At 47.1% G+C, this 70,000-nt stretch overlaps 1 long non-coding RNA gene across 1 annotated transcript; it reads right to left on the bottom strand.

The window, feature by feature from the left end:
• Positions 1-28,940: 28,940 nt before the first annotated feature.
• LOC132533043 (uncharacterized) lies at positions 28,941-33,395 on the bottom strand. Its single transcript, XR_009544928.1, has 3 exons — positions 33,280-33,395; positions 29,706-29,809; positions 28,941-29,215 (listed from the first exon to the last, which is right to left on the bottom strand). It is a non-coding gene; the product is annotated as an uncharacterized LOC132533043 (long non-coding RNA).
• Between the last annotated feature and the right edge of the window lie 36,605 nt (positions 33,396-70,000).

Below are 70,000 nucleotides of genomic sequence, written 5' to 3' on the forward strand. Positions count from 1 at the left end.
TCACTCCCAGTTTTTGCCCTACAAAGCCCTTCTTCTTCCACTCCTCTCTCTCTTGCCCGCTTTTCACTTTGGTGATTAGACATAGGGAAGGTTGCTGAGCGAGGTGGCCATTTTGGCTAGCTCCACGTGGCCCGAACCACTGCACTCTCACCCAACTCTGAGGTGTCTGCACGAATAAAGAATTGTGTTCCCTCTCCGCTCCGGATCTCCTCTCTCTCTCTCTCCTCCACAGCACAGCACAACACCTCTGCCTTTGCTTCTCGGAGCTGGGAACAGTTCACGTGGAAGAGTGTGCACATTAATGTGTGAGGCTGCTGGGTTGAGGACAGGGAGACACCCTGGAGCAACCTGTGAGCTCACGTCTGTCTGTCCCATGCTATTGTTGGTCCTTTTTGCAGACTGCTTCCAAGAAGTAGATGAGATGAAGCTTCTTCAGTTACAGATCTTCAACGCCCTGGAGACACGGAACTAAAAGACGGGCGGACAGGCATTACTCATCCTCTCTGCACAGAGGCGCTGCTCTGGGGTGTCACAGAGTTTGCACAGCCAGTTCATTCCTGGCACCAAATGTACTCGATCTGAGTGTGATGCTCGGTCTCACTCTCTCAGATAAAAGCAAGACAAGGGGGGTCAGACGGTAGCACAGCGGGTTAATCGCACCTGGTGCAAAGCACAAGGACTGGTGTAGGGATCCCGGTTCGAGCCCCCGGCTCTCCACCTACAGGGGAGTCGCTTCACAGGCGGTGAAGCAGGTCTGCAGGTGTCTGTCTTTCTCTCCCCCCCCCCGTCTTCCCCTCCTCTCTCCATTTCTCTCTGTCCTATCCATCAACAACAACAATAATAACCACAACAAGGGCAACAAAAGGGGGAATGGCCTTCAAGAGCAGTGGATTTGTGGTGCAGGTGCTGAGCCCCAGCAATAACCCAGGAGGCAAAAAAAAAAAAAAAAAACCAAGGCAAATAAATAAATAAGTAACTAGATCTGGGGGCAGGAGGTAGCACACCTGGTAGAGTAAATGCATTGTAATGTATAAGTTACTGGGTTCAAACCCCGGGAGACGCCAGCAGGCAGGAGGGTGCAGCCACCCTGGGGACAAGTCCAGCTGTCCATCCAAGCTGACAGGCTGCACAGTCTGTGAGCCAGGCCCCAGCCACCACCTCCAGGGTGGCCCTGCAGCCGGGCCGAGCCTCTCAGCCTCATGGCCGGTCTGCTCCAGCTCAGAGCATCCTGTCCCACCTGGAGAGACCCGCACCCTCACTCCTGCTCAAATCTCTACAGCAAGCCACAGCCAGACTCCATCCCACAGGACAAGGGGGGACAGGGACAGACAGGACCGTGTGACAGGAAGGACTGAGGTGTTCCCGGATCCAGGGTCAGCCTGGGTGTCCCTGCAGCCACCCCTGTCCCGCTTCTGTCCCCAAGGGAGGCTCTCCAGTGCTGGCTTCTGCAGGGGCTCCCAAGTCAACCTGCCATGTTGCCATGACAACGGGTTTCCCTGGTTACCTGCCCAAGTCCTCTGAGAGATGAGCAGAACAGCAGCAGGAAGTGAGGGTGGGCCTGGCCTGCCACCTCCAGCAATGCCCCCGGCTGGGGAAGGGGATGTGCTGGGACAGTGCCTTCAAACACTCTTGCTCACCTCCACTCCAGGATCCAGGAGTGCATGGGCCTTTCACGTCACCAGGGGGCTAGGCCGAGATGCCCCCAGCTGAGAGCACATGTCATCATGTGCAAGGACCTGGGTTCAAATCCCCAGTCAACGCTGCAGGGGGAAAGTTTCACGAGTGGTGAAGCAGGGTGTCAGGTGTCTCTCTGTCTCTTTCCCTCTAGATCTCCCCCTTCCCCTCTCAATTTCTCTGTTTCTATCCAACCAATCAATGCAATTTAATTTTTAAAAATGTGTCACCTGGCTCCCTGCCGCCCCCCCCCACATCCAGGCAGCAATGTCCACCGATGCCTCTACCCCACCCCACCTGGTGACCACAAAGAGATGGTCAGAGTGCCCAGCTCTAATGTTTGGAAGCGTCACCTCCTTGTTTCTGTAGATATGAGTGAGAGCCTCCTGCACTCCTCCTGGTGTGTGGTGTCATTAAACAAGACCTCTCCTGGCTCTACCGGGATGTAATCCAAGGGAAGGGGGCATCTTTTCATGACTAAGTAGTATTCCACTGCCTCCCCCACAGTCCACATCCTTCCTCCCCACTCAGGGGCCCTCAGGGAACCGGGGCTGTTTTCCTGAAGCTGGGCTGCCGTGAATAGCACCCCAGAGAACACAGGTGTGGGTGTGTGTCCTTACTCAGCTTAAGACTCTATGCCCGGACTCATTCCAGAAGTGGACTTGGGGGTGACGGGGGGACAGGCCAAGCATTTGGGATGCCAAGGACGTGGGACTTTGCTTTTGCAGACACCACAGACTCAAGAGGGACCCTGAATGTGCTATATTGGCAAACCCTCTGTTCCAGCAAAATGAGAATGACAAGAGCGTCCTACACCCCCAGGGGGAGCAGGGAGGGCGAGTCACTAATGTGCCCTAGAGAGGAAGGTTATGGGCTCTGGGAATGGAGCCTTTCCCGATCCACATACATAGTGCTAAGGATTTGCATACAAACTGTCAAGATGTTCAGGTCCTGGAACATGATGGCAGAGAACCTAGTGGGCATTGTATTGTTTTGTGGAAGACTGAGAAATGTTACGCTTGCAAAAAAAATTATCAAAGGGGGTTGGGCGGTAGCGCAGCGGGTTAAGCGTGGGTGGCGCAAAGCGCAAGGACCAGCGTGGGGATCCTAGTTCGAGCCCCTGGCTCCCCACCTGCAGGGGAGTCGCTTCACAGGTGGTGAAGCAGGTCTGCAGGTGTCTTTCTCTCCCCCCCCTCTGTCTTCCCCTCCTCTATTTCTCTCTGTCCTATCCAACAACAGCGACATCAACAATGACAATAATAATAACCACAATGAGGCAACAACAACAAGGGCAACAAAAGGGGAAAAAAATGGCCTCCAGGAGCGGTGGATTCATGGTGCAGGCACTGAGCCCCAGCAATAATCTTGGAGGCAAAAAAAAAATTATCAAGGTAAATATGAAATAAGCAAGGCCAACAGACAACTGCTGGGTGGGTGCACATGTGTGAAATGCTGAGAACTGATGTGCTTGAACTTGAGAAAAGCAAGGCAAAGAAACTGTCTCTAAGCCGTGTGAGAGATCTGGTGGTTTTATTTGGGAGCTGGGAGGGTGAGGACACAGCAGTCTGATGGGGGGTATGGCATGAAAGTGGACGTTGTCGGGGGTCGGGTGGTAGCACAGCGGGTTAAGCGCAGGTGGCACAAAGCACAAGGACCGGCTTAAGGATCCCGGTTCTAGCCCCTGGCTCCCCACCTGCAGGGGAGTCGCTTCACAGGCGGTGAAGCAGGTCTGCAGGTGTCTGTCTTTCTCTCCTTCTCTCTGTCTTCCCCTCCTCTCTCCATTTCTCTCTGTCCTATCCAACAATGAGACAATAATAATAACTACAACAATAAAAAACAACAAGGGCAACAAAAGGGTAAATAAATAAATATAAAAATTAAAAAAAAGAAAGTTGACATCGTAATCTTAAAATATTATTGCCCACAGTATAATCACAAATAAAAGAAAAATTAAATAAATTAAAATTAGGGACCTGGCAAAGGTGCACCTGGCTAAGCCACAAACTACAGAGCATGAGAATCCCGGTTCAAGCCTCCACTCCTCACCTGTGTGTGTGGGGGTGTCTTCATAAGTGGTGAAGCAGGTTTGCAGGTGTCTCTCTTGCTCTCTAGCTCCCTCTCCCCTCTCAGTTTCTCTCTGTGTCTTATCTAGTAGATAATAAGTGAAATCAGGAGACTATCCTCATCTTCAGAAGTCAGTGAGGGAGCTGGCTGAGGAAGGGGTGGTACTGAAAGCAGGGCATTCTGAGTCCTCCGAGAGCCTTGCACCAGGGGGCCCTGAAGGGGCGGGGGGGCTGTCACAGGGAGAGAGGACCAGCGATGTTGCTGAAAAGGTCAGAGACGTGGTTGACTCAAGCCCACGACAAACCTTGAGAGTGATGTCTGGAGAGTTCTGTTCCAACCAGGAGACAACAGCTCACCTCGGAAAGGAGGCCGGAACTTGCGGGGCCTTTGGGCAGGAGCTTGAGTGATGAAAAGGAACAGCAAAGTCTCCTTCTCATCTTTCAGAGGAAACTGGAGAAAATAGCAACTTATGAGGGGAAAAGTTAGCAGGAGTGGAGGGAGGGAAAGTGCCAAAGAGCTTGCACTCAGGTGAGGAGAGTGGGCAGGAAGAGAGAGAGAGGACTTTATCACATTCCAGGGGCCTGGCAGGACACAGGAATGCTGGATGGGAAACTCCATGAGTGATGGAGGAGTGCCCTGTGTCTCTCCTCTTCCTGTCTCTCCCTCTGTCCCTCTCTCCTTCTCTCTCTCTCTCTCTCTCTCTCTCTCTCAAGAATGGCACTGGGAATAGAGGAACCATTCAGGCATGAAACCCCAAGAGATAACACTGGTGGCAAAAAAATAAATAAAGGTCTACAGCATAAAAATGTCAACATTTGGGAGTCGGGCTGTAGCACAGCGGGTTAAGTGCAGGTGGCGCAAAACACAAGGACCGGCATAAGGATCCCGGTTCAAACCCCGGCTCCCCACCTGCAGGGGAGTCGCTTCACAGGCGGTGAAGCAGGTCTGCAGGTGTCTATCTTTCTCTCCTCCTCTCTGTCTTCCCCTCTTCTCTCCATTTCTCTCTGTCCTATCCAACAATGACAACAACAATAATAACTACAACAATAAAACAACAAGGGCAACAAAAGGGAATAAATAAATAAATAAATATTTAAAAAATGTCAACATTTTTGTGTATGATACAGCAAATCCTAACAAAGATATATCTCAAAGTTAACCCAGTTGCCAAATAATGTGATGTGGCAATAACTATCTATTGTCTTCTTAAATCCTAAGACAGAAGAAACCTCCCATTTCCTCTATAGAGTCTATATTTCCCCAGTCCTGGAATCTCTAGGGTGGGGCTCACTTTCCTGCATGATTCTTTCAATTCATACCAAATGGTATTGCATCTGCTGATCCCAATCTAATCAACGCAACAAGTACCACCTCGATATGCTTCACTTCAGACTGTGTCCAGAGACGTCAGGCCTGGAATGTCAACCCTTCACCCTCATTACTCAGGTGAGACCTTTCCTTTCATAGGATTCTCTAATTCCATTCTAGGCAGTTCACTTCCTAACAAAGTCCCAAAACCTAGATATAGACCAGGGGTCCCGTGAGATAGAGCGTATGTTCACATGTATCCATAAATTAGGGCAAAATATATACCTGAAGGCAAAAATACACAATAGTCTGTAGTGAGTCAGTATCAAGTTCCTAATGAAATAGTGTCTACTTAGACTTAGATACTCTCCTCACCTACTTCCTATTACAGTTCTCTCACTCACTCCAAAGCTAACCTTAGCAAAGCAAGGACTGCAAAAGCTGAATGAGGGCAAGAGACTGGCATACTTTAATGATGACTCTTTAGTCACTATCAGGCCAGCCCATCACCTGGGGCCCTAATCAGGGAGACCTGAGATTCCCAAACAGACATGATGGGCCTAGACCTCGAATAAATCCCTCTCTGCATTGTTACTGGTCATCTCTATCAGGAAAAGTAAAACAGACCCCTTTGTGGGTCCCCATAGGACTTTGCCCCAATGTGGATCAACAATGGAAGAGAATGTTCCATCCTCCGAAGGAAGGCTGGACAACATACTCTATGCTCCACTTGAGGAAGATGGGTCCTGATATTGGGGCAGCTTGGAATGTTCCTACTCATGACCACAGAATGTGAGCTCAGACCTACAGGGATGCAGAGGTCACATAGGCTCCTAAGCTGAATATGGGCCCCAGATCACATCAAATCAATGGGGTTTACAGTCAACAATATTTATACCCCTTTCCCATATTAGGGAGCTACTCTCTTCCCTGGTCCAGCTTTCTGGTCCTTTTTCCAGCCATAACATCATCATTTCCCCAGACAATAACTTGGATCCACCTGCATATCAGATTTCAGGCTCAGGGGAAAAAAAATTGTATAGCCACAGGCCCTTTGGAATATAACTAAAATATGCCTACTAGCTTTCTACAAAATGGAGGACCCCCCCAACTCTTCATCTGTCACCCCTATTAATCTGTAGTCATAGAAATGACTATTTAATTAATATTTTTAAAAAAAGAAAGAAAGGTTTGATAAGATGCCTATATCCCGTCTCAGAGACCACAGTCCCATGTTTCTACAGCACCATTGGCAGGCTCCACCTATCTCTCAGAGCAGAGCAATATAGCCCATTTTGAAGAATTCTGGCATGGGCTTCTCATTGTTCCAAAAGGAAATGGTGTTGCTTGGCTGTACCCTTCAACCTGCTCTCTGTGAAACGGCTTTTGATGTAGCCAGTCATGATGAGAGGGTGAATTGCAGAGACCTACGACAAAAGCTCGGACACAGTTTTTGTGGGAGATGCCTTCCACTGCTGAGCAGTCGTGCAGAGGGTGGGAGGCTCTGAGGAGATACCTGAGAGCTAATCCATCCGCCACTTCTCCCACTGGCCATGCCACCTGGGGTGACAGCCAATCGGCCAGCCAGCCACTGGAAGACTTGGCACATTTTCACTTACGATAATGTATTGTTTGCATTTACTTACTCAGGAGGAAAAGCCATGAAAACCATGAGCTGAGTTCACCCAGCGTGCCTGGCTGGCATTCTAAGACTAGATTTATATGGTCATCACAGCCAGAGCTTTAGACGGCTTGATTTTCATCAACAATCAGCAAATTAGTGGATTCCATGTTGACACTTACATTTGAACCTAAAGGTTTATTTATTTTGCCACACATATTAAGGAAACATTATGGAGAGCTTTTAGAAGAAAAACAAATAGCTTTGGGGAGAAGGGAGTCCAAAGGACGGCACTCTATCATCTGCTCAGTTTCTACAAACACTCCATCACAGACCAATCAGCCCTAATGACGACAGCCGCCCTGCGCTCGATGAACACGCCATTCCACTTAATTGATCCGCAGGAATCTCCCAACGTCCTGACCCTTGGTGGACATGGACCCATGCGGTGGTTGTGTCTGTGTGCGTGTAACATGTGGAGGGATAAGGTAGGTCCTAGTGGTCAAATGAGTGCTCCGACTATGCACAGCAAATTGGGGACAGGAACCTGCCTTCCCTGGACAGACGCCTCACCCACGTGTCCTGGAGCCTCCCCTCCCCAGAGCCCTGCCCCACTAGGGACAGACAGACACAGGCTGGGGGTGTGGGTCCACCTGCCAACACCCATGTCTAGCGGAGAAGCCATGACAGAAGCCAGAACTCCCACCTTCTGCTCCCCATAAAGATCTCTGGTCCAGGGAGTCAGGTGATAGCACCACAGGTTAAGGATCTTGGTTTGAGCCCCCGGCTCCCCACCTGCAGGGAAGTCGCTTCACAGGTGGTGAAGCAGGTCTGCAGGTGTCTGTCTTTCTCTCCCCCTCTCTGTCCTCCCCTCCTCTTTCCATTTCTCTCTGTCCTATCCAAAAACAACAACAATAAAACAAGGGCAACAAAAGGGAATAAATAAAATAAAATATTAAAAAAATAAAATAAAATATTTTTTTAAAGTTCTTTGGTCCATGCTCCCAGAGGGATAAAGAATAGGGAAGCTTCCAATGGAAGGGAGGGGACAGGGAACTCTGGTGGTGGGAATTGTGTCGAATTGTACCCCTCTTATCCTATAGTCTTGTTCATCATTAAATCGCTAATAAAAAAAAGGTAGCAGTGGAATTTTATTTTATTTTGTTAAGATGTTGCTGGCAACCACTATTTCATGGTGTCACCAGTTCTTTGAGCAAATTTGCCGACTACAATTCCCACAGCTCAGTCATCATTGAGCGTGAGGTATTTTAAATCTGAAATGACCTTTGTGAAATCAAATGGAAAAAGAAGAGCTTAGTGGCTGGAGAGGCAGCTCAGTCTTGGAGTCCAGGACTTGTGTACCTGAGGGTCTGGGTTTGAGCCCTGGCACTGCCTTATCCCAGGGCTGAGAGTGCTCTGGTCTCTCTCATATATATATTTATTTTATAATATAATAGAGAAATAGAAATATATAGAATATATATATTTTTGAAGGCTATGTACTGGGACCAGGCAGTGGTGTTCTGGATGGGACTCAATTTCAAAGTCCTGGCAACCACCTAAGGGAGACTTTTGTGATGAGTGAAACAATACAGCAGGTCTCCTTCTCCCCCTCTCACTTTCCTGCCTCTCTATTTCTGACTCTGTTAAGAATGAGAAAGAGAGAGAATGAGAAAGGGTAGAAGGAAGAGAAGGAAGAAGAAGGAAGGAGAAAACAGTGGCCACCAGGCTCTGTGGACTCACTGTGCCAGCCGCCTGCCCCAGAGGTAACTGGTGTCTGACACAGAAAGCAAACACACCTCTAGTGCAGCAGCCGCTCTGCGCCAGGCCTGTGCTGCCCCGTGGACGAGGTGGTCTTGGGCAGAGACTGAGAGGAGGTGGATCACGACTGGCTGAGCGGCACTGAGCCCCTGCTTCACCGAGTGGAGAAGAATGGCAGAAAGGCGTGTGGGCAGGGAGGCTTTGCGGCCGGGCTCGCTTCGTGGGCGGGAGACAGACGACGACGAGGGATTCACGGCTGAGCCGGGAAGCAGTATCTCGCTTATGAATCAGACACATCGCCTTTTATGCAGCTCTTCACCGGAAGTGGCAAGGGAAAGGAAGTGACTAGGAGAAGGGGCGGAGCAAAACAAAAGAGAGCGAACAGAACATAGAAAGCCTCCATCTACCCAGTGGGGATGAAACCAATACCCTGCAGGCAGGGCGGGACCCAGGTGTGCGAAGGAGAGAGAATCCAGAGGGAACACAAATCTTCATTGTTGGGTCAGACGGGTGGTTCAGGCCAGGGGGAGCTAGCCAAAAAAATGTCTGTCCCCTGCTACCACACCACCGGGCAAGAGACAGCGAGTGAGGAGAGGGAGAGTAGGCAGATTTTTTAGGTCAACTCTCCGGAGTGACGTGTCAGGACAGGATTGGTTGGGGAAAGTCCTGAAAGTACCATAATGCTCTGTGTAGGGTGGCCGGGCCTTGGGGAGACATCTGCACAGCACCCAGGTGACACAGTGATTATGTAAATAGACCACATCGTAAGTAATACAAGCGAACCTAATGTGATGATCAAAACAGAAGGTCTTAGAAGCAGAATTTAGAAGCAGACCAACACTTTGCTTTGTGGTGAAAGGCCATCTTTGCTGACCCGAGTTACAGGCTCTCTTCTGTGGCGAAGGTCCTACCGGTCGAGGACAGAAGGTGTGCAGAGCTGATGGCAGTGAGCCTGTGGCCAGACCAGTGCGCAGAGTCAGGCCTCAGGAAAAGTCTCTAGAATTGGTAATATGGCCTGCCTGGAGGGGTGTCTGCTCTGCCAGGAGCCTGGCCGACGTCAGAACCCGAGGCCCAACCAGGAAGGGGGCGTCAGTCTTGGGGGGTCTTTCCCTGCCTCCCTCTGTATTTCACTCTTTCTTTCTTTCTTTCTTTCTATTATACTTGATAGCACAGAGAGAAGTTGAGAGGGAGAGGGAAGAAGAGATGCCTGAAGACCTGCTTTACAGCTTGTGAAGCAGACCCCCACCATTGCAGGTGGGAACAGGGGCTTGAACCCAGGTCCTTGCACCATGATATTATGTGTGCTTATCCAGGTCTGCCACCACCCAGCCCCAGTCTCTTGCTTTATATCTGATAAAATTGGCCCAGAGATGGGAAGACCCATTAATGAGAGGGGGGAGAGAGGAGAGAGAAGAAAGAGAGAGGGGAAAGAGAGGAGAGAGGGGAGAAAGGGGGAGAGGTAGAGAGGAGGAGAGAGAGAAAAGAGAGGAGAGAGCAGGGGGGCAGAGAGAGGGGAGAAGACAGAGAGAAGAGAGAGGGAGAGAGAGAGAGAGGGAGAGGGGGGGGGAATAAGCAGTTGCAAAGCCTCACTGTAAGCACACCCCCAGAGAGCCCTCTCTCTTCCCTTGAGTTTCCCAGCCCTGGCTGTTGTTCACGGAGGACTCTGACAAATGCTTACTGCACCATCTGCTCTGATTGCCACACACACCGTTCTACCCTCTGTTTACAGGAGCTGTGCCGGGAACTCACAGAGAAGGAGAAAAGGTAGAAATAAAAAGAAAGCACTGCCTTTCCGGACCGGCTGGTGGGGAAAGACAGCAGAGGCCAGCGGCGAGGCTCCGGAGGCCTGTCTCACGGCCGTCTGCAGGACACACCAGCAGTCCACACTTGCAGCCACGTCACCGCTGACTGTTCCGACCACTCTGCTCCGTCCACACAGGTGCGTCACCAAGACAGGGGACAGGTGTGTCCACCGACTTCATGCACGCCAGGGTCTTGGGCTCCTTTCTCCTGGATCACAGAGTGTGGCGTGGCCTGCCAGTCCTCACAGCTGTAGCCTCTGCATTTTTTAAATTTCTGCTACAGATATTTTCAAGCATGAAAGCACTCACTGTTTTCCAAGATGCATAATATCTTTCTCCTTTCCTCATTCTTTTATTTTTTTTTTTTGGGGGGGGGGTTCATGGTTTACAATCAACAGTAAATACAGTCATTGGTGCATGTGTAAAATGTCTCAGTTGTCTGCAAAACGCCCGAGCCATGCTCCCGCCAGCCCAGGTCCTCCTCCATCATCAGCATCAGGACTTTCATTTTGGTGCAAGACACCAAAACCACTTCACCTTCAGCTTTCTCTTTCCCCTTCTGTTCTTATTTCTTTATTTTATTTTATTTATTTTTCTTTCTTTCTCCTCCTCCTTCTTTATTGCCCTCAAGGTTATTGCTGGAGCTCAGTGCTGGCACTACAAATCCACTGCTCCTGGTGGCCATTTTTCTCATTTTTTTTATTGGATAGGACAAAGAGAAATGGAGAGAGGAGGAGGAGACAGAAAGGGAGAGAGAAAGACAGACACCTGCAGACCTGCTTCACTGCTCGAGACGTGTCCTCCGTACAGGTGGGGAGCCGGGGCTCGAACTGGGATCCTCACAAGGGCCCTTGTACCTCATACCCAGTGTGCTCCCACACACCCCCATTCTGTTCTTACTTGTTTTTTTTTCCTTCTGATCTTGTTTTTCAACTTCTGCCTGAGAGTGAGGTCATCCCATATTCATCCTTCTGTTTCTGACTTATTTCACTTATCATGAACTTTTCAAGGTCCATCCAAGATCGGCTGAAAACGGTGAAGTCACTTTTTTACAGCTGAGTAGTATTCCACTGTGTCTATATACCACAACTTGCTCAGCCACTCATCTGTTGTTGGACACCTGGGTTGCTTCCAGGTTTTGGCTATTACAAAGTGTGCTGCCAAGAACGTGTGTGTACACAGATCTTTTTGGATGGGTGTGTTGGGTTCCTTAGGATATATCCCCAGGAGAGGAATTGCAGGATCATAGGGTAGGTCCATTTCTAGCCTTCTGAGAGTTCTCCAGAGTGTTCTCCACAGGGGTTGGACCCAGTGACATTCCCACCAGCAGTGCAGGAGGGTTCTGTTCTTACTTATCGATTTCTGTCCATAAGTGAGATCATTCTATATTCGTCCTTTACTTTCGGGGCTGGTGTCACTTCACAGGATTCCTTCCAGCTCCTTCCAAGATGAGGTGATGAAGGTGACTTCACCATTTTTGATAGCTGAGTAGTATTCCATGGTGTCTCTACACCACAGCTGTCTCAGCCCCTCATCTGTTGTTGGACACCTGGGCTGCTTCCAGGTTTTGACTGTTACACATCGTGCTACTGTGAACACAGGTGCACACAGATGTCTCTGGATGGGTGTGTTGGGTTCCTTAGGGTCTGTCCCCAGGAGAGGAATTGCAGGGTCACAGGGCAGGTCCCCTTCCAGAGTCTCCAGGCTGCTCTCCACAGGGGCTGGACCCACTGACATTCCCACCAGCAGTGAAGAGGCTCCTCTGTCCCCACAACCTCTCCAGCCTGTGTTGTTGCTGTGCTTTCTGATGTGTGAGCTTCTCACATTCTCTGTTTTTATCTGCAGCAGCCCATTCTCAGCACAGCAGCTTGTGCAGGGCACTAAGTACTCTGAGCCCGGGGCTCCAGCTCTGAATCAGGAAGCCAGTCCCTGCTGGGCTGGTGCAGACTCACAGGAGGCCGGCCGACACCACCCTCCTGCAGGGCAGTGGTCCCCACACACCAAGCAAGAAGAAAGGGTGTCTGCAAACAGCTGGAAGTCGTGACGGCCTTTCAGGACACAATCAGCACCTTTCAGGTGAGTCACATCAGGGCAGGTGACTGAGCAAGTGCAGAAAGTGCATTCAAGACATGGAGCTTCACCTCGGGTGACTTGTGGGGTGTTTGGCACTTGCATCTGTTGGAGGGAATCTAACTGAAGGCCGATGGAAAGGGGCTGGAGGACTCAGCCAGGCTCCCTCCCCAGCAAGCCCAAGTCACAAGCTGTCAGAGTCACTGAGACAATAAGTGTTTCCTTCTTTTTAAAACATTTTTATTATCTTTATTTGTTTATTGGATAGAGACAGTTATAAATCAAGAGGAAAGTGGGGAGATACAGAGAGAGAGAGCTAGGAAGACACCTGCAGACCTGCTTCACCACTTGCAAAACATTCCCCATGCAGGTGGGGACTGGGGTCTGGAACCCAGGTCCTTGCACACTGTGAACCCAGGTCCTTGCACCACCACCCGCCCCTACATATTTCTATTAATACCTATGTGTTCTGGGGAAAGGTTGTAAATTATGAAGAGCTTTCTGAATCATGCTAACTCTAACCTATGTACACAGTGTGGAGGCATGTAATCACTAAAATCTGTGAATATGTCCACTGAGAAAGACTTTCAGGGCAGGGGTAGATAGCATGATGGTTATGCAAACAGACTCTCAGGTCTGAGGCTCCAAAGTCCCAGGTTCAATCCCCTGAACCACCATAAGCCAGAGCTGAGCAGTGCTATGGAAAGAAAGGAAGAAATAAAGAAAGAAAGAAAGAAAGAAAGAAAGAAAGAAAGAAAGAAAGAAAGAAAGAGAGAAAGAAAGAAAGAAGGACTTTCAAAGAAAGCTTTCTCACAATAGTTTGTACAAAACCCTATACTTCCACCAAGAAGCGAGTCCACCATCTTGGAATTCTATTTGGATCTGCACACTGTTTTCTGGCCTCACTCCTTGGCCTAACACCTTTGTGTTATTGTAATTTTTAAAGTTGCTGCAGGAAGGACCCAGGAGTGGGAAGAAGCCCCAGGGGACATTTGATTCAGATTCAAAGGTATGTGGAGGAAACGTCCTCCCTGCTTTGGGGGCTTCAGCTCACCTTCTCTCCGTGAAGATATTAAACTCATGTCTCAGGTGCATCCAGGGCCCTTCTCACACTTGTTTAATTAATGCAGTGTTTCATTTGCTTGCTCCCAAGTTACCTAAATGCATTTGACAACAGATTCTGAAATGTTAAAGTCACCACCGAGGAAGGCCAAGTGCGGACATTTTTAGAGGCCAGTGATCCTGCAAGTCCCCTGATGGGGAATCTCTCCATAGATCACAGGAGCAGGGGTCCCTTCAATGACCAGGACATGGGCAGGTGAGCAGGTGAGGAGGCTACAAACTGTAGGATCAGTGGAATATGACCCAACTGTGAGAAGAAAAAGAGAGAGAGAGAGAGAGAGAGAGAGAGAGAGAGAGAGAGAGAGAGAGAAATCTTTCTAGCTGATCTCACTTCCCAGGATTCCTTCAGGCTCTACCCAGGAGGAGGGGAAGAAGGTGACTCCATCATTCTTCACAGATGAGTAGTATTCCATTGAGTATCTAGACCACACCTGTCTCAGCCATTCACCTGTGGTTGGACACCTGGGTTGCTTCCAGGTTTTGGCTGTTACACATTGTGCTGCTGTGAACACAGGTGCACACAGATCTCTCTGGATGGGTGTGTTGGGTTCCTCAGGATCTGTCCCCAGGAGAGGAATGAGAACAGAAGAGGAAACTCCAAGCAGAACGTGGACTGGGTTTAGTGTCTTGCACCAAAGTCAAGGACTCTGGGGCGGAGGGTGGGTCCTGGTGCTGATGGTGGAGGAGGACCTGGAATCAGGGAGAGTGTATTGTAGAAAACTGAGAAATTTAAGGGTGGGGTAGATAGCATAATGGCTACGCAAAGATATTCTCATGCCTGAGGCTTCAAAGTCCCAGATCCAATCCCCAACACCACTGTTAGCCAGAGCTAAGCAGGGCTCTGGAGAGAGAAAGAGAGAGAAAGAGAAAGAGAGAGAGAAAGAGAAAGAGAAAGAGAGAGCGACGGACAGAGAGGGAGAGAGAGGAGGGAGAGAGAAAAGGAGAGGGAGTTAAAATCTATTTTAATGAGAACTTTCGGCTACACCTTGGATGGAACTGGAGAGAGGATCTTACTAAGTGTAGTAAGTCAAGGGAAAGGGAAATGCCAGAGAACCTCATTCACAGGTGAAATTCAGGAGATCAAACAGGAGACCAGACAGATCCGAGCAAAGGCAACCCCACATGCAGCTACAGAACTGTGATGGGCAGAGGGAGGGGAATGGAAGGCCTTGGGGTTGGCCAGCTGGGGGCAGCTGTGAGGAGCCAATCTGTGTGTCTAGGAGGCATATGGCCATTTAAACCCATGCCATCTCAAAAAACAAGCCGCAGAACAGAACTGCCGACTTGGGGTCAGGGAGAGAGCTGAGATTACAAAGGGGTGTTGAAACCATTTTCCTGCCATCCCGAACGTCCAGATGACTCAAGTACTTCATTTAAAAAAAAATTTTTTTTTTGCCATTTCTTTTTAATTTTTTTAATTGTGTCGGTCCGGGCTGAGTTAGCTTTGTGGTCAGGAGACAGAGACGACCAGAGACTCATGGCTGAGCTGGGAAGCAGTATCTCTTTATTCACGTGGAACACAGCGCAATCTAAGCTATCTCTAATCACAATCTTGTCTTTCTCCCTCTTTCATCTCTCTCCTCCCGCGGAAGAGTCAGGAACCAAGGAAATAAGTACTATAGGGCGCGGAGAGAAGGAAGAAGCACAAACCAGCGATGACCAAAACAGTATCGGCTGTTGGCTGGGCACCCCAGTGTTGGGCACCCCAACACTGGGCACCCCAGTGTTGGCTGGGCACCCCCGGAGGCAGGGGGTGCCCAGCCAACAGTGGATGTGCAAACACAACCCATCGCAAGCAACACAAGCAAACCCAATGTGATGATAAAAACAGAAGGCTTCACAAGCAGAATCCAGAAGCAGACCAACAAATCGGATAGGATAGAGAAAAATTGAGAGAGGAGTGGGGAGATAGAGAGGGAAAGAAAAAGAGACGCCAGCATCCCTGCTTCGCCGCTGGTGAAGCCCCCCCCCCCACCCCGCCCCGGGCAGGGGGGAGCAGTCAGGTATTTCTTACAGGGCCGCTGGCATTACGGAACCCAGCCAGAGACGCCACCGGCTTTCTGACCTCAGCCCCTGTGGGCGCCATGGCTCTCATCAGGGGCCCTCCATGTGTCTTCCCGTGGCCTCAGCAAGCTGCTCCTCACCCTCAGTTTAGGAAATGCTGATGTTACATCTACTTAGTCTTAACTGCTAGAGAAGGAGAGCTCTTCTAGAACTTCCTGGAGGGGTGGCCGTGGAGGAACAGAAACAGAACCAATCTCCCCCAACACAACAAACATCTACAACTGTGGAACTTGACAAAACTCGCCAAGCACAGCTGAGACATCCTCAGAAGCACGACAGACTCAGACACCAGTTTGCAGATGCCACCGTGACGCCATCCTGACCTCCCTGGGCAGACGCCCTCACCCACGTGTCCTGGAGCCTCCCCTCCCCAGAGCCCTGCCCCACCAGGGACAGACAGACACAGGCTGGGGGTGTGGATCCACCTGCCAACACCCATGTCCAGTGGAGAAGCAATGACAGAAGCCAGAACTCCCGCCTTCTGCTCCCCATAGAGAATTTGGGTCCAGACTCCCAGAGGGATAAAGAACAGGGAAGCTTCCAGTGGAGGGGAGGGGACAGGGAGCTCTGGTGGTGGGAGTTGTGTGGGATTGTAGCCCTCTTATCCTATGGTCTGGTCGATATTTTTCATTTTTTATTTTATAAATAAATTAAAAATAATAATTAAAGGAAGGAAGAGAAAGCAGGGCCATAGAAAAAATGGATATATATATATATATATATATATATATGCCAAGAGACTAGCTCATTTTATTTTTTTTCCTTTTTTTTTTTTTGTTTCTTTATTGGGGAATTAATGTTTTACATTCGACAGTGAATACAATAGTTTGTACATGCAAAACAGTTCCCAGTTTTCCATATAACAATACAACCCCCACTAGGTCCTCTGCCATCCTTCCTGGACTTATATTCTCCCCCCCCTCCCCCCCCCCCAGAATCTTTTGCTTTGGTGCAATACGCCAATTCCAGTTCAGGTTCTACTTGTGTTTTCTTTTCTGATCTTGTTTTTCAACTTCTGCCTCTGAGAGTGAGATCATCCCAAATTCATTCTTCTGTTTCTGACTTATTTCACTTAACATGAATTTTTCAAGGTCCATCCAAGATTGGCTGAAAATAGTGAAGTCACCATTTTTACAGCTGAGTAGTGTTCCATTGTGTATCTAGACCACAACTTGCTCAGCCACTCATCTGTTGTTGGACACCTGGGTTGCTTCCAGGTTTTGGCTATTACACATTTTGCTGCCAAGAACATATATGTACACAGATCTTTTTGGATCGATGTGTTGGGTTCCTTAGGATACATCCCCAGGAGAGGAATTGCAGGGTCATAGGGTAGGTCCATTTCTAGCCTTCTGAGAGTTCTCCAGACTGTTCTCCACAGAGGTTGGACCAATTGACATTCCCACCAGCAGTGCAGGAGGGTTCCTTTGACTCCACAACCTCTCCAGCATTTGCTCCTGTTACCTTTTCTGATGTGTGACATTCTCACAGGAGTGAAGTAGTATCTCATTGTTGTCTTTATTTGCATTTCTCTGACAATCAGAGACTTGGAGCATTTTTTCATGTGTTTCTCGGCCTTTTGAATCTCTTCTGTGGTGAATATTCTGTCCATGTTCTCCCCCCATTTTTGGATGGGGTTATTTGTTTTCTTGTTGTTGAATTTGGTAAGCTCTTTATATATTCTAGTTATTAAACTCTTGTCTGATGTATGGCATGTAAAGATCTTCTCCCGTTATGTGAGGGGTCTCTTGGTTTGGGTAGTGGTTTCTTTTGCTGTGTAGAAGCTTTTTAATTTGATGTAGTCCAATAGGTTTATACCTGCCTTAGTCTTCTTTGTTATTGTATTCATTTCATTGAAGATGAAATTTAAAATTTATGCATATAAGAGTTCTGCCAATTTTTTCCTCTAAGTATCTGATAGTTTCTGGTCTAACATCCAAGTCCTTGATCCACTTGGAATTTACTTTTGTATTTGGTGAAATACAGTGGTTCATTTTCATTCTTCTGCATATTTCAACCTACTGTTTCCAACACCATTTGTTGAAGAGACTCTGCTTTCCCCATGTAATAGTCTGGGCCCCTTTGTCAAAGATTAGATGTCCATAGGTGTGGGGGCTGACTTCTGGGCTCTCAATTCTATTCCACTGGTCAGTGTGTCTATTCACGTTCCAGTACCAAGCAGTTTTGATGACAATGGCCCTATAATACAGTTTGAGATCTGGGAGTGTGATGCCTCTGGTTATGTTCTTTCTTCTCAAGATTGTTTTGGCAATTCTAGGTCTTTTCTGGTTCCAGATAAACATTTGTAACATTTGATGACTAAATTCAAGTGTCATTTGGTACACAAGAAGTCCCTTATGAACAAAAGAAAAAAAACTGTCCCAAGAGTTAAAACAATCAAAAGAAGGAAGGAAGGAGAATTCAAGCTAGCCTATAATCCGCAGCTCTGCTTCTTGCTTTACAGTCAAAAGAAATTAAAGCACTGCTCAAAAAGAGCCCAGCACCCCATGCTTCCCACAGAACTATTCACAGTGGCCAGAATGAAAGGTCCTAGGACACAAACAGATTTACGGACACCCAGCTAAGCAAGTCAGAGACAAATACTGCATGTGAAACGTGAACATGGAAGCTGGGGAGGGTACTAGTGTGGGAGAGGAAGCCTGCCTTGCATGCCCGAGGCCCAGGCCTCTCCTACGCAAGGGGAATGAATGCCCTGCCACTCTCATCCAAGCACCAATACATCAGTCTTAAAAAGTGAAACTTCTGCTCATTGCAGATGCTGTGCACGGCCATGGACAGGCACCTGCTAGTTTTTAAACATTGAACACAGGTTGGTGAGAAAATGGATATGTGCAGAGAGCTCGCTTCCACTGAGAGTGTGTGAGAGAGGAAAGGGCCGGCAGAAACCACAACTGAGTGGCCTCTCTCACACGTTCCTCCGCCAGCCCTCAGCTTCCAAGCTTGTGCATCCTAGGAAACTGGGTCCAGAGAGAGAGAACATTGTTTCCGCAAAATGCCGGCTTCATGAACTTCAGTTCTTGAGTTCTCATGGTCCTCTGTTTACCCCTTGTTTGTTGTAGGCTAATCACACCCACACGGCCCTCCTTCATCTCAGTTTACGACTAAGTTTCAGACGAGCAGTCGTGAAGATCACAGTGCTCCCAGTACATCCTTCTTACTGACATTCTAATGCTAATTCCACAGAAAGATGCTACGTCAGGACAGATAAATAGTTTTTCATATCGCAACCCAAACAAAAGAGAATATGTTGGTTGAAGGACACACACGCCACGCCCTCCCTGTGCTGGGGGTGAGGGCATGCGGGCACCGAGTGCTGGAGCAAGCTTGGGGGGGCTGTGGCTTCCTGCATCTGACACAGTGACAGACTTGTGAAGCTGTCTCCTTGATAAAAAGTAACTTTATCAGAGGTATATACTCTGCATAGGAAGCATGTCATGGGGGCCAGGTGGTGGCTCACTTGGTTACACACACATGGTTACAGGGCACAAGGAGCCTGGTTCAAACCCCCGGCTCCCACTACATGGAGAAAGCCTCACAAGCAGTGAAGCAGGGCTGCGGGTGTCTCTCTGTCTCTGTCTCCCCCTCCTCTCAGTTTCTGGCTGTCTCTATCCAGTAAGCAAATAAAGATAAAAAAGAAAAAAGAAAGCAAGCAAGAAAGAAAGTCATGCTGACTAGGAATAGTAAGCACCACAACTCAAGCTTCAAATCTGCTTCCAGAGGAGCTCTTAACCACTCACAGTGGCGACAGCCAAGTAGTAGCAGGCGACCTAGACTCGCTTTGGAGTGTGCATTCTGCATCCTATACATGCCACGAGCCGTCTTATCTTTTTCTTTTCAAATATTTATTTATCTATTTTCCCTTTTGTTGCCCTTGTTGTTTTATTGTTGTAGTTATTATTATTGTTGTTATTGATGTCATCATTGTTGGATAGGACAGAGAGAAATGGAGAGAGGAGGGGAAGACAGAGAGGGGGAGAGAAAGACAGACACCTGCAGACCTGCTTCACCACCTGTGAAGCGACTCCCCTGAAGGTGGGGAGCCGGGGCCTCGAACCGGGATCCTTAAGCCGGTCCTTGAAGTTGGTGCCACTTGTGCTTAACCCGCTGCGCTGCCACCCTACTCCCGAGACATCTTATCTTACGTTTGAGCTTACATGATGCTGTATGTCAACTAGGGCTCAATAGAATGGGGAGGCTGATGAAAATAGTAATAATTCCTACATGTCAGCTGTCATGTTACTGTATTTTGAGTCTTGAATATGTCGGTTATTTTATATGCCATTTGTGTGTAAACACATTGTACTGCAAAACCCTTTGTCAAAGCTTATACTCGTAACACACGTAAAAGTAGCACTCAGTCTGTGAATCATGCAGCAGCTGAGTGAGAGGTTTAACAGAAGAATGTTCATTGCTGCAGCAGAAACATTAGTAGTATCTGTGTGTGAATTCGGACTTCACAAAGTACATTTCAAAACCATTTAACTGCTCGCAGTAAGTCTTTTAATGACCAAGGTAAACAAATTAAAAATAAATAGACTTTATGGCTGTAGCTAAAAGAATAAAGTTAAGAGTTTCTGGGGACTGTTTTCTGGAAGCAAACGTCACCTGGACCTTAATGTGCTCTGTGGGACACCTGGCTTCCTTCTTCATTCATGTTTTTTGTCTTCCTGTGGGCCTGGGCTGATCACTCCTACACAGTCTACAGAGACATCTCAAAGCCCTAATACACTTCCGATTAGTCTTCATGAACAGAAGCTGATATGGATCAGTCAAGATTAAGAGCATACTTCAGACTGTTCTCCTGATGTTGAATGCTAATGCTGAGAGTTAGAGAGAGAGAGAGAGAGAGAGAGAGAGACTTGGCAGTTAAATAGGTCATTTCATGATTGGAGCATTACAGTTCAGTCACTGCCCATGAACAGAAAGGACAGCCGTCACAAATACCCCAAGTCTCAGGAGAGCCAGACTAGAGTTCCTATGCGCTGCTCTGCAGATGAAGAAGGCACGCAGGACCTCTTACTTCTGAGGACACACACATTTTTCTTCTTTAACATCCTTGGGAGGGTGGCCAACAGTTTGCAGTGCTGTGGTTGACACACAGGGTCCGTTTCTCGTCTCCCTGTGCAAGGTCTCCACAGAACACTCACCCACCACCTAGGACCTTTCACAGAAGGTTCTACCTCTGTGTTCGCCTCCGCCCTCACTTTCTTCACTGCGATGATCTGTGAGATTATTACTGCGGCCTTGAGAGTCAAAGTCTGGAAGGCGGCACAGGGCGGCATGGGATGTCTGTCCTCCTGGGCACAAGTCCTGCAAGTGCTCTAGGTCGTCTGGTTTCTGTTAAAAATGAAGCCGTGGTCACCGTACTCAGAGGCTGTCAAGCGCGGCCTCTCTTGAGAACTTTATCCATTTCCAGGCAGCTCTCCCCTCTGAAGCCGCTGACCACTCTTGCGGCATGCTTCCTGCTTCTGTTTGCTACCAGTAAGAATAACCCAGCATGCTCCTGTGCCTTGGAGCACTGCCCCTCACACACACACACAAGCAGAGTCTCTCCCCTCTGAAGCCGCTGACCACTCTTGCGGCATGTTTCCTGCTTCTGTTTACTACCAGAAGAATAACCCAGCATGCTAATCAACACGAGTGCCACCCCAGCATGTTGCACTTCAGACTGTGTCCAGAGACTTCAGGTGTGGAATGACAACCCTTCAGCTCCATCACTCGGGTGAGACCTTTCCTTTCATAGTATTCTCTAATTCCATTCCAGGTGTTCCACTCCCCATTAAAGTCCCCAAACCTAGATATAGTCCAGGTCCCCTGAGACAGAGCATAGGTTCACACGTGCCCATAAACTAGGGGAAAAATATATACCTGAAAGCAGAAGTACACAAGAGCCTGCAGGGAATACCCCCCAACACTTCATCTGCACTACTCCAGTCTTTAGGTCCATGATTGTTCAACAATTTGTTTGGCTTTGTATGTTAACTCTCTTTTCAGCCACCAGGTTCCGGATGCCAGCAAGATACCGACCAGACTTCCCTGGACAGACGACCCCACCAATGTGTCCTGGAGATCCAATTCCCCAGAGCCCTGCCCCACTAGGGAAAGAGAGAGGCAGACTGAGAGTATGGATCGACCAGTCAACGCCCATGTTCAGCAGGGAAGCAATTACAGAAGCCAGACCTTCCACCTTCTGCAACCCACAACGACCCTGGGTCCATGCTCCCAGAGAGATAGAGAATGGGAAAGCTATCAGGGGAGGGGGTGGGATGTGGAGATTGGGTTATGGGAATTGTGCGGAATTGTACCCCTCTCATTCTATGGTTTTTTTAATGTCTCCTGTCTTAAATAAAAAAAAAAAAAAAAAAAAAAAGAATAGCCCTGCGTGCTCCTGTGCCTTGTAGTATGGCCCCTCACACACACACAAGCAGAGTCTCGGCTTCCACCGCACCCACCGACTGCATCAGCAAACAGAATATGCTTCACTCTGTCCTTTGGAAATAACCTAATGAGAGACCAGTGTTAGTGCTGGCAATTGTTTGAAGTCCATTTCAATTCACAGCATCCAATATGTCGAGTATAAAATAATAAAGTGTTCCTAGAAATATTAGGAGAAACACCGTTATTTAATTACCACAGGGCTTTCCGGGACAGAAATAAAACTTGATTTACGTGAGGAAGCGGGAGAGAAGGACTGAAAGATATTAGACAGATGAAGCTGAAACACTAGTGAGAAGGAAGGCAAACTGGGGACCAGCCCAAAAAATGACAGATGAAAGTCTAAAATAAAATAAACTAAAATCAAAGAAGAGAAATAAATCCCATTGTGTTGTTACAATGCTGGGTCTGGAATAAACAACCGAGGTATAAAGGAGGCCCTAACTTTGTAGAATAACCCGTCACATTCCTCAAAGTCGGCGGGGAAAGAAGTCATGAAATCAACCTTTTAATTTTTTTCTCATCTTCCTTTTCAGGGGGTTCAGTTGGGTTAATAACTCATTTGGCTGTAACAGGCTGCAAGTAGTGGATTTTAACTCAGGGGATAACAAGTGTACAATCCTAGTGTTTTCAGAAAAAAGAAAAAAAGACTAGGTTTTTTTAAAGGTAAGAAGTACAAGGGGCTGGGCACTGGCACATCTGGTTAAGCACACACATCAGCATGCCCAGGGATCCAGGTTCAAGCCCCTGCTCCCCACCTGCAGGGAGGGAAGACACTTCATGAGCGGTGAAACAGGTCTGCTGATGTCTCTCTTTAAATCTATCTCCCCTCTCCCTCTCAATTTCTTTGTTTTGTCAAATAAAAATAAAGTAGAAAGGAAATAAATATCTTCCAGGAGCCATGAATTTGTAGTGCTGGTATCAAGCCCCAGCAATAACCCTGGTGGCAAGAAAGGAGAGAGAGAGAGAGAGAGAGAGAGAGAGAGAGAGAGAGAGAGAGATTGAGAGAGAGAGATTGAGAGAGAGATTGAGAGAGAGAAAGAGAGAGAGAATAAATACACATACCTTCCTTAGTAATCAGTCAAGTAATTGAGAGTTGCAAGGTAAAACAACTCATAAAACATCAAGTGTCTTGTCACATTGCACTGAGATTTATCCTTCAGAAATACAGACGCTTGAGATGCCAGCTCAGCTTCAACAGTCCAGACTGTATTTCAGGACAGCTGCAAACCTCCATGCAGTGAAGCCAGTAAATCCACGCTACCAAGAGCTCCCAGGCCCAGGAGCTGCTGTGAGCCTGGGTTCAGACCGTGTCTCCCGCCCACTTCCTGTCTCTGGTGATGTCCTCTCCCTTACTGGGACCTGAGTCTTGGCATCCAATCGTTTTCCTTAAAATGTTGGGTTTTCTGTTTGTTTGTGTTTTTGTTTGTTTGTTTGTTTTGAGGAGTGTGCAATTTCATTGGGAATCATGGACGTGAACTACATGAAACACATCTGGGATTCTTTGAACCTCTGAAGGCTCTCCACAGCACCGAGTGACTTGTTGAAAGCTACACACACTCCAGGGTGCAGGGCCTACACAGCCTCCCTGGAATGCTAGGCCCTCTCACAGCCCCAGAGCGAAGGCATTTCTCTCTCCTGATCCTTGTTATTTCTTTATGTGTCTGTTTGTTTATTTATTTTGGACTTTAGGGCTATCCCTGGAGGTTGGTGCCAACAACAAGTCCACTGCTCCTGGAAGCCATTTCTTCCATCTTACTGGATAGGACAGAGAGAAATTGAGAGAGGAGGGGAGGATAGAGAGACAGAGAGACACCTTCCAAATAAATTTTAAAAGTAGCCAAAAGGGGCCAGGCGGTAGTGTAGCTGGTTAAGCACGCACACTGCAGTGAGCAGGGACCTGGTTCCAAGCTCCTGGTCCCCACCTGCGGGGAGAAATCTTCACAAGTGGTGATACAGGGCTGCAGACATCTGTCTGTCTCTCTCCTTCTCTATTTTCCCTCCCATCCCCTCTCAATTTCTCTCTGTGCTACCTAATAAAAGTCGAGTAAAATGACTCCTCCTGGGAGCAGTGGATTTGCAGTGCTGGCACCAAGCCTCCTCGATAATACTGGTGGCAAACTAAATACACATAATGAACGAAAATGCCGGATTCGGTAGAGGCATCACGACTGCTCACAGTGCTGACAGCTGGGTCAAGTGACGGCACCACTACAGGACTTGCTCTGTGGTCACTGCTCTGGTCTTTCAAGTTCCCTGCGATAAAGATGTATCCATTCTGTTTTATTCTATCAAGTTCTTTTTAGTTTTTCAGATGTGTTTACATAATGAGTCATGAGAGAAAGAAAGAGCTAGGAGGGCCTGGAGGGTGTTAGATAGCGACTAGGATTCACTGTCTGATGTATTAACTGAGTTACAAAACAACTGAGAAAAGAGAGCTACAACTAAGTAACAGATGAAATGGGGAGAAGATCCAGTAAACACAGAATGACTTCAGCAGGCTCTCCTCATGCAACTTTTTAAAAATTGACCTGCCAACACCCATGTTCAGCGGGAAAGCAATTACAGAAGCCAGACCTTCCACCTTCTGCACCCCACAATGACCCTGGGTCCATACTCTCAAAGGGATAGAGAATGGGAAAGCTATCAGGGGAGGGGATGGGATATGGAGATTGGGTGGTGGGAATTGTGTGGAGTTGTACCCCTCTTATCCTATGAACTTGTTGGTGTTTCCATCTTAAAAGAAAAAAATTTTTAATAGCTTTTTAATATATACATCCAGTTTTTTCTCTACACTTGTGTTTTTATAGTGAAAAGAGAGAATATGGTTAATCTTTTTAGAATCAAAGAAAATATTGATTGGATCAGAATGAAAGTAACAAAATAATGTTAACATTGAAGTTTAAAATTCCAGTATGCCCTCTAAAGCATCAGCCTTTTTGAAGGCTAAATTTCAGTCTTTGAAGCAAGAATATGCTACCCTGTCTCGTGTGTGGTCACGTTTTAATTGGCGGGACACAGACGCCAGCCCGTGGAGGCCTCACGGGAAGCAGGTCGTGCACGTGGGCTGTGCCCTGTGGGATGAGCTTCTCTGACAAGCCGGGAAGCATCCTTGGAGGAAGGAGATGGCTTGACGTCTCATCTGGCACTAGTGCTAGCTTGTGACAGCGATTCCTCTCAGAAGCTATTTCAACAAAAGCCGCTATGACACCAGCTCACTCAAAGGCACCCCTGCATATCAGAAGGCCACAAAGAGAAGCAAGGCTTCCCAGCTCCCCGGTCCAGCTGCAGACATCAGGAGGCACGAGGGAATTCAGCAAATTGAATCCTTCCAGGAGAGGGAGAAGAATGGTTCTGTGCACACACTACAGCCACAGGCGTGATCACCCCGGCGTCTCTGAGGTCTCGCTGGCTTCTGGGTGTGAGCAGGACGATGGTTTGCTTGGCTGCCGCCCCTCTGCTGTGCATGTGGCCCTGAGTCTGACCTTGCTGCATGGGGCGAGCCTCTGTGGTGCTCTGGGCTGGCTCGCTCCCTCTCTCTCTCTCTCCTCTCTCTCTCTCTCTCTCTTTCTCCCCTCTCTCCCTCTCTCTCTCCCCTTCTCTCTCTCTCCTGCTCTATCTCTTTCCCCTTCTCTGTCTCTCTCTCCTTCTCTATCTTTTTCCATCTCTTTCCCTCTCTCTGTCTCTCTCCCTCTTTTTCTCCATTTCTTTTCCTCTCTCTGTCGCTCCCTTTATATTTTTTTAATTTATTTAATTATCTTTTCATTTATTTATTGGATAGAGAAAGCCAGAAATTGAGAGGCAAGGGGGAGACAGAAAGAAAGAAAAAGAGAGAGAGAGACCCGCATCCCTGCTTCAACAACATGCAAAGCTTTCACCCTGTCGGTTAGGACTGAGGGTTTGAACCTTGGTCCTTGCGCATTGTAACATGTGTCTTCAACCAGGTGCACCACCACTTGACTGGCTTTCCTCTCTCTGTCTTTGTCTCTCTGTCTTTCTCTCCCTCTCTCTCTTTCTCTTATCCACCCCCCCCCCCAGCCATCTGTAAGTAATGATCTCACTCCACGTGGCAGGCAGACAAGGCCATTTTCTTCATCAGCTTCAACACAGACAAACAACGTCGTCTTCTGGACTTGGTGACAAGATCTCTGTAGGAGCCCCAGATAGTAACATGTTTGGCACTGAGACGCCACCTCACCCCCGGGAGAAGGGCCTCCATCCCCAGACAGGAAGTGACAGGTGCTGGGCAGCGTGTGGAGAGAAGGGGCTCTGCCCCACTGCTGGGGGGACACAGACGGGGGCAGCCCCTCTGGAGGCTGAGTGGACAGACCTCAAACAAATAAGCACGGAGTCACCTCGTGGCACAGCAGCACCACTCTCGGCACTTAGCCAGTGGACGCTCAGACTCTCACTAGAAGGGACACTGCCCCCCGTGTCCACAGCCGCTCTGTCCACAGCAGCCAGAGAGGGGGCGCAGCCCAGACGCCCACCCACAGATGACGGGATGGAGGAGTCACGGGATCCAGACTCCGTGGAATACTACTCTGCCGTCAAAACAGATGAGAGTGTGTCCTTGGGGACAAGCTGGATGGAACTGGAGGTGATGCTGCTTAGGGACATAAGTAAAGATGAAAGACGGCTGCCAGATGACTTCATTCATATGTGTAATATAGAAATTTAATTTACATGAACTTTCCAAAAAGCAAATTCAAACAAAACAGAAGCCAGCAAACTGTGAGACTTATAAGAACTCTGCTGGTTCTCTTTGGGACATGGGAGGGTCGGGACACAGAACTCTGGTGTGAGTACGGGGAGGTGCTATACACTGTAATCTATCATCTTGTAACAAACAATTAAGAACAAATAAAAATTACTAAATAAAAAAGGAGAGCTGGGGCCAGGTGGTGGTGCACCTGGTTGAGTGCACATGTTACAATGTACAAGGACCCAGGTTGGAATCCCCCGCTCCCCACCTGCAGGGGGAAAGCTTCACGAGTGGTGAAGCAGGGCTGCAGGAGTCTCTCTGTCTCTCTCCCTCTCTGTCTCCTCCTCCCTCTCAATTTCTGGCTGTCTCTATCCAATAAATAAATAACAATAATAAAAGATATTTAAAAGAGAGAGAGAGAGAGGGAGCCGGGTGGTAGTGCAGCTGGCTAAGCACACATGACGTGAAGCACAAGGACCAGAGTAAGGATCCCGGTTCGAGCCCCCGGCTCCCCACCTGCAGGGGAGTCGCTTCACAGGCGGTGAAGCAGGTCTGCAGGTGTTTGTCTTTCTCTCCCTCTCTCTGTCTTCCCCTCCTCTCTCCATTTCTCTCTGTCCTATCCAACAACAACAGCAATGACAACAATAACAACAACAACAAGAGCATCAAGGGTAACAAAAATGGGGAAAAGAAATGGCCTCTAGGAGCAGGGGATTTGCAGTGCAGGCACTGAGCCCCAGCCATAACCCTGGAGGCAAAAATAAAGAAAGAAGAAAAGAAACCAAGAGAAGACAGCTCATATATGATCTATAATGAGGAAAACAAAAACAAAAAAGGCAAATTCATCCTCTGTTCCTCCCTCCCCTGTCCACCCCCTCCCTCACTCCTCCCCCCATCCACTCCCTCCCTCTCTCCTCCCTGCTTCCTTTCCTCTTTCCTGCCTTCATTTTCCCTGCATCCAATAAATACCATTTACACGCCATGCTTATGAAAATATAAAAATGAAACAGTCCCCATGCTGTGTCTAAATATAACCCAGAGCCATAAGAGGGGAGAAGCCCTGGATTTATTACGTGCCGTGCGGAGGCTTCCAGAAACGCCGTCTATGATATCTATCAAGGAAAATTTACAGGCGTGTAGGGAGTAGCGGAATTTGGTGGGGTTTTTTTTCCCCTAACGGTCGGAGAGTGACTTAATTCTGGAGCACTATATATTTAAATCCTACAATTCAAAAGACACGTTCCCTGGATAATAGCAAGCAACCGACAAGATGACGTTTGAATCCAGGGGTTGGCGTGGGGGGAGGCCTGCTTTAAAACTTCCCTGTGCAGCACCAGGAAGTCAGACACGCTGTGTGGTAAAAATGCTCCGAGTCCAGCAGGCTCAGATGGGAGTGGGGCCTTTGTGTATGTGATTTACAAAATTACAAATAACGGGGGTCCCACCCCCAGAGCTCTGTGTCCCCATTCCCTCCACTGGAAACTACAGTGCTTCTCCCAAGCTCACAGACGTGAGTTGACTATTATTTCTGTCTGTGTGTGTATCTATCTATCTATCTATCTATCTATCTATCTATCTATCTATCTATCTATCTGTCTATCATCTACCCCTTTTTTCCCCATGGTCCTGCCTTCTCGTCCTCTCTAAGTCACACCTCCACCTGTCCCTGTTTCTGAATGACCCTCCTTTTTTCCTCTTCTCTCTCTGGCTCCTAATTAAGTCGGTTTAGAGCCCTGTGGTCATCTTCCCTCAACATGTCTTTTCTTTTCTTTTCTTTCCTTTTCTTTTACCAGAGCCCTGCTTGACTCTGGCTGATGACGGTGCAAAGGGATTGAGCCTGGGACTTTGGAGCCTCAGACTAGAGCATCTCATTGCATAACCACTATGCTCTCTACCCTGTCCTATCCTTTGTTGTATTCATATTATATGCAAACTTAAGACAACACTAAGTAGATATTCATTTTTAGAAACATAAATGGAATGAAAAGGTGATAAATGACATCTCAAACTGCACCAAAAGATTCCTGTTTAAAAAGCCCAGGGGCTGACGGGCAGGGGAGCACACCTGCTGCCAACTGAGCCCTGGGCAACAGCACAGGAGTGCCCTGGGGGTCACAGGTGGGGGCAGCACTCAAGGGCCTCTTCTTCCTCTGTGTCTTTCGTCTTTTTATTGGGGGACTAATGGTTTACAGCAAATACACTTGTTGGTACCTGTATAACATCTCTTTTTTTAAAAAAATATCTTTAATTTATTTATTATAAAGACAGGAGGAGAGAGAGAAAGAAGCAGACATCGCCCTGGTACATGTGTTGCCGGGGATCAAACTCAGGACCTCATGCTTGAGAGTCCAATGCTGTATCCACTGCGCCACCTCCCGGACCACACCTGTATAGCATTTCTGTTTCCTGTGTCTTTCCTTCTTTTTTTTCATTAGGAGTAAAGTGGCATATGACAGGGAGACCCCCTGACTGCCCTGGGGTGCCCGGAGGCATTCTGTGGTCGCTCCCGGAAAGCTGGCTCAGGGATGGCACGGGCTGCCCCGGCCTGCGGGGTCTGTCAACGGAGACCTAGGGTAGGGGGCGAGAGAATGAAGGAGACAAGAGGCACGAAGAACGAGAGCAAGACAGGAGGTCTGATCAAGCTCTAAGAATCTTATTTTGCAGCCGCAATGTAAGCACAAGCAAGGAGGAAGTTCTGCTAAGGTAGTGGGGGAGGGAGGTGGGGGAGCGAGCTTCCAAACAGCTGGACGGTCATCTCAGTTCCAAGGGTCGGAAGGTCCGCTCTACCTATAAATGTTTTTACGGGCTACTTTCAGGATGTTTTGTAACTTTCTATATGAGAGACTTAGCTAAGGCCTTGGCCCCCGGCAACGGGCCGAGCAGGGGTGCCACCGGTGTACTCGGGTCCCACCTGCCCCCACTCCAGGTGGTGGGGGGGGTCCGTCATGCCTCCCCAGGGACAGACACACACTGAGCACCGGGCATCGCCCAAGCCCCAGGCTGCTCCCTGGACAGGGCTTCTCTCCCACTGGGTGCAGGGCCACTGAGTGTCCGGTACCTCACAGACGTCTGCCACCAGGCCCCTGGGTTCCGGACACCTGCAAGCTGCTCGCTCCTTTGAACATGGAGTGGTGCCGACCTCACCATCGTCTCTGCAGCCCCCTGGAAGGAGGTTGGCATGCTAATAGGTAGCAGCAGTATAGCCCGAAAATCTAGACCTTTTGCATGGCGGGAAAAGCCCCTAGAAAATGGGTCATTATATCCGGATTCAGAGCTTTCCAGAAGAGTGAGGCAATACTGACAGAGTTGGGTCATGTGTGGCATTTCCTGCAGGATCAGACTGGACTGTGGGCAGGTGAGATCAGGCCGGGAGAAGCCGGTTAAGACTGAGATGCCTCTTGTATCTCCATAGCAACAAGATGTCTAAAGTAACAGTCGCCTTCACAAAACGTCTCCCAAGTAGCTTTCTTTCTTGAGAGTTGATCCCGTGGAAAGGTGAGATAGATAAATAGAAAGACTGGCTTTTTCAGTTGAGGTCTGACTCACCATTTGCCCACTCCTAGCCCCCTGCCCCCATTATGCCCTCAACTCCTTTAGAGCAAACAAATGTCTTTTTATCCCTGAGGCAATGCTGGCAGCCCTGTCTCCCGTGTCCAGGCTGCGGAGGAGGGCGGCACCACTGTTCCCTGGAAGGGGCTGGGCACACCTGCAGCGGGTAAAGCACAGGTGACAATAAGCAAAATACCTTGGGAAGCATTGTCTCCAGGCTCCCAAATCAAGTGAAAGTAAAGCATCCCTGAGAGCAGATGCAGAGTTCACTCCCATCTTGAAAGCACACAGTGCAAGGAGACCTTCCGAATCTCTTCATTTTGCTGAAGTCTACCCTGAGGAAAAAATGGCAATAATAGGCTCCACTTAACCCGGCAGAACTACAGTGGTTTCAATCTACCTTTGAAATACCTTCCTACAAAGTCCTTTTATTTTTTAAAAAGGTGTTTGGTGGTCCACAGAATTACCTGTGTAAGAATTACTGAGCTGGTACACTTTCTGATCTTTCTTTCTCTCTCTCTGGCCTCTTTCTTTCTTTCCTTTCCTTCCCCTTTCTCCCTTTCTCTTTCTTCCTCCCTTCTTTGATTTCTCTCTTCTCTTTCATTTCAAGAAATGTGGAAAACATTAACTAAAATTGTGTTGGTCTGTACAATTTTATTCTGTTAAAGACAGGTTTTATGATACATTTAGCCTTTTAAATGACACTAATAGTCTCAGGGGTCTACCTCCAGTGGGACAATTAAGTCCATTTCAGTGCCATTTGGCTGAGGGGAGAGCTGAGACAATTCAGTAACTGGATCTGCGCCTCCACACGGAACAGCAGCCACAAGGGAGAATGCCGAAACTTAGCGAAATAATAAAACTGTAGCCAAGTTTCGACATGTACAGACTGAAGCTTTTTTTCTCTTATTGCACCCCTTATTTTTCTCTGGTGTCTTGGAGAGGGTGGTAATGGGAGCTGAGTTGTGTTGGTGAGGGGAGCTGTGACTAGCTAATGAACATTATTAACCCTCCCTCCTCCTCCCCTCCTCCCCTCCTCCCCCTTCCCTTCCTCCCCTTCTCCCCTCCCCCCTCCTTCCCTCCCCTATTCCCCCCTCCCTCTGGCCCCTGTGCCCTCCTCCCCTTCTCCCCCTTCCCTTCCTCCCCTCCTCCCCCCTCCCCTTCTCCCCCTTCCCTTCCTCCCCTTCTCCCCTCTTCCCCCCTCCCCTCCCTCCGCCCCCTGTCCCCCCTCCCCTTCTCCCCCGTCCCCTCCTCCCCTTCTCCCCTTCTCTTCCTCCCCTTCTCCCCTCCTCCCCCCACCCCCTCCCTCTGCCCCCCTCCCCTCCTCCCCTCCCCCCAGTCTGCAGTGCGCTTCCCCCCAGAAACAGTAGAGGTTTTACTGGATTTCCTTGTTGCTATTTTTTCAGTCAAACAAATCGGAGTGATACCTGTGCCTAATGAGACGCGCAGAGTCTGCTTTTCCAGGGAGAAGATGTTTTGGTGGTCAGAAATCTATTCCGAATACATATTTGTGTGTTGCTCAATTAGGGAGCTGAGTTGCAATCAAATTATTACCGACAGAGAAACAAGGAAGGCAGAGGAAGTAATTGAGTGAACTCCAGAGCCACACATTTGGCTTAGCTCAGACTTTTAAGTTGAATCACAAGTCCAAAAACTCCACTTCAGCAGAAGGTCCCTGAGGACCACCACTCACTTTTCAGACATCTGATCCCGGGAAATTACCTTATTAGAAAAACTACTGCCCCCCCAAAATCCCCCTTTCTCTTCTGAGTGTGGGCATGTGTTCTTTCATCACGTTTCAGGAGAGCACAGAGACACTTGTTCAAGCTAGAAAAACTGATGGCAGGGCTCTGCAGACTCTGCAGACACGCCTGTGGTGCGTCTACCTTCCTGTTGGTTCTAATGTCACTGCCCAAAGGAAACAAAGTCACCGCCCAAAGAGACCCAGGCCTGGACCTTCTGTGAAAGCCGGGCTCTGCTGAGGAGTCCTGCGCAGACTTTCACGGGCACTAACTGCCCTGGACACAGGGGACTTACTTCTTGGTGCTGTCACAGCATCATACTTGGGGAGGGGAGGGCAGGGGAGGGGAGGGGAGGGAGAAAGGGAATGGGAAAGGGAAAGAAAAAGAAAAAGGAAAAGAAAAGAAATGAAAGGAGAGGAGAGGAGAAGGGGAGGGGAGGGGAGGGGAGGGGAGAGGAGGGGAGGGGAGGGAAGGGAAGGGAAGGGAAGGGAAGGGAAGGGAAGGGAAGGGAAGGGAAGGGAAGGGAAGGGAAGAAGAGAGGAGAGGAGAGGAGAGGAAGAGGAGGGGAGGGGAGGGGACGGGAGGGGAGGGGAGAGGAGGGGAGGGAAGGGAAGAAGAGAGGAGAGGAGAGGAGAAGGGGAAGGGAGGGGAGGGAGGGGAGGGGAGGCAAGGGACGGGAAGAAGAGAGGAGAGGAGAGGAGAGGAGAAGGGGAGGGGAGGGGAGGGAGGGGAGGGGAGGCAAGGGAAGGGAAGGGAAGGGAAGGGAAGGGAAGGGAAGGGAAGGGAAGGGAAGGGAAGGGAAGGGAAGGGAAGGGAAGGGAAGGGAAGGGAAGGAAGTCAGAGTCAGAGCCCTGGGTGTCCTGGGAGCTCCAGGCTGGAGAGGAAGTGTAAATCCCCTTCGCTGCAGGTCCCCAGGCCCCCTGACAGCCAGCTGCCTCTGGTTCTCCCATCTCACTCGACCCCCCAGCACAGGACACCGCAAGTCCATCTCCTCCCGGGGCTCTGCCCCTCTCCATCCTGAGTCTGTCTCCACTAGCTTTATACCCTGTTTATACCCTGTTTCCCCAGGGAGGTGCGGACATGCTTGACAGATGGAGACGCAGCCAGGATGAGCCTGCCACAGTGTTCACAAATTTTGTGGGCTCACTCAGGGGCCTCCCAGGATTTGTGGGTTTGTCGTCATGGTAAAGTCACTATACTTTTGAGTAAATAGTAATAAACAAAAAAAGGACTAGAGAAAACAAGGCAGTAAATAGCTCATCATGGAAGTATAGAGGAAAAAAAGAAAGAAAGAAATTACTTTTGCAAACCCAACAGAGATACAGAGCAAATATAAATGACCTTTTCCGTGATCCCTTTCTGCTGCTGCAGTCCTGAATGAAGATGTTCTGCAGTGCTTGCTGTGGACACACTGGAGATGGCTGTGGAAGACGCAGGACAGAGATCAGCTGGAGCTCGTCTCCGCTGACCAGACACTCACTTCTTCAGCAACTTTTTTGTTCCGGCTTGAACTGCAAATTGAACCATGTGATAGTTTTAAAGAGAGTTGGAAAGATCAATGAAACTTTCTTGCAGGAGAGGCCATGGATTTTTTAATGTAATGCATTTTAAGTAATTAATTTTTCTTTGAAATGCTTTCAATTTGCTCACGGGAATACGATGTCTGTGGCAAATGTAACGCAGTGTATCTGAAGCTTATGCTAGAGTCTCAATATGCAGAGGCTAAAGGTACACTCTTTCTTTCTATTGTGACTGGACAAAGAGAGAGTTAGTTCAGTGCTGGACTAATATAAAAAGGAGGTAGAGATCGATAAGATCTTCAGACTAAATGAATTTTGGCTGCACTTTTTATTTCTATCTGCCTTTGGAAAACAAAATATCTTCAGTGTTTTTGTCCACATCTGTAATACAGCAGTGCATTTCTAAGTCAGTGTTGGGAATATACCAGTAATGGCCACTGGAATTTCTCCTGAGTAACAGAGTGGAGAATTATCATTTCACATGCTTAATTCGCTACTAGAACCAGGTGTCTCCCAAAAGTCATCTTAAAATGGAAAGAATTACTATTCAATTCACCAAATACACTAAAAAAAAAACCCTGATAAATCAAGAACCGTATTAAGTGTTGAAAATAAAAAATGGTTTTTACAATTTAGAAATCACAGGACTTGGCTAGCATTGAACGAAAGCTCTCAGGGATTTCAAACAATGAAGATACTGGATGAATTTGAACGCATTTTCTGTTGAGGACCAATGTAAGCTTTTATTTGTGTTGCTTATTCTAAGTTTCAATTTAAGATGGAGTTTAAATTTCATGTCCAGCCATGAAACAGGATTAAAACAAATGTAAAATTCGCAGGAAAGCTGAAAGACCAGTATAGGGTTTTTTTTTTTTAATTTTTTTATTATCTTTATTTATTGGATAGAGACAATCAGAAATCGAGAGGATAGGGAGAGATGGAGAGGGAGAGAGAGAGAGAGACACCTGCAGCCCTGCTTCACCATTGCAAAGCTTCCCCCTGCAGGTGGGGACCAGGGGCTCGAACCCAGGTCCTTGTGCACTGTAACATGTGCATTCAACGTGTCATTTCAAGAATAATAGTTTTTTTTTTTTCTAGCAGCTTCACGAATTAAATATCTTCTCATTCTAAGTCAGGAGAGTGCATAGCTAAAATAAATGTCACTTAGGCTCAGATTTCTTTTTTATTTCTTTTTTAAAATTTCTTTATTGGGAAATTAATGTTTTTCATTTGACAGTAAATACAATAGTTTGTACATGCACAACATTTCCCAGTTTTCCACATAACAATACAACCCCACTAGGTCCTCTGTCATCCTTTTTGGACCTGTATTCTTCCCCCCACCCACCCCACAGTCTTTTACTTTGGTGCATATTTATTTTATTTATATATAGTTTATTTATTTTTCCTTTTGTTGCCCTTGTTTTTTATTGTTGTTGTAGTTACTGTTGTTGTTATTGATGTCATTGTTGTTGGATAGGACAGAGAGAAATGGAGAGAGGAGGGGAAGACAGACAGAGAGGGGGAGAGAAAGACAGACACCTGCAGACCTGCTTCACCACCTGTGAAGTGACTCCCCTGCAGGTGGGAAGCTGGGGGCTCGAACTGGAATCCCTACTCCAGTCCCTGTGCTTTGCACCACCTGCGCTTAACCCACTGCACTACCGCCCAACTCCTAGGTTCAGATTTAGAATGTTTTTCTTTTTTCTCTCTCTTTCTCTCTTTCTTTCTTTTTTTGTTTTGTTTCACTGTCATTTCTGTGGTTTCACTACTTCAGGCCAACTTTTCCAGATAGAGAGATATGCAGAGGTGGTGGTGGTGCACTGGTTAGGTGCACACATTACAATGTGCAAGGACCCAGGTTCAAGTCCTATGTCCCCATTTGCAAGGGGGAAAGCTTTGCAAGTGGTGAAGCAGTGCTGCAGGTGTCTCTGTCTCTCTCCCTCTCTATTGCCCCCTTCCTTCTTGATCTGTCTGTCTCTGTGCAATAAATTAAAAAGAAAGAGAGTGACCCAGAAAGAAGGAGAAACATTACAGCCCCACTATGCCGGGCTAGCGTGGGAGTGCCTCCTCTAGGGTGCATGCTCTCTGGGTTGGAGGGAACATGATCGGAGGCAGCCAGGGCTGCTACTCACTCAGCGACACGAGAGAGATGAACCAAGCTGGTGGTGGCGAGGTGATTCAAATCCTCATTCATCCCCATGCCCAAGCTCTTAAAAGCCGGAAAACAGAAGTGGCAAGTTGGAAATGGAGGTGGCTTGGCAATAACATACCTGGTTAGGAAAGGGGTGGAGAAAGGTAAAAGGGGGCTGGGAAAGGTAGGAACTTCCTTAGCAACTGTTGCGAAGGGCTTAACTGGTAGGATTAATAATATCCTGCAGGCAGGGAGGGTCTTGAGGGTAGGAAAGAATATATCCAAAGAGCAGAATGGGTGGGGAAATAGGAAGGAGGCCTTAAGTCATTTGTTAGACAAAGCAGAGCATTGATATGTCGATAATAAGAGAGCAGGCCATTGTATCAAGGAATACAGGGTGTCACGGGAGCTGGCTTAATGTTTTAAGGAATGCCAAACCCCTGGAGGCAGAAAAATGCAGGGTTTCTGGAGAGGAGTAAGCTCACAAGGAGGCAGAAAACTGAGGTCCATTCTTCTCCCCAGCTCAACCTCAGCAAGAGAGAGTCTGACAGGGAGATTCATTTCCTCAGTTCCCCATTTTTCAATGGGAAAAACCTCACCACACTCAACCTGGTTCTCACAGTATTCCCAGCACCACTGGCTCCCAGTCCCTCGAAGGCCAGACTTAGAGCTGGGTGAGACAGAGGGACCAGTGACTCCCTCTGATGAGCTAGCCTGCCAGCCTTCAACTATCCTGCGAGCTCAGTGGCCTCTGGTCTGTCACTCGATTAGTCTGAAGGACATTTTTCTTTATGCCAAAAAATGATCTCCAAGGGTCCAGGTAGTGAGACACCCTAGAGCATAGGCATCACCACAAGCGAGGACCCAGGTTCAAGCCCCCACTCCCCACCTGCAGAGACAGAAACTTCGTGAGCAAAGAAGCAGTGTTGCAGGCCTCCCCCACGCCCTCTGTCTTCTCTGTTTGATAAAACACAGGATTACTTTTTTAGAGGGTAATGGTAGATAGAGAGGGTGGGAGACAGAGAGACGCCTGCAGTACCTGCTTCACCACCTGTGAAGCTTTTCCCCTGCAGGTGGGGGCTCGAACCCAAGTCCATGTGCATGGTAATGTGTAACACTTGATAGCACTTATCCAGGTGTGTCGCCGCCTGGCCCCTCTGCCTCTCTCTCCCTGTTGACATGTGTCTTTATAAGAGAAAACATGGGGGCATGTCCACCAGAAGAGGATGGTGTCACTTTGCAGGGGCTGAGTCCCAGCAGTAATCCTGAATGAATAAGTTAATGAATTAAATGATAAAAATATCATAACTATCAACAAATGTGAGCGTGGTCAGGGTTTTCTTTCCTTTCTTCTCTCTCTCTCTCTCTCTCAATAGTTAAGCCATTTTTATAATTTAATTGTCAAGATCACCAATGCAGGGGCCAGGCATTGGAGCACCTGGTTAAGCACACATGTCACCATGCAGAAGGACCTGGGTTCGAGGCCCCATTCCCCACCCGCAGTAGGGAAGCTTCACAAGCAAGCCCTGAAACCTGTCTGCAGATGTCTCTCTCCTTCTCTATCTCTCCCTTTCCTCTCAATTTCTCTCTGTCTTGTTAAATAAAAGAAACATAATTGAAAGAAAGAAAAATAAGGAAGCAATGGCCACCAGGAAAAGTGGATTTATAGTAGAGACACAAGCCCCAGTGACACCTCTGGTAGCAATGAAAAAAATAAAAAATCAGGGCCAGGTGGTGGCACACCTGACTGAGCACACGTTACAATGGATGAGGACCCGGGTTCAAGCCCCCGGTCCCCTCCTGCCGGGGAAAAGCTTCACAAGCAGTGAAGCAGGGCTGCAGATGTGTCTATGTTTCTCTCTATATATATGCCCCAACCTCTAGGTTTCTGGCTGTCTCTACCCAATAAGAAAATAAAGATGAGAGCCCAGCGGTAGCGCAGCGGGTTAAGCGCACGTGGTGCAAAGCACAAGGACTGTCGTAAGGATCCTGGTTCGAGCCCCAGCTCCCCACCTGCAAGGAAGTCGCATCACAGGTGGTGAAGCAGGTCTGCAGGTGTCTGTCTTTGTCTCCCACTCTCTGTCTTTCCCTCCTCTCTCCATTTCTCTCTGTCCTGTCCAACAATGACGACATTAGTAACCACAACAGTAAAACAACATGGGCAACAAAAGGGAAAATAAATATTATAAAAAAGAAAATAAAGATAAAAATCATCTAAAAGCAAAATCACCAGCACGTGTGCTGTGGACAGAGCCTGGGGCAGAGCTCAGAGCAGGAAGACGGCGGGTACTGGTCTCAGTTTCCATGTGGTGGGAGCTGGAATCGCAGTCACTGAGGGACCCTCCTGCAGGTCAACCTCATTTTCCCAGAAACATGGGAAACCAAGTGGAAAAAATCGATTCTGACTAAGTGCATGGGCAAAACCAGGGTGTGTCAACCCAAACAGGCAGGGGGAGTTCTGAGGCTTCTCCCTGGGAGAAGTGACATCTGATGAGTGTTGGTGTCTCTGCCTGGAGGCCCTTCCACCGGCCAGCAGGTGGACTCCTAGGCTGCTCAGCACACGGGGGGACAGGCCTGGGCCGAGGTGCCGGCCATCTCCCAGACGGCCCCGTGACCACCTGGGGCCTTAGACTGTGGACGTGTGGTGCTTGCCGGGTGTTGCCGGTGCGTCTCTGTGAGCCTGTGTTTCCCAGACTCTCAGCCGCTGGGAAAGCTGCCCGTGAGGAAGCCATTCCTGCCAAGTGTCCATCCTGGAAATACAAGGAGGCCCCGGGCCAGGTGTGTCAGGAAGCCCAGATACACTTCCATGAGATCCAACACACAAGGACCCAGGTTCGAGACCACCCTCTTCCAGCCTGCAGGGGGAATCTTCAGGCCTGTAGCCATCTCTCTGTCTTTCTCCTTCTCTATCTCTCCTCCCTCCCCCCAATTTCTCTCTGTCCTGTCAATAAGATAAAAAGAAAAATAAATAAAAGGAGAAAGTGACTATTGGGAGCACTGGATTTGCAGTGCTGGCAATGAGCCCCAGAGGTAACCTTGGTAACAGTAAAACAAATAAAATTAATAAAAGAAAAGAAAAGAAAATATACACGGGAAGGCACACAGAAAGGCTCAGCCAGCAAAGAAAGAGTGAAGAACTGACAGTCTGCAGACATACGGGAGCTGGGAGTCAGCATGAGCCAACGCAGGGCCAGCATGCAGAGGAGCAAAGGCCGATGTGCTTTGGGGTAAGGTGCGGCAGAGCTCACAGAGGCAGCTGGGGAAACATAGCCCTCTGCACCCCACCCCCCTCAAAGTCTGTCTGTCCTACCAAAAAAAAAAAAGAAAGGAAAACATTACTTCCAGGAGTGGTAGACTTGTGTGCAGGCACAGAGCTCCACAGATAATCCTGTTGGCAAAATGAAGAAAGAGAAAGAAAGGGAGGGGGGATAACAGGAAGGAAAAAGAGAAGAAGAGGGGTGAAGAAAGAAAGAAGAAAGAGAAAGGGAGGGTGAAGAAAGGAAGGAATAAAGAGAAGGAAAGGAGGAAAGAGATAAAGAAAGAGTGAGAGAAAGAAAGAAAGAGTGAAAGAAAGAAAGAGTGAAAGGAAGAAAGAGAGAAAGAAAGAAAGAAAGAAAGAAAGAAAGAAAGAAAGAAAGAAAGAAAGAAAGAAAGAAAGAAATTAAGAAAGAACGAAAGGAAGGAGGAAAGAAAGGTAGGGACGGCAGCTGGAGAGAATGTTCTGGGAGAGGGCAGAGAACCAGTGGGTGAGCCTTGCTGTCCTGGTGGTGGAAACAGACAGGAAGCCAGCTCACCTGCTGTGACTCCGCCATCTTGGCCATGACCATCCACTGTGTGCTTGGGCTTTATGTCTAGACAAGCACGTCAAGTCTTCCACGTTTTGAGCAACTTTAACCAAAGATCGTTTAGACCTTTCATTTATTTCATCATGATGTTGTGTTTCTTTAACACACAAGTCTTACATGGTTTTATTTTTATTATTATTTGGTTGAGGAAATGTTTCGAAAGACTTGCCACAGGGGTGAGCCCTTACGTCTCCCCAGCCAGGTGTCGGCACACCTGAGCCTGTATCAGACTCCAATCTCCCCAGCCCTAGAATGATTTTTCTGTCTTCATGGATACCATCAGGTGCGTGTTTCCCTCCCTGGGGTAGGAATACAATGAATTACATTAGCTGATTCTGAATACTGAGTCTATTTGTATTCATGGAGCAGTCTTATCTAACTATGGTATGCACTTCTCATTATATATAGTGCCATTCTCTGTGTTAATATTTTGATAATGATTTTATCTGTGTTCATGGTATCAGGTAAAATGTTTCTGCTTCCCTTCTTCTCTCCTTCCCTCTGTTCTTTTTCTTTTTCTTCCTTTTTTTCTGTATTCATTTTATTTTAGTGCCAGGCTAATTCTGACTTGGTAAATTGGAAGTTGTTCCCTTATCTTCTACCTTCTAAAAGACATTACACAAAATTGCTGTTATCTTTTTTTCAGGGTTCAGTAGAATCCTCCAGTGGAATGATCTGTGATCTAGGCATGAAAGTTACTTTCTGAACTCTTTTAAATTACAAATTCAATTTACTCAGCATTGATAGGGCATTTGAATCATCAACTGCATATAGAGTGAGTTGTGCCAGTATCTGCTTTCTGAAGAAGTCTCTCCACTCAGGTCTAGATGCGGAATTTTTCTGGGTAGGGAGTTGCTCGTGGCGGCTTTTTTACTAGCTCGTTGCTGCTTGCAGGGTTTGATTTAGTCTTAGTACTGGAGGTCTTGGTCTTCCTGACTTTTTATCCCTACCTAAAGTCTTTACGAAATTACTTATTTTAACATTTTATTTACTTATTTATTTATTTTGAATAGAGACAAAGAGAAATTGAGAAGAAAGAAGGAGATAGCGAGGGAAAGAGAAAGACACCTGCAGCCCTGCTTCACTGTTTGTAAAGCTCCCCCTGCAGGTGGGGAGTGGGGTGTTGGGCCCAGGCCCCTGTGCAGTAAGACACACGTGTGCTCGCTGCCAGCTGCATGGCACCAGGTTCCTAGCAAATCTACTGACTAGCAAGCCATTAGGACATTCAGTGTGTTTATTCTCTTTGCTGTTTTGTGTCTTCAGTTTTCTTCATTTCTGCATTTATCTCTATGACTCCCACCCTTCCAATTGTTTGGGGTCCTTTTGTCCTGCTTTAATCTAGGAGCGTAGGCTACTGATTCAGAACGTCCCTTCTCTAGGCTCTCTATCAGATGCTATGGCTTTCCTCCACAGTGTCTGGATTACAGCCCGCAAACTTCCATAGGATGTGTCTTATTTTTATTTAGCTCCGTGTGACTTCTGTTGTCCTTAAAGTTTCCTCTTATATTTGTAGGCTCTTCAGAACTGTGTTGTGGCCTCTAGGGCTCATGTTGTTGTTCAGATTTCCACGTTTTGTTTCTGCTGTCGATGTCTCTTTGACTCGGCGTGGCCACATAACACATCTTTATTTCGATTCTTTCAGATCGTTGAGATGTATTTATTGTCAAGTAGCTTTTTTTAAAACCATGATTAATAGTGGTTTGCAAGAGTGTAAGACTACAGGGGAGAGTTTCACACCACGCCGCCGCCAAAGGTCTCTGCCCCTACCCACCCAGTCGCACCGCCATTATTCTCAGAAAGTCCTACAGACCGCTGGGAAACTCCTGTGTCTTTCCTGACTTCCTGTGTTTCCGTTCTCCAGATTCCACCTCAGTGTGAGATCATCCAGTCCTTGGCCTTGGCCTCCTTAATTATTTCACTAAGCATAATCTCCTCCACTTCAAATTGTCCCCGAGGACACAATATCATCTTTTCTTATAAAACTTAAAAGCGGTCCTTTCAGGGTTTGCAAAGTTATCAGATCTATTTAGGCTCTGTGAAAACATGGACTAGGGGAGCTTCCTGTGGAGGGGATGGGATTGGTTGTGGGATATATATGTCATTGTACCCTCTTGCTCTCAGTGTTGTCAACCATTATTAAATCAACGAAAATAAACATCTTTGTTGCAAGAATATAGATCTTAACCTTTAAGAAAATCGTGTTAGAGAAATAAGCAAAAGAAGAAATTACTAACCAGCCATGCTATGGGAGTCCTAAGTCCATAACAATTCATTTACCAGCATTCCACTTCCACAAAGCCAGGGTCCTGGGAGGAGACAAAAAGGCAGGGCAAAGGGCAAAGGGCAAAATGAAATATTTCCGCCAGACACCTCCTTAAATGCCTTCAGCTGTGTGTGACCACTGCCTTATGCGAGGGTTGCTTGAAGGCACACCCGCACGGCCCAGCCTTCCCCACCTTTATAAGCAAAACACACACCATTTCCAGTCATCTTTCTGATACAATTTTACTAATGTATTTATTGGATAGAGATGGCCAGAAATTGAGAGGGAAAGAGGAGACAGAGAGGGAGAGAGTAGGAGAGACACCTGCAGCCCTGCTTCACCACTCACCAAGATTTCCCTCTGCAGGTGGGGACCGGGGCTTGAACCTGGGTCCTTGCACATTGTAACATGTGCACTCCACCAGGTGTGCCACCACCCAGCCCCATGATATTATTATTGTTGTTATTATTATTATCACTACACAGTAGTACCACATGAAGTATACAACCCATTACTTTTTTTTTTATAGTGAACTGTGGGTAACAAAACTGTCAGAGGTCTGGGCCTGCCTCCACATCACACCCACCCCCAGAGTTCCGTGTCGCCACCCTCCCTCCTCCCACAGACAGCCACCAGACTTTCCCCAAGGCTTAGAAACTGCTTGATTGCTTACGGTCTTTGTTTCGTGAGTTCATGCATATCAGTTCTCTACATGCCACATACTAGTGAAACCTCTGGCAGCCGTCTTTCATCTCTTTACTTATGTCCCTAAGCAGCATCACCTCCAGTTCCATTCGTCTTGTCCCCAAGGACACACTCTCATCTGTTTTGACGGCAGAGTAGTATTCCACGGAGTCTGGATCCCGTGACTCCTCCATCCCGTCATCTGTGGGTGGCGTCTGGGCTGCGTCCCCTCTCGGGCTGCTGTGGACAGAGCGGCTGTGGACACGGGGGGGCAGTGTCCCTTCTAGTGAGAGTCTGAGTGTCCACTGGATAAGTGCCGAGAGTGGTGTGCTGCTGGGCCACGAGGTGACTCCGTGTTTATTTGTTTGACGTCTGTCCACTCAGCCTCCAGAGGGGCTACCCCCGTCTGCATCCCACCTAAAGTGTAACAAGCCACTGTTTCTTCACGAGTCCTCCAACACCTGTTTTGTTGATATAGGCCATTTGCACAGGTATGAGGTGAATTGGGTATGATCTACCTGTGTGTGCTCATTGGGTAATCAGGAACAGATAAAACTCACTATATTTTATTGTTAAATAACTGTACTACACATTATTTAAGTGATAGCTAGTTAATTTTTTTAGTATTTATTTATTCCCTTTTTGTTGCCCTTGTTGTTTTATTGTTGTTGTTCTTAGCTAGGACAGAGAGAAATGGAGAGAGGAGGGGAAGACAGAGAGGGGGAGAGAAAGACAGACACCTGCAGACCTGCTTCACTGCCTGTGAAGTGACTCCCCTGCAGGTGGGGAGCTGGGGGCTCGAACCGGGATCCTTACGCTGGTCCTCGCACTTTGTGCCACGTGCACTTAACCTGCTGTGCTACCGCCCGACTCCCGCTAGTTAATTATTTAGGGAGTAAAAGTAGTTTTGTATCTCCCGTAGTTGTATGTCATCACAAACAAAAGGCCTGAAACATTCAAATTAAGAAAGCAAAGTCTGATGACTGGGGCAGCTGGAAGACTTCAGCAGTTAAAGGTATTTCAGCATATGGGCAAAGAATGAAGTTATAGGAGTGCCTGAGCCTGTGCCTGCAAGGTTTTTATTAGGCCCCATCCCAACAGACTTTTCAGCAGCAATATAAAGACCTGTGAATAGCACCGTTAGGTTCTATTAATGAAACCTCTCAATCAATTGACAAAAAAAAAAAAAAAAATCACATTATGCTATCAACAAATGCAGCAAAGGCTTAATCTGTTTACGATAAAAAGTCTCAACAAACTATTAATAGATAACTTCCGCAACTGGAAAAAATATATGCACAGAAAACATCAGGTAGCATCATCGTAACTGATAAGAATTCACGGGGCCCAGGTGCAAGGACCCAGGTTTGAGGCCTGCTCCCTAAGCATGGGGGGGGGGGGACGCTTCACGAGCAGTGGAGCAGGGCTGCTGGTGACTGTCTCTCTCCCTCTCTGTCTCCCCCTCCCTTCTCAGTTTCTCTCTGTCTCTATCATTTATGTATGAATGGCAGCCAGGAGCAGTGGATCTGTAATGCTGGGAAACCAGCCCACCAATAACCCTGGAAGCAATAAAAATAAAAGAATAATTGTAATAATAATAATAGAATTCAAAATGATCCCACTAAGATGATGTGGAAAATAAGAATATTCCCATCAGCACAGCTCTTTCCAGACTGTGCTGCATGTTGTCTCTAATGCAAAATGAAAGCTACCAGATTGTGAAAGAAGGAACAAAGTCTTTGCTTGCAGATGACATTATCCTCTACATAGGAAATCCAAAATAGTCTGCAAAAGAAAAAAATCTGTACTAATTAGCAATTATAGCAGGGTTATAGAATGTAAGATTAACATACAAAAATCAGTTGCTTGTCCATATACAAGCAATTAAGAAGTGGAATTAGAATTTCACAAATAAGACACAGTATCATTTACAGGAACATCAAAGTAGGAAAGGTATTTATGTATAAATACAACAAAAATGCATGCAAGATCTGTGTAAAAAAAACTTACAAAATTGTGGAAAATGAACTCGAGGGAGAAATAAAGAGACCATCAGTGTTCACAGAGGAGAAAGCTAGGTATTGCAGCGTGGCAGTGTTTGCCAACCTCACCTTTATCATTTAATTTTTATTTATAAAAAGGAAACACTGACAAGACCACAGGATAGGAGGGGTACAACTCCACACAATATCCACCACCAGAACTCCGTATCCCCTCCCCTCCCCTGATAGCTTTCCTATTCTCTATCCCTCTGGGAGTATGGACCCAGGGTCACTGTGGGATGCAGAAGGTGGAAGGTCTGGCTTCTGTCATTGCTTCCCCGCTGAACATGGGTGTTGACAGGTGGATCCATACTCCCAGCCTGCTTCTCTCTTTCCCTAGTGGGGAAGGGATCTGGGGAAATGGAGCTCCAGGACACATTGGTGGGGTCGTCTGTCCAGGGAAGTCCCAACCTCACCTTTAAACAGTGCATTCCTATCAGTTTCTCTCTCCCAGCAAGGAATTTTATTGGTCTCAACCAACTTACTCTAGATCTTACCTGCAGAGGGAAAGACCCAGATTCGTTGACACACTAGTGGGGCAGAGTAAAGTCAAGAGTGTGGCTCTAACTGATCCCGAGACCCACTCTCAACACAGTAACCGAGGCGTGTGGGATTGGTAAGGAATAAACGTAACCATATGTCAAAACGGGCAGCAACAAGGCAGGTTCACACAAACATAGGCAGCAAAGGAGCAATGGTGGTCTGTACAGCACGCAGCTCTAGAAAGCCTTTGAAAGATCACCTCTTTAATGTGGAAATTATCTTGCAAATCCAAGGCCCTGGGGAATTTAAAAATATAAATAATGATTAAAGATATGAAAGAGCCAGGTGGTGACACACTTGGTAGAGTGTATATGTCATAAAAGAAAGAAAAGAGAGGCAGGGCACGCTGCACACAGTTGAGTGCACACATTGCAGGAGCAAGGTCCCAGACCCTACCTGCCAGGGGAGGTGTGGCATGAGTGAGCAGTGAAGCAAGTCTTCAGGTGTCTCCTGTCTCCTTCTCTCTGTCTCTCCCTTTCCTTTCAATTCCCTCTCTCCTATCTAAGGCCTCCAAAAGCAGTGAGTTTATAATGCCAGCAACAAGCCCCAGAGATGACCCTGGTGGTACACACACTCACATATACACACAAACTCTCTCTCTCTCTCACACACACACACATACACACACACTCACACAGTCACACACACACACATACACACAAACTCTCACATACACACACAGTCACACACACTCTCACATACACTCTCACATACACTCACACACACACACTCACACACACTCATACATCCTCACACACACACTCACACTCACACACTCACTCACACTCACACACTCACTCACACTCACACACACACACTCACACACACACATACTCACACACACACTCTCACACACACTCAGATACATACTCACACACTCATACATACTCATACACAGTCTCACACACAAACACACACACTCACACACACTTATACTCTCACAGACACACACTCACGCACACACTCACACACACTCACTCACTCACACTCACACACACACAAACTCACACACACTCACTCACTCACACTCACACACACACAAACTCACACACACACAATCAGAAATCTTTCAAGTTGTACATTTAAACAAATTCACTGTTTAAAATCTTGAGAGCAGAAGTGAGCACAATTCAAAAATAAATAAATGCCTACATGCACGTTCTTTATACAAAGGCTTTTATGCCAGTGGTAATAAGAGACAAAAGAATGTCATTCCTTCACACGGGGTGGATTTGCTGTGATGGCGAAGTTCAGAAGAGACACAGAAATATTTTCTCACAGGGAAAATATTTCAGCCCATTCAGAGTCTAAACATGTGCCCAACATTGGCTGGGGGTCAGTCTCTAGCTCCCATCCAGCTGTGCTGTGGGAATCCTGACAGGGTTTCAGAAGCAATAGCAGGAGAGAGTGTCCACGATGAGGTGTTGGTCTCCATACCGGGACCATAGTCTCAGGGCATCACACTGGACCATAGGGGACCAAAGGACACACCCTGCTTGGTGGGTCAGACCCACCAGGACCCCTGGGAGCCCCTTCTGGCTGTTGTGACATCCTGGCCTCCCACCTTGCCTGTGCTCACCTGCAATTTCAACACCTCCCTTCGGTGTGCAGACTCCCTCGTTTGTGACTTTGATTGATTTTATTAATAAAAATGCAGCATTTTAAAGCATTTCTAGCCCATAAAGGCTGGACAATATCTTGGTCCTGTTAAGCCTCTCATATTTATTGCAGGCTTGTGTCACAAAACAAGACCTAGGGGGGAGTGCGGGGACAGTCATGGATTCCTCTGGAGAAGCTAGAATCTTCTGTGCTGTGCTGTTGAATCATGGGGTGGGGTAATGTTCAGATTCTGGTCCTGTGTCATTTCAGTCCAGCTGAACACAGCTCAGGTCCCTTCTCCCAGGGCAGCCCTGCTGGGGGTGCCTCCCCTGTCCCTCCTGCTCCTCTCTCCCCACCCCTGTCCTGGAGAGGTGATACCCAGGAGTCACCTGCAGCCCTGCTCCTCAGAGCCAGGACACAGCACCCTGAGGGGCTCTCCTGTGGAATCTGAAAGGGAAGACAAAAGGGGGATGGAAGAGGTGCTTCCTACCTGTCACGTCACATCCCCATCTGAGCCAGATGTAGAAATAGCTCTTGGCGACCCTGGTGGGGTCTCTAGGAATCGCCAGGCTTATGGAATTCCCCTGGGAAGCTCACAGTGGCCTTCCTAGAAGGAGCAGGGACCAGAGCTTATGCAGGGTGCTGCTAGGAAAAAAATACTGTCAGAGGCGGCCATCCCTCTGAGAGCTACCTGCACCTGGATGAGATGGAGATGTGACCTCAAAGGCCAAGTGATGGGCGGGAAGCACCTCTCCCATCTCCCGTTTGACTTCCCTTTCAGATTCCACGGGAGACTCCCCAAGGTGCTGTGTCCTGGCTCTAAGTAGTGGGGCTGCAGGTGGCTTCTGTGCATCAACTCTCCAGGACAGAGGAGCAGGAGGGAGAGGAGAGACACACCAGTGGGCCTGCCCTGGGAGAAGGTGCCCAGTATCAGCACCCTGCATAAGCTCTGGTCCCTGCTCCTTCTAGGAAGGCCACTGTGATCCTGATGAAGACTGGAATTCCACGGGCCAGGTGAGTCCTACAGATGCCACCAGAGCCACCTCCCTTGAGCTGTGTGGCCTGAAGGCTTTTAACACAACTGCAGCAGTAGCCAGACTCCCCTCTCACTGGCTGGTCTCCGGCCGAGAACTCATACTGGGCTTGAGACACAGGCTCCGCCAGCCCCACAGTGCAGACTAGAACCAAGTGTAGACCTAAAGCTTCTGGGTGAGAACTGAGCGGCCAAGTCAGAGAAGAGTTACGTTATTTGGGGGTGGGGGTGAGTCGTGGCACACTCAGATAAAGCACACATTATCACGCGCAAGGACCCAGGTTCCAGTCCCCACTCCCCACCTGCAGGAGGGGATGCTTCACGAGTGGGGAGGCAGGGCTGCAGGTGTCTCTCCTTCCCTTTCAATTCCTCTCTGTCTCATCAAAACAAAATAGAAATAAAGGGGGGAGAGAAAGAGAAAAAATGGCTTCTGGGAACAGTGCATTTGTAGTGCTGTCACCAAGCCCCAGTGATAACCCTGGTGGCAATAAAAAATAAATAGAAATAAAAGAGTTGCACTTTGGAGAGGAAACCCATGCTAACGCCAGCTCTGCTCCCGTCTTCCAAATAACCCGCATAGCCTCACTCCTGCCTGATGCCACCCCCTTGGCACCTGTCACAGGCTCACTGCGTGCCTCACCAATGCCTCTCAGATCAGAGCTGGGCAGTGGCCCTTCTTGCCCTGAGCTGCTCAGCTGGCCCCTTGTTGGGAATACATAGTATTTACTGACTCTAAGCCAAAGGAATCATGGGCTTTGCATATAATTCACATATGGCTGACATCATGAACATAGGGCATAAGCTCCAGGGAATTGTGGGTATGAGGTCACATAATCAAGCGCCTGGTGAGGTTCAGCCTTTTCTGTCCTTTGACATACTGCTCCTGTGTCTGAACACTGGAGAACTAAGTTTAGCATCTCACGGCCCCTGCCATGTGTCTTGCTAGCCTTTTCTCTCCTAGTTTCCCATCATGGTTTCTATTTCCCTAGTAAACTACCACTTTTATGAAACCCAGCAAAAGCACCCAAGTAATTTTTTTCAGTAACCCCTGGGCCTGGCAGGGCTCCCTGTGAAGAGCAGAAACCCCTGTGGGCTGGAAAAAGGCTGAGAAGGGCAAAGATGAAGGGGAAATGCAGAAGGGAAAAGGAAAATGAAGGACAGAGGTCCAGCAGAGATGGACAAATGAGTGACCCCAAAGGCAGGTGTCCAGTGCAGCTTCAGCCTCCTGGAGGCCACCAGCCATGGCCCACAGGGCCTCTCCCTGGCCTTGGCCATCATGCTTCTCCTGGAGGGAGCAACTGATAACAGGAGAGCCACCAACCAGGTGATGGGAGGCCAGGTGGGCATCCTCCTCCCCTGCACCCCAAACCTGGGTGAAGCTCCCTGGTGACAGGTGTACCTTGACTTGCAAGTCATCTGGTGCTCTGGAACATTGTGTGGGTTGTAAGAGAGGGTTCAAAGCACATTCACTGGTGAGCAAGGGTCACGTAGCTGGCATGGGGCAGGGCAGGGTGAGTGAGCTGTACCCCAGGTGCTGCCAGATTGACAATAGCGACCTCTCCTCCACCCTCTTCTCCCCTCCTCTTTCTTCTCCTTCCTTCTCCTCCCCTCTCCTCTCCCCTCCCTTCCTCTCCTTTCTGATTCTCTTCTCTTCTCTCCCAACTCTCTCATAATCAATATATTTTCTCAGGCCACAACTGGACCAGGGGGCATGAACATTGCAGAGAGGCCCTTGCCTTGTGGGAACATAGTGGTCTATTTAAAAACAAACAAAAAAGCCTCCAGAAGACTGGGGAGATTTCTGCAGCTCCAACATACCATGAAACTTGTATGCCTGAGGACCCAGAGGACCCAAGTTCAACCCCTGCCACCAGCAGAGACAGAGCTGAGCAGTGCACTGGTCTCACCCCACTCCCATGAAAAGAAATCTGTAATAAAAGAAAGCCATCTGAAACAGGCAGATTGACGGGTCTCCCGGCTTTGCTGGGAAATGTGAACAGTACTGACAGTCTCTCAGTAGGCACAAGGTCAGAGACAGCCAAAGCTCCGCAGGCATAACAGACAGACAGGCTGATTACAGGGCTTTGAAAAGGGCCACAGGGTTCTGAACAGTCCTTGCAAAAGGAGAAAACTGAGCCAGGCCTGCGGGTACAGAGTAAAGATGGTGCCCTGCTCACCTGGACAGCCAAGAGGATGGGCAGAGTTTTCAGATGGCCTAGAAACAACTGTTCTAGGAGTTTCTCTTCCCAATGTCAGCCAAAGATTAATCTTGGGAGTCCAGCGGTAGTGCAGTGGGTTAAGCGCAGGTGGCACAAAGCGTAGGGATCCCGGTTCAAGGCCCCGGCTCCCCACCTGCAGGGCAGTAGCTTCACAGGCGGTGAAGCAGGTCTGCAGGTGTCTGTCTTTCTCTCCCCCTCTCTGTCTTCCCCTCCTCTCTCCATGTCTCTCTGTCCTGTCCAACAACAACAACTACAACAATAAAAAGATAACAAAAAGGAATAAATAAATAATAAAAGTCACACAAATATTAATCTTTAAGTAACACAAATAACATGTGAATCCAGTGGCCAGTGCCAGGGGGAGCTCTGTGAATGGTGGGGCTGGTGCTTGTATCTCTCCTCCCTCAGTCTCTTTCTCTCTCTCTCTCAGGTTCAAGCCTGGTCCCCATGGCCCTGCAGGAAGTTTCAGTATTGTGGTCTCTCTCTCTCTCTCTCTCTCTCTCTCTCTCTGTTTATTTTATTTTTGCCTCCAGGGTTATTGTTGCATGTCAGAGCCTATACTATGAATCCACTGCTCCTGTGGCCATTACTGAGGCGGGGTAGGACAGAGAAATTGAAAGGGGAGGGGAAGATAGAAAAGGAGAGATAAAGACACCTGCAGACCTGCTTCACTGCCTGTGAAGTGAGCCCTCTGAGGTGGGGAGCCGGGGGCTCAAACTGGGATTCTTGAGTTTTGCACTACGTGCACTTAACCTGCTGTGCCACCACCATCACCCGCTTCCTGCATTTTTATCTGAAAAATATCTGTTCAGAGTATTAAAGCCCCAGAATCAAAAAACAACAAAAGGTGTCCTTTACTTTCTAAGAAATGGACAGGGTGAGAGTCATGTGAAAGAGAGAGAAAGAGAGAGGGCCTCTCTAGTACCCACTGAATGGGACCCCCCAGGCATGTGCACCTCATACTTTTACCAGTTGAGCTATTTCCTTGGTCACACAAAATGCCTTGCATTCTTTTCACGACTGACAAAAGCAAACACTACCCTTGAATCATTACAGTATGCAAAATTGAGTTTTTTTTTTTTTTTAAAGCTCATGATAATAATTGAGGCTGAAGAAAAAGACATGTCTCTCATTAAGGAATCTCTCACATCCCTCTGGGCTGACTGGGGGTTTGATGTAATAATTCTGCAGCTGAGGAAGCCCTTCCCACAGGCCCCAGAGACTCGGCCCTCTTTGTGCTACATGGGGTGTCTTCTGTCGCTGCCAAGCTATTGTTCAGTGGAAGCTGGTCTACAGATGAAGAGGCCTTGTCAGAAGTTCTGAATAGCTCCCAGATAATTGCTGACCCTAACCGGCCCAATTAGCTGCTACATGCTCAGCACAGCAGCCCCTGGGACCCATCCTTTCTCAGGCACACGTGGTGTGAAACGTTCCACACAGGTACCTTGCTCCAGGCTTTGTAGTCACCACTCAACAGATCAAAGGTTTATTAGAAGAATGAGCATGGCATCCGCTTGAGCAGACCCCATGGGGGCATCCCGCACAGCTGAACAGCACAGCACAGAGCACCCCTGGGAGCCCCGGTGTCCACTGAGAACACACCCACAATCCTATCTTTATACCACCATAAAAAGATACCTCACTGCTAGATTTTGATAAAATGACCCCCAAAATTTAGTTTCAATATGCTACCCAGTAATGGACACCAGTTCTGAAAAGGGTGAGAGGGTCATACACCCCTTCAGTGGGGGGTGTTCTTCCCATCTCCAGACCCATGCCGACTCAAAAGAGCTCTTCTCTTCACAGACACACACCACTGGCTGACTTCCTTTCAGCCATATTGAAGTGTGACCTTGTCCAAAAAGCCATGCATGGTCATGAAAGAAAATACAGAACAGTGAGAATAAGAAAGGGGAACAGATGCAATGCTTAGACCTCATTCTTTAAATTGTTAAAATATATTGATGAATGAGAGAGAGAGAGAGAGAAAGAGAGATAAAACCAGAGCATCACTATGGCATATGCAGTGCCAGAGTTAAAACTCAAAATCTGATGATTCTTAATTATTTTTTGTATGCTTCTAAATTCTAACCCCAAATGTATTTTGCTATTTCAACTTAAGGTCACTAGAATGTCCCAGTGTCACAGATGGCCCATTAATGTTCAGAGTAGTGACAGCATAGTCCCCTGTTAGATGCTCTGTGTCCTACTCACTAAAACTTTTGACTGACAAAGAATATCTTCCTTATCATCCTTACCAAAGAGACAAGATAAGAACTCTGAAATTTTCCCAAATAAATCAGATGTAGCTAAGCCCGCTAAGGAATATTATATGACACTAATCCACATTAGGCTTACTGAACCAAGGAAATTAAAAGAAGAAATCACTAACAATAACAAAAAAGACTGTATGTGAAAATACAACAGAACTTGAGCCAAAACCAAAGAAAGGCCAAGCTGACCAAAGCAGAGGCCAGATGAGGTATATCAGAGGTCATAGCAGATGAAAAGAAACACCACAGTGGAGAAATTTAAAAACAGAATGCTAGGACCAGAAGACTGAACTGGTGTGTCCCAAGATGAAGAAGATACAGCTAATAATAAGGTAAAAGAAGATTAAAAGAGAGTAAGAGAACATAAGAAAACACCTGAAACTTGTGGGACAATGTCAAAAGAAACAACATACATGAGTCTCAGAGTTTCTTTTATTTTTTAGCTTATGATTATTTTTATAATCATGTATTATTATATTGATTTATAAAATTGTAAGGTGCGTATAATTCCATACAGTTCACACCACCAGAGTTCTGTGTCCCAACCCCTCCACTGGAAACTGCAGTGGTGCTCCCAAGGTAAGGATAAGGGCTGATTCTATAACTGTCTATCTATATCTATGTCTATATTTTTTCTTACTTTTTAATGGCCCTGCCTTCACTTCTTGTCTAGTTCACCCCAACAACTATTACTACTTACACATGTCTTTCCTTTTTTTTTTTTTCCCTCTTCTCTCTCAGTGAAGTGAAACTGTGCCTGCCTTCCTCTGGTATTTTTCAGACAAAATATTGACAGAAAACTTTCCCAATCTAAGCAGTGGGAAAGCAGCACAGATCCATGAAGTCCAAAGAATCTCCAAATGATTAAACCAATATGTTTGCAGGACGTATCATAGTTAAGCTGGCAAAGGCAAAAAAGACAAGGAAAATATCCTGAAGACAGCCAGAGAACAACAACAATTCACTGACAAAGGAAAATGTCTAAGACTGTCAGCAGGTTTTTGAGTGAGCAGAAACTATGAAGACCAAAAGGGAATGGCAAGACAGTCATAGAATACTCAATGAGAGGGCAGGGGAGATAGCATAATGGTTATGCAAACAGCCTTTCATGCCTGAGGCTCCTACGTCCTAGGTTCAGTCACCCGCACCACCATAAGCCAGAGTTGAGCAGTGCTCTGGTGTTTCTCTGTGTGTGTGTGTGTCTCTCTCTGCATCTCTCTCAAAAATTAAAAAATTAAAAAAATTGGAATGCTCAATGAGAAAGGCTTTCAGGGTGGTCCCTCACTGGGTTGAGTATAGCTGTTATAATGCTCAAGGACCCAGGTTCAAGTCCCCAGTCCCCACCTGCATGGTGAAAGCTTCACAACTGGTGAAACAGGGCTGCAGGTGTCTTTCTATCTCTCTCCCTATCACTACCTTCCTTCTTGATTTCTGGTTGTGTCTATCCAATAAATAAATAAAGATAATAAAAAAAATTAAAGAAAAGCTTCCATCCAAGAAAATTCTACCAAACTTTCATCTAGACTAGATATAAAAATAAATGTCTTCTCATACAACAGAATAATAGAAATAATCCATCACCACCAAATCTGCCCTACAAGAAATGCAAAGGGGGCGCTTTCTTAAAATAATGTGAGGACAGGCTCCTTCCAGATGCAGGACTATAGAGCAGCAGCAGCTGTATTTCTCTCCTCTCCTCTCCCGGGTCAACTAGGAAAACCAAAGGAGAACACCTGGGACCGAAACAAGACAGGACTAGAATGACTTCAGGAACCCATCAAATGACCAGTGAATGCAGACATGTGTGGCTTGTGGACAGAGAGGACCCTAGGGAAAGATTAAGTGGCTGGTAACAGTCCAGCAGTTTACCAATTGAGACACCACCTCCAGTCTGTTCCACCAACAAAGGGACAGCTGAAGGGAGGAGAAGACTCCCCAGAGACTCACCAAATGCAACTGTGAGTCTCCATTGTTACTTCCCTCAGAATCTGGAGCAGCGGGGGGAGGCCCTGACACCAGGGGACAGAGAACTAATGAGTAAACTCAGGAGAAGATCTATACCTTGGTGGCCTAGCAGTGAGGTTAACCACTGGATAATCACTGCCCCACCCTGCTTTATCTCTTGGTCAGGTGTCAGTGATTAAGCTAAAAAGCCGACTTACAGATTAAAAGCCCTCAGGCTCTCATAGCCTACAAGGAAGAAAAAGAACAAAAGAGGCTTTTAAGCCGCGGAGCTCCAACTCAGGGATTAAAATAATATTGAAACAACTGTCAATGTCAACAACTGTGAACCCTTTAATTACCTTACTAAGACACAAGTCAATGCAGGCAAGAGTGATCAGTAACTTGAAAAGTACTGAGAGAGGGACCTCATAACATAATATATAAAATGATTAAGCCAACAAGAAGAAATATTGGAGAAATGAACCAGGACAAGAATCCAGCTAAACGCCACCCCCTCCAAAGGTTGAAGCAAAAAATAATGAGGTCAACATCCAAAAACTAGTTAAGGAAATAATCACAGGAGTGAGTAAAGAGTTTGAAAGAATTGTCATCAGAAATGCAAAAACAACAAATGAGACTCTGGAAGAAAACACATTATCTCAAGGTTATTAGAGAGCTGAAAGCTGAAATAGCTGAGCGAAGAACACAACTAGCTGAACAAGCTACAACAGTATCAGACTGGGTAACAAAATAAATGAACTCCAAAAAACAGTAGAGGAGAGAGAGAATAGAATAAATGAGGCTGTAGACAGAAATAGCAAGACTGAGGATGAACTAGAGACAACTAAAAAAGAAGTAAGAGATCTCAAAAAGAGATTAAGAGATATTGAAAACAACAACAGAGACCTATGGGATGACGTCAAAAAATAATATATGCATTACTGGCTTACCACAGAAAGAAAGAGAGGGAGGGGAAGAAAGCATTCTACAGGACATAATAGCTGAGAACTTCTTTAGTCTAGACAACATCAAAGATATCAAAATTCAAGAAGCACAGAGGGTCCCAAACAGAATTAACCCAGACCTAAAGAGACCAAGACATATCATACTTAGAATGGAAAGGAATAAGGATAAAGAAAGGATCCTGAAGGCTGCAAGAGAAAAACAAAGAGTCACCTACAAAGGAAAACCCATAAGATTAGCAGCAGACTTCTCCACACAAACACTATAGGCCAGAAGAGAATGGCAAGATATCTATCGAGTGCTCAGTGAAAAAGGCTTTCAATCAAGACTACTGTATTCTGCTAGACTGTCATTCAGACTAGATGGAGGCATCAAAACCTTCTCAGACAAGCAACAGTTGAAGGAATCAACTATCACTAAGCCTGCCCTGAAAGAAGTTCTGAAAGGTCTGCTATAAACAGTCAGACCACCATAAATAGGCCATATATCAGAACACCCTAAAAATCCACAAGAATGGCATTAAAATATTTTCAATCTTTGATATCAGTAAATGTCAATGGCCTGAATTCACCTATTAAAAGGCACAGTTAGAAGATGGATCAGAAAACACAACCTAACAATATGCTGTCTACAGGAAACACACCTAACTCAACAAGACAAACACAGACTCAAAGTGAAAGGATAAAAAACTATCATACAAGCCAATGGCCCACAAGAAAAGGCAAGAACAGCTTTTCTCGTATCTGACACTATAGACTTTAAAATCAATAAAATTAAAAAAGATAAGGATAGACACTACTTACTGCTCAGAGGATCAGTCAATAAAGAGGATTTAACAATTATTAACATCTATGCATCCAATGAGAAGCCATCTAAATGCATCGAACGTCTACTGAAAGAGCTACAGCAATATATTAACTGCAACACAGTCATAGTAGGGGACTTCAACACCCCACTCTCTCAACTTGACAGATCATCCAGGCAGAAAATCAATAAAGACATGAGGGAGCTAAATGAGGAGATAGATAAAGTAGAACTATTAGACATTTTCAGAGTCATTTATCCCAAGAAACTAGAATGCACATTTTACTCAAGTCCACATGGGTCACTCTCAAGGATAGACCATATGTTAGGCCACAAAGACAGCATCAGCAAATTCAAGAACATTGAAATCATCACTAGCATCTTCTCAGACCACAGTGGAATTAAACTAACACTGAACAATCAACAAAAAATTAGTAAGAGTTCCAAAGGTGGAAGCTCAATAGTACTCTACTTAACAACTACTGGGTCAAAGAGGAAATAAAAGAAGAAATTAAAATGTTTTGAGAGTTCAATGAAACTGAAGACACAAAATATCAAAATATTTTGGACACAGCTAAGGCAATACTGAGAGGGAAGTTCATAGCCATACAAGCACATATTAGGAAACAAGAAAAAGCACAAATAAACAGCCAGATTACACATCTTAAAGACCTAGAAGAGGGAGAACAAAGGAATCCTAAAGCAACCAGAAGGACAGAAATCACTAAAGTTAGGGCAGAAATCAATAACATTGAAAATAAGAAAACCATAAAAAAGATCAATGAAAGTAAATGTTGGTTCCTCGAAAGAGTGAACAAAGTCAGCAAACCTTTAGCCAGACTCACAAAACAAAAAAGGGAGAAGACCAATGTAAACTGATTCATAATGAAAGAGGAGTTATCACAACAGACACTGCAGAAATTCAGCATATCATGCAATACTTCTATGAACAACTATATGTTATCAAGCTAGAGAAAGTGGAAGAAATAGACGATTTCCTAGATACGTGCAAACTTCCAAAATTAAATGAAGAGGAACTAGATAATATGAACAGGCACATGACAGCTAATGAAATTGAAACAGCTATCAAAAACCTACCCAAGAATAAAAGTCCTGGACCAGGTGGTTTTATAAATGAATTCTACAAAACCTCCAAAGAATAACTAATATCTCTACTTTTTAAAGTCTTCCAGAAGATTGAAGAGACTGGAATACTCCCTGCCAGCTTCTATGAAGCCAACATCAAATAAAAAGGCTTCTGCATAGCAAAAGATACCATTACCCAAACCAAGAGACCCATCACAGAATGGGAGAAGATCTTTACATGCCATACATCCGACAAGAGGCTAACAACCAAAATATAGAGAGCTTGTCAAACCAACAACAAGAAAACAAATCATCCATCCAAAAATGGGGAGAGGACATGGACAGAATATTCACCACAGAAAAGATCCAAAAGGCTGAGAAACACATGAAAACACGCTCCAAGTCTCTGATTGTCAGAGAAATGCAAATCAAGACAACAATGAGATATCACTTCACTCCTGTGAGAATGTCACACATCAGAAAAGGTAACAGCAGCAAATACTGGAGAGGCTGTGGGGTCAAAGGAACCCTCTTACACTGCTGATGGGAATGTCAATGGTTCCAACCTCTGTGGAGAACAGTCTGGAGAACTCTCAGAAGGCTAGAAATGGACCTACCCTATGACCCTGCAATTCCTCTCCTGGGGATAGATCCTAAGGAACCCAACATACCCATCGAAAAGATTTGTGTGCACCTGTGTTCTTAGCAACACAATTTGTAATAGCCAAAAACTGGAAGCAACTCAGGTGGCCAACAACAGATGAGTTGTGGTACATATACACAATGGAATACTACTCAGCTATTAAAAATGGTGACTTCACCATTTTCAGCCCATCTTAGATTGAGCTTCAAGCAATCAAGTTAAGTGAAATAAGTCAGAAACAGAAGGATGAATACAGGATGATCTCACTCTCAAGCAGAAGTTGAAAAACTAGATCAGAAGAGAAAACACAAGCAGAACCTGAACTGGAATTGGCATATTGCACCAAAGTAAAAGACTCTGTGGTGGGTAGGGAGAATAAAGATCCAAAAAGGATGACAGAGGACCTGTTGTTGGAGTTGTATCGTTATATGGAAAACTGGGAAATTTTATGTATGTATAAACTATTGTATTTACTGTCAAATGTAAAACATTAATTCCTCAATAAGGAAATTTTAAATAATAATAATAATGTGAGGGCATTTAATACTCATATATGATGATGGCACTGAAATGCCCTAAGTCTGTAATTTCACTAGATGTCAGTGGACTGAACTGAGTCACCAAAAGACAGAGGATAATGGTGGATCAGGTTGAGCACACATATTACAATGTGCAAGGACCTCGGTTCAAGGACCACGTGCAGGGGAAACTTCATGAGCTGTACAGCAGTGCTGCAGGTGTCTCTCTGTTTCTACCTAACAAATAAATAACATATTAAAAAAAATGGTGGACCAGGAAATAACCTAAACATAGACTGTTTACAGGAAACTCATTTAATCTGGCAAGACAAAAACAGCTTTGACATAAAAGTCAGGGGAAAAAGACACACAAGTTGCCCCCTCCCCAAAAGGTAGAGTTATGCCACCAATCCTGAAAATCTGGAAGATATTAATAAGTTTTTAGAAACATACAGCATTCCGAATCTTGGCCACAGAAAGTAAAAAGCACAAATAGACAAAGTACAAAGGAGTAAATGGATATAGTAATTAAAAATCTCCCCAATAACGTGAATTTCAGGACCAGACAGTCCCGGGGCAGGCGGTGCTGCACCAGGTTAGGCACACATCACAGGGCACAAGGACCCAGGTTCAAGCCCCAGCCCACACCTGCAGGGAGGACACTTCAAGAGCGGTGAAGCAGGGCTGCAGGTGTCGCTCTGTCTCTCATTTTGCCCACACACCCCCTGTCCTCCCGTCTGCACACATTAGCACCCACCTGAGGGCTGGTGTCTGCAGAGGCCCTGGCTGAAGCCCAGTGAGGATTGTGGCTCAATAGCTGTCGGCATGTGTTGCTTGGGGACATCGTTGCTGTAGGGTCATAGCCATACCTCCCAGAAGTCTCCATTTCTCTCAGTATTTCCCCATTTCTATATCAGTTGCTCTCTGTTTCTGTCCAATAAATAAATGAATAAACAAAACATTTAAAAAATGTTAAGTTAAATCAATAGAATGCATTGTGGGTGGCCATGGGAATAGTTCAGCTGATAGAACATCAGATAGATCACCTCCTGGGCTTCCTGATTGAGTCCTCTGGACAGCAACTTCCTGCGCAAGGATCTGCCTCCCTCTCCCTCTCCCTCTCCCTCCCCCTCCCCCTCTCCCCCTCTCCCCCTCTCCCTCTCCCTCTCCCTCTCCCTCTCCCTCTCCCTCTCCCTCTCCCCCTCTCCCTCTCTCCCTCTCCCTCTCCCTCTCCCTCTCCCTCTCCCTCTCCCCTCTCCCTCTCTCCCTCTCCCTCTCCCTCTCCCTCTCTCCCTCTCCCTCTCTCCCTCTCCCTCTCCCTCTCTCCCTCTCCCTCTCTCCCTCTCCCTCTCTCCCTCTCCCTCTCTCCCTCTCCCTCTCCCCTCTCCCCTCTCCCCTCTCCCTCTCCCCTCTCCCCTCTCCCTCTCCCCTCTCCCTCTCCCTCTCCCTCTCCTTCTCCCTCTCCCTCTCCCCTCTCCCTCTCCCTCTCCCTCTCCCCTCTCCCCTCTCCCTCTCCCTCTCCCCTATCCCTCTCCATCTTCCTCTCCCCTCTCCCTCTCCCTCTTCCTCTCCCCTCTCCCCTCTCCCTCTCCCTCTCCTTCTCCCTCTCCCTCTCCCTCTCCCCTCTCCCCCTCTCCCTCTCCCCTCTCCCCTCTCCCTCTTCCTCTCCCTCTTCCCCTATCCCCCTCCCCCTCCCTCTCTCCCCTCCCTCTCCCCCTCCCTCTCCCTCTCTCTCTCCCTCCCTCTCCCTCTCTCTCCCTCTCCTTCTCCCTCTCTCTCTCTTTCTCTGTCACCCTGTATCTTCCTCCCTCTGCCTCCCCCTTTCTCCACCTTCTCTCTCTCACCTCTATCTCCCCCTCTCTCCCCTACTCACCCCTCTCTCTCAATAAATAAAACAAATCTTAAACCAGAGCTTTTTTTATTTCAGAATCGCAATCAAGTCCATCCATCGTCAATTAACAAGTGCTTTTGACAGCCCAAGGAGTGCCCTCCTCCACTCCCAAGTCTGTGGCAGGACAGGGCCCCACGCTGAGAATCTCCTCTGTCAGGAGCCCGACACTCCAGGGATAAATAAATCACAATCAGATTCTTCAGAGCTGCCAGGTGTGCTGTGTCCATCCTTTGAGCAAGTTTCATCCCTGCTACCTTGAAGCAACTTTTATTTTTACCCTTTTCCATTTGAGGATGATTCTCCTTGACACAGGAGACAGGGGCAGGAGCATCTGCGGAGCTGTTCTGCTGTCTCTCTGACACTGGCTTCAAGCTGCAGGCCTGTTTGTACCCAGATAGCTTTCCTGGGTGTCTCTGAAACGCCTCTGACATTTCCTGGCATTATTCGTATAGTTCCAGATCAAAGTCTGATTTTTTTTTCATATACATATTTTTGTCTACTGTTGGCATGTCCCGTGTGCACTTATTTTAGTTCATCATTGGCATTGTAAATAAGGGCCCTTCGAAAACCCAGGTGTTATTCCATGAGCCTCAGGTGCAAACTCCTCTCCTGGTTTTTCATGGAAGAATTTTCCATTCTTTTATTTTAAATTTTTATCTTTATTCATTAACTGAATAGAGAGAACCAGAAACTGAGAGGGAGAGAGACAGAGAGACACCTGCAGCCCTGCTTCACCACTGGCAAAGCTTTCCCTCAGCAGGTGAAGACCAGAGGCTTGAGCCCGGGTCCTTGCGCACTGTGACACGTGCGCTCAACCAGGTGCGCCACCAGCCAGCGCCTGAAGGGTTTTCTGTTCCATTCAGAGAGCCAGGGGAAGCCCTCTCCACCTTGTGCTGCTGGCACATCTCTCTGCAAAAGGCCTAAGCACGTCACTTTTCTTTTCTCTCTTTCTGTGTGTCTGTCTTCCAAATCAGGTCACACACACACTTCACTCCAGGGGAGACCTTCCCCCAGCCTCCCCCAGCCTCCTCTGCCTCTGCGCCACCTCTTCTCACACGCTATTTCAATTCTGTCTTTGTCTTTATTGGACGCGTCTCTGTCTCTCTAACCACACCATGCACTTCAAACCGGCAGTGACTGGAGAAGCACACAAGGGAGACATGCGATAAGAATAGTTTGATAGGTAGCTCTGCAGATACACATCTTCTGAGAACTTTTCAGTGTGGCAAAAATGCTGCCCCTGGGGCCAGGCAGTGGTGCACCTGGGTCAGCACAAGGATGCAAGTTCAAGTCACCGGTCCCCACCTGCAGAAGGAAAACTTCACAAGTGGTGAAGTAGGGCTGCAGATGCCTCTCTGTCTCTCTCTATCTCCCCCCTCAATTCCTCTCCATCCTCTATACAATAGTAAAGAAAGAAAGAACTTTAAAAATAGAAAGTGCTGCCCCTCACAGGTCATCGAATCCATAATGTGGGCACAGTGGACACCTGCTGTGTAGTCAGAGGGCTGCATGACAGTGCCCTGAGAGTCTGGCACTAGCTGTCATCCTCAGTGTGTCTTTGCAGAAATGCTTTTGAGGTGGTGGGAATGGAGTGGATTTATGCCCCTGTTGACATGTAATTTTGTAAATCAATATTAAATCACTAATAAAATTTTAAAAAGGAAATATTTTTAAAAGATCATTACATTTAAAAAAATTATTACATTAAAAAAAAGAAAAGAAAAGATGCTGGGAGTCGGGAGGTAGTGCAGCGGGTTAAGCGCACATGGTGCCAAGCTCAAGGACTGGCAGAAGGATCCCGGTTCGAGCCCCCGGCTCCCCACCTGCAGGGGAGTCGCCTCACAGGTGGTGAAGCAGGTCTGCAGGTGTCTGTCTTTCTCTCCCCCTCTCTGTCATCCCCTCCTCTCTCCATTTCTCTCTGTCCTGTCCAACAACGACGACATCAATAACCACAACAATGTTAAACAACAAGGGCAACAAAAGGGAAAATAAATAAAGAAATATAAAAAAATTTTCATTAAAAATAAGATGCTTTTGATGTTTTCCATCCCGTCTTCTGATGCCACACAACTTGTGTCAATGAACGCTCTACTGGAGCCCTGATGGTGCTTCGCAACTAGCAGCCCGCTGTGGAGGGCGTGTTTCTAGCTCCAGACTTGTTTTTGTTCACCAGCAAAAGCGTCTGAAGTTCATCTCTCAACCCTGACATGTGACAGGGTCCAGGCTCCTGGCATCTGCTCTGCGATATCTGATGCTGTATTTCTGTAAAGTGGGGTTTGTTGACCCGGCCAGGTGCTGGGGCCCGATGAGAACACACAGCTTCAGTTTTCAGCCAGGATTTGAAATGGCTAAATACTCGTGGGCAACTCAGTTCCCTTTGCGGTCTCAGACGGAGTGTCCAGAACTCCCCACCTTCCTGTCAACTGTGCTCACTACGCACCTGCCGGAATGCTGGAATGCCACAGGTCGTCACTCAGCGTGGCTTCTTAAGTCCTGAGAATCTCTCCCTCAGCCCTTTTTCCTCCCACTACGTGCACGCCTGCACCTACTTGGGATTAAGTGGGTTTCCTCACAAGTCCCAGTTGTCATCTGTCAACATTTCAAGTGATTTCTCACTGCTTTTACTAGGTGATCAGGGGAAAGGTCCAGCAGCTGCTACTCCTTGACCATGCTTCCAGAATTCCTCCAGGCCTGCCCATCCCTGGCTTTATCTAAAGATACTGAACTTGTTTCTCTATACCGTGTGCCTTCTACCTTGTCAATTTGCTACAGGGATTGACTGTCTAGTAGGTGGCTACCATCTGTCAGGTAGAACATACTGCAAATCAGACCTGAGAAACTGAGTTTAGGTCCAATGCTTTGGCCAGGACCACCTCATAGGTGACACATTCACCTTGTGCTGTCGCCTGTGATGGCGTGAGGTCAGCTTGTCCTGTGGATGATGTGGTACTTAATCACCATCAAGGTGTGGCTTTTCACTTTGTGTGCAAAATATATACCACGAGGTATATCCACCTTGGCGCTCAGTGGGGTGACAGATGTCGCAGACAGATCGTCCTCACATCCCATGAGGTGATATCATTTGTTGTGGTGACACAGTGTGCCTGTGACCATGGACGGAAGCCCTGATACAATGCTGACGTCAGCCTTGGTGACAGAAGTCTGGCAGAGTGTGCAGTGGTCTGCGCAGGCACGTGGGGGACTGTAGGTGGATTCAGACTGTGCTGGTGTGCAAAGCATTGTGGGTAGGCTGAATAGACTTAAAAGGACGGCCGGCCCAAACTCTCTCGCTCTCTCGCTCTCCTTGGCTGCGGCTTCTTCTCCTGGTCAGAAGCATCTCGGCGGAGGCGCCATGGATGCTTCTCCTGGGAACTGAGCACGTGTGACTCTGCTAGCTGGTAAACGTTTAGACCCCTCTACAGCCAGGAGCAGCCTTTCAGAGCTGATAATTACTTAATCTGTGGGACTAAACTTTTGATAACTATATTCAGACTTTATTGACCTAGCATATGCTTAACCCTTGATGATAAGTGCTTATTTTGCCTTTTACCTGTTTTACCCTAATAAACCTTGTATTTATTTATTTTTTTAATTTTTATTTATTTATTTATTCCCTCTTGTTGCCCTTGTTTTATTGTTGATTTTTTATTGTTATTGATGTCGTTGTTGTTGGATAGGACAGAGAGAAATGGAGAGAGGAGGGGAAGACAGAGAGGGGGAGAGAAAGACAGACACCTGCAGACCTGCTTCACCACCTGTGAAGTGACTCCCCTGCAGGTGGGGAGCCAGGGGCTCGAACCGGGATCCGTCTGCCAGTCTTTGCACTTGGTGCCACCTATGCCTTAACCAGCTGCGCTACCACCCGACTCCCCCTTGTATCGTGTAAACCAGTTCCCAGGCCCCACTGTGAATCCTTTTATGCTGCCTCAGCGGCAGCCCCCAACCTAACCCCATTTTGTTTTAAGTTAAATAACAACAATTTATTTTGTTTTAAGTTAAATAACAACAATTTGTATGGTTAGGGTATTTTTTAGAGTTTATTTTAAAAACTGAAAGTAATGTAGACTTTCCTCCAGATAATCTAAAACATGACAGTATAACAGTATATAAAAGCACACGCACAGACACATACTCATATTTGTTAGATAAGAGGAATATGCTACGCCAAATCTTTTGTTTTCTGGATGTTATATGAATTACTATGCTCTCCCTCAGCAATGAAACAAGTGATCAACCTACCAGATGCTGCAAATATGAAGGAAACCAGCAAAATAAATGTGGGGGAGTGAAGAGCATGTGAGGAGTGGGATACCCCCACAAAGCACGTGTACGTTCCAATTTCTAGAATCTTTTGCTCTAACGGTAATTGTGTTTTCAGGCATCCCTCCTCTCCCAGGGTCTCCCCGCCTCCAGACTCTGCTTTGAAAAGCTATTGCAGCGAATGCCACTCTGCTCTGATACGCAGAGTCCTCGAGGTGCCGAGGGAAGTGCTGCATGTGAAACGCACGGACGGGCAGAAGTGGTTTTACATAGCATTAATGTAGACAAACGACGTGTACAAAAGTTTATCTGGCTGCAATTTAACTAGATTAATTGGATCGATATCATTAAGAAGGCTACATTACCCTAGTCAGACTCCAGCACGCCCCTTCAAAGGTACTCCCCACTCAGCTACACTCACTCCGGCAGTTCAGAAATGGTTTACAGCCCTTAACATTATAACAGCCAGCAGAGTACCCGTGCATAAGCCCATCAATTGCACCGTGAGCACACCATTAAGAGTGGGAGTTTGGAGGACACTCAAGAGACACATAAAATGCTACCTTACTAGTGAATATTTTTGATACTATAGACTGAAAACTATCCTTACTGTCAAAAAAAATGTTTATTTCCCATTAATCCTATGTTGAAATCTGGTTATGATTAAAAGTTAAAGAAGAATTTAGCAAAAAGGTCCTGCAGTTAACCTAATGAATACAACAGACTTAGTGTGGCTTTAGTTAAATCCTGTCGGAAGCCAAGTTCCCGGGACCCTCTAAATAAATCACAGCTGTGACACTGAGTTGTGTGATGGAGGAACCACACGTGGGGTGCTGGGGGGGTGGGGTTCCCAGCCTGGGGAATTATGGGTAAGGTAGGTTCAATCAACAGGAAGATGGGCTGTTGGCTTATTGGTGTCCCAGGTCAGGGGAAGAGCCAGTGACACCTCAGCCTTTAGGATTTGTTCTTTCTAAATGATACTGTCAGTGTCTCCAATGGTGATGGACTAAGACTCCTCTTTGCAGCTTCACCCAAGTGAGCCCAGTGGAGGTGAGGAGGCGCCTTGACTGGAGCAGTGATGCACCATCACCAGTCCTCACCATCTTGCCCCAGGGGTGGCGCCCCACCGGGTGCCTTGGCCCTTGGACTGTTGGCGTGATTTGGGAAGTGTAGGGAGATCACCAGGCTGCAGAGCTGCAGTGGACAAAAACACTGGGGAATTACCCAGCCATCATCACTCTCTTTCCGGAGGGCTAGGAAATAGCTCACCAGCTGACTGCTTCCTTTACCAAGTGCCAGGCTCCAAGTTCAGCCTCGGCTCGCAGCGGCAGCTCCGCGGCCATGCCAGACTCCCACAAATGGTGGAGCTGTGGCATTTCTCCCTTTCTCTGTCTCTTTTTATATACCTGAAATTTTTTTTAAAAAATTTTTAAATGGCCCAGAAGCAGTGGATTCTTGCTTGTGACAGGTCCTGATGCTTCAATGATAATGATAATAATGATAATGATAATAATAATAAATGGTTTCCTTCTTTTAGAATTGAAACAAAAAAACCCACAGGTATTTAAAAAAAAAAAAAAGGAAGAAAAGGGAAAAAGAGGTAACTAAAACCTTGTAGCTGCATAGACTAAAGTTTAAAGTCAAGTGCCAAGCAGTGGCAAACCCAGTGGAGTTCACACAGTAACATTCACAAGGACCTGGGTTCAATCCCACAGTCTGAATCTCTAGGGAGAAAGCTTCACAGGAGGTGAAGCCGGTATGCAGATCTCTCTTCCCCCACCCCCTTCACCTCTCAATTTCTCTCTGTTTCTATCCAAAAAATAATACCCAAGCTGTAGTTAATGTCTGCCAGGCGTGGTGGATTCATCGTGCAGGCACTGCACACCAGCGAGGCAAGTATATATTTCAGCCAAGTCCAAGCACCGTTGTTGTCATGAGTGTCAGTGCTGTACGTCTTCCCTTATTTCCTGTGCCCACCTTCCCCTGGGCTTCCGGATTCTCTGCGCACTGAAGCAGTATCTCCTCATTACTGCAGTCCAATTTGTACTTTGATAAATATTGACATCTATTTCTAAGAGAACGCAAAGAAATCTGGTGTTCATCTGATTTCTGTTTTCATCTTTACTTGCCTGAGCATAAATTAAGACCTTCTGCTAAATGTTAGCTTCGCTGGCCTAATTACACAGCACACACTGTGGTTGATAGTGTTTACAGACTGCAAACTACTTAACATCTTACATATAGTAAGAAAGATGTGTTTAAATATGTTTGCACGGATTATCCTTGTGTATCTCTAAAATAGACTTGAATAATTATCGAGCATTGGCATCACCATGCTTTTTTTTTTTTTGAGTTATAATTAAAATGCATCTTGTTATTGCACTTCCAGTTTTTTGCTCTGGAATGACAGTGAATGGTAACGGCACCTTCAAGCTAAAATTAATGTTCTCCTTCAAAAGGCACTCTGAGCCATCTTTTACCTATAAATATCATGATTTGGTGGTGGTATGTGTTTGGAAGAGAGTTTGTATAAATATTTAAACGAGTGCATAGAAAACGTTATACTCTCCCACTCAATGTTAGATCTGAATGCTACATATGCCTTCTAAAATGGTGACAGACGTTTCATTGTGCACTTATTCAAGCTGTCAGATTTTCTTTTTAACCCTTTTCTACGTCCGGAATTTAACTGTTTTTCTTGTTGTTCCCTGATGATCTTGTTGTTTCTTGGAATGACCCACAAGAGTGCACAACTTTCTGTGCCAACGGTGATCAGAAGGAGCGAAGCTGGAGCCCCAGGATGGCTCCAGTTATCTGCTGAGCAGAATTTGTGGTTGAGGAACCAACAAATCTGGAAGCAAATCAGCGAGTGAAATGACACTTCTTGCGGTTTGTCTTGGCAGAATTAGTTCTTTGGATTGGAAGGAACCGGATGCTCACCTGGGCTGGATAAGCTGAGATGGCTGAGGAGGCAGAGGAGATGAACACCCCTTCCAGCCAGTCGTTCAAAGGCCGTCAAAATGATCTTCTCTACCCAGCCCTGTCCCACCATGTTATTGTGACTGTCTGCAAAAACTTTGGCCTGTGTGGCTCCCGTGACAGGAAACATGAGTGGTGACAACTCCTGACTCTCTCAAGCTGTGAGAAGTCATCCAACCTCTGTCACAAAAGAATAAAATTGATGGATGTCTCTGGGTCCTGGCTGAGGTGCTGTAGAGAAAGCGAGTTGCCATCATGAGCCCAACAAGCATGGCTGGAGAATCTGAGAGAGAGAGAGAGAGAGAGAGAGAGAGAGAGAGAGAAAGAGAGAGGCAGGGCGAGGGGGCGGGTGTCCAGCAGGTCCCAGCCCGAGACATGAATGGAGGGGGGGCTGACTCGCAGGTGGACTCACTGCCCCTGGATGTCAGAGCAGCCCCGCCATCATTGTCTCAGCTGCCTCAGCCCATCTCCGTTACTGAACAGAAACTCATCAGATTCAATGCTACTGACCCATCCTCATCTCCGCCCCGCTGAAGACAATATGTTTCTTAGTGCTGATATGGAAGAAGGGAAAGGAGAAAGATGGAAGGAAAAGGGGGCGGAAGAAAAAAGAAAGGATTAGGAAAAAAGATAGGTAGGAAGAAAAAAGAGGAGAGAAGAGAGGAAAGGAATAAGGAAAGGGAGGTGAGAAGGAGGTGGGATATTAGAGTCTCTGATACACCTCATAAACTATGTCTAGTAGTCATCACATACACTCCTGTGTGGTTGGATAAAGACACACACACACACACACACACACACACATATGAGTATTCATATATTTTTATAGAACTTTCTCAGGGTGTTAATGGTTCTGAAAAGTTCTGTGCCTTCCCATGGAACTTCAAAGCTGACTAGAAACTTGGGATAGCCAGGGATGGAAGTTCCACTGGTGTCTAGTGTCTAGAAACAGAGGACTTGACCAGATGAGACCCAGGCAAGAGCAGGTCAATGTTCCCATCGTTGGGGTGAGCAGAGGATGGACTCTCCCTTCTCCTGTCCTTGTGATTCCAGAAAAAAAGACAAGTCTTCAGTCTGTGTATTGGGGGACCGTCACTAGTTTCCCCAACATTTAAAAAATTCATCAGGCATTATCTCAACAAAGAATTGAGGAGGGAGCACGATTTTCAGGAATTTAAAACTTTATTTGGGAAAATTGAGAATATTCATATGTCAGGCCGAGAGAGAGAGAGAGATGAGAAAGGGTAAGTCAGAGAGAGAGAAAGAGAGAGAAAGTCTGAAAAGCAGCTTACTCACATGGTGACCTAGGCAGGCAGAGCATGGGCATGAGAGAGAGAAAGACCCCCTGACTCACATCTTGTCGGGAGGCCCACCCAGGCAGATAAAGACAGACAGGGGGCACGGGAGAGAAGTCCTTGAGAGTTCACATTAACATGGGAACCTAAGGAGGGAGAGAGAAGGAGGGAGAAAGAGAGAACAGAGCTTGTACTCCCGTGGTGACCTCAGCCACACCCCCAGTCTAGCTCCTAAGGCCCAAGCCCTGCCTCCACCTTTCCAAGCCACACCTGTCACCACTGCCATCTTCTGGGCACTACCCTCCAGGTACCTCCTGTCCCTCAACACGTGGAACCCACCCCCACTGAGGAACGTCAGCCACCTTCTGAGTCTGTTCACTCACCGCTTCTCTCTTCGGGAAACAAGCAAAAAGGATGTCCAGACATTTGCTTAACCAAAAAAATGGGCACCGTATGGCACAGTGAAGGTGACACCCAAGATGCTGAGGAATCTCACTAATCCCAGGTTTCTAGATATTAGTTGTTAGGAGAAATTCTACTGATTTGACCTAAAGGCTCCCTGTTTACAAAAGGTCTGGTTGATTGTTAACAGGTGCAGGCCCAGTAAGAAAGGCTCCAGACTCCTCCGTCACAGCCCCCACCCCTTCAGGGCAGCATTCTTCTTCTTCTAGCATTTGCCCTTCTTCCTTAGCATTATGAAGAGTGTCAAGAGTTAAAAGTCGGATGGGGAGTAGACAGCATCATGGTTCTGCAAAGAGACTCTCATGCCTGAGGCTCCAAAGTCCCAGGTTTAATCCCCCAGCACCACCACCACCATAAACCAGGGCTGAGCAGGGCTCTGTGTTTCTCTCTGTGTCTTTCTCTCTCTGCATCTCTCTCAAAAATAGATGAATAAATAAATAAAATACTTAAAAATATTTCTAAAAAAAGAATTAAAAGTAGCCCTCAGGCCTTGAGATCATGCAAAATGCAGCTGTGTAACTCTGACCTTTGGCCCTTCCCTGGAGAGCTTGGGGTTTGTGCATAACAGAGAGTCCCAGAGAGTCCTGATATTCCCCCAGGCATTAGAGAAGTGAGGATAATTTCTCGAACCATCCATTCCACCCCGGTTCCATGGCTGCCAGTTCTTAGCAACATCACCCCGCCAGATATTCGTCGGGACGCGGCATCATCTAAGTTCATTTCCCACGTCTACGCTCCACCGGACCTGCCAATATACGTGGATCTCTTCGCCCACCCTGTCCAACGCTTGACGTCTCGTCACCCAATCTGGTCCCCTATGCCTACACTGAACTTCTCTGTTCCAGACTCTTGGAAACAGAGTTGGCAGTCAGCTGAGGTCAAGAACGAACACCTCATCACAGACCCCTGCAAGCGTCCACCCGGCTTTGACCTGGCACGTTATGATTGGGCCCTCCTCAATCGCTATCGAACAGGCCATGGCCGGTGCGCCGCTATGTTCCATCGCTGGGGAGCCAGAGACGACCCAAACTGCCCCTGCGGCTCCAGACAGACTATGACCCA

This window comes from Erinaceus europaeus, chromosome 15 (genome assembly GCF_950295315.1).
Source record: "Erinaceus europaeus chromosome 15, mEriEur2.1, whole genome shotgun sequence".
Classification (NCBI taxonomy): Eukaryota; Metazoa; Chordata; class Mammalia; order Eulipotyphla; family Erinaceidae; genus Erinaceus; species Erinaceus europaeus.